The sequence below is a fragment of the Hibiscus syriacus genome, unplaced genomic scaffold (genome assembly GCF_006381635.1).
Source record: "Hibiscus syriacus cultivar Baekdansim isolate YM2019G1 unplaced genomic scaffold, ASM638163v2 tig00110840_pilon, whole genome shotgun sequence".
Taxonomy (NCBI): Eukaryota; Viridiplantae; Streptophyta; class Magnoliopsida; order Malvales; family Malvaceae; genus Hibiscus; species Hibiscus syriacus.
In genome coordinates, this window is record NW_024062887.1 from 21,401 (window position 1) to 79,287 (window position 57,887).

The 57,887-nt window shown below is 34.1% G+C and overlaps 1 protein-coding gene across 1 annotated transcript; it reads right to left on the bottom strand.

Moving 5' to 3' along the window:
• Positions 1-7,546: 7,546 nt before the first annotated feature.
• Positions 7,547-55,197, bottom strand: LOC120143236 (trihelix transcription factor GT-1-like). Its single transcript, XM_039157615.1, has 7 exons — positions 54,881-55,197; positions 53,410-53,448; positions 53,095-53,184; positions 52,824-52,988; positions 8,487-8,680; positions 7,664-7,777; positions 7,547-7,573 (listed from the first exon to the last, which is right to left on the bottom strand). Exons 1-7 carry the CDS (start codon positions 55,071-55,073, stop codon positions 7,547-7,549), a joined length of 822 nt encoding a protein of 273 aa, XP_039013546.1. The 5' UTR covers positions 55,074-55,197.
• Between the last annotated feature and the right edge of the window lie 2,690 nt (positions 55,198-57,887).

Consider the following 57,887-nt stretch of genomic DNA (forward strand, 5'->3'; position numbering starts at 1 on the left):
GATGTTAGACACCATATTATTATTGTTATGGTAAAGTATATAAATATTTAATAAATTATATTAAAATAATTTTTTATTATTGAACCTATTAAGTAGTTTCAATTATCAATGAGAATGTTGTTTTCCTTAGAGATCATAGGTTCGAGCAACTCTTTCTACAGGGTGTGTACGCGTTATTAATGGTTAACTTCCGACCTTAGATAATTGTTAATTTTCAACAAAATGAATAATCGGGCACCATCTGTGTACTTTACTCTTATTATAAATATATTGATCAAATTAGTATAAAATGATCACTAAAACTTATCAAACTATTACAAGTGATCTTTAAACTTACTGAAATTTATAACTATTTTGTAACACGCAATGACCATTTTATAATGGCTTGATAAATTTAATGATTATGTTATAACAAACATCAATAACCAAAATATTTTTTACCACAATTTAATGATCATTTGTGTACGTTATCGTTGTTTATGATTATTTTGTATATATATAAATATATCCAAATTCAAATTTAACAATCATTTTATAACTTTTGAAATTTCAAGGACATAAAAAAAATCTCATTAAACAATCTAAATGGTTAATGGAAATATTGTTCTTTCTAGAGGCCTTAGGTTCAAACAACTGGATATGTAAGGTGTGTCTATGTTATTAATGATTAAGAAAAATTCTAAATCGATGATATATTGTAATTATCCTATACTATTTATAAAAAATATTTTAAAAAATATTATTAAAATACAATATACAACAAATAATAAGTAACTATTGATTTTGTGAACCCTAAACCCTAAAATATTTTGATTGTTACTGAAAACCTTTATAAATTCATGGTATGTTGAGGGCAATGAAAGGGGTAGAGGATGGTGATATCTACCATGATGGTGGTTACATATTTATTTTTATAAGAAGAAATTGATTGGAGGGGGAATGGTTAGGGTTTAGGGTTTTAATAACAACCAAAATATTTTAGGGCTTAGGGCTTAGGGTTTGCAAAAATCAATATATAACAAATAATTGGGTTTAGGATTTTTATCAACAACCAAAATATTTTAAGGTTTAGGGTTTAGAGTTTAAGGTTCATAAAATATTTTAGGATTTAGGGCTTAGGGTTATAAATTTTAGTAAGTTTAACCTTAAACCTTAAACTCTAAACCCTAAACCATAGACCTAAACATTAAACCTTAAACTCTAAAATATTTTTGCAAACAATAAACAATAAACCCAAATTATTTGTTGTATATTGATTTTGCGAACATTAATCCCTAAAATATTTTGGTTATTGCTAAAAACCGTGAACACTAAACACTAAACCCTAACCATTCTCCTTCCAATCAATTTCTTCTTATAAAAACAAATATGTAACCTTCATCATGGTAGATATCACCATCCTCTACCCCTTTCATTGCCCTCAACATACCATGAATTTATAAAGGTTTTTAGTAACAACCAAAATATTTTAGGGTTTAGGGTTCACAAAATCAATAGTTACTTATTATTTGTTGTATATTGTATTTTAATAATATATTTTAAAATATTATTTTTTTATAAATAGTATAGGATAATTACAATATATCACCGATTTAGAATTTTTCTTAATCATTAATAACATACACACACCTTACATATCCAGTTGTTTGAACCTAAGACCTCTAGAAAGAACAATATTTCCGTTAACCATTTAGATTGTTTAATGAGATTTTTTTATGTCCTTGAAACTTCAAAAGTTATAAAATGATTGTTAAATTTGAATTTGGATATATATATATATATATATATATATATATACAAAACAATCATAAACAACGATAACGTACACAAATGATCATTAAATTGCAGTAAAAAAATATTTTGGTTATTGATGTTTGTTATAACATAATCATTAAATTTATCAAGCCATTATAAAATGGTCATTGCGTGTTACAAAATAGTTATAAATTTCAGTAAGTTTAAAGATCACTTGTAATAGTTTGATAAGTTTTAGTGATCATTTTATACTAATTTGATCAATATATTTATAATAAGAGTAAAGTACACAGATGGTGCCCGATTATTCATTTCGTTGAAAATTAACAATTATCTAAGGTCGGAAGTTAACCAGTAATAACGCGTACACACCCTGTAGAAAGAGTTGCTCGAACTCATGATCTCTAAAGAAAACAACATTCTCATTTGATCATTGAAACTACTTAATAGGTTCAATAATAAAAAATTATTTTAATATAATTTAATAAATATTTATATACTTTACCATAACAATAATAATATGGTGTCTAACAACCAATATATCCCATGTGGCCCAAGTGTTGAACAGCTAAATTTTTTAGATAATGCGTTGAAAAAAAATTCGTCAAATATTGCTGTTGAAAAATTATTTTTTGAAATGGGGTTATTGTTACAGTAATCTTGCAGGTCGCCATGTAATCAAAACGACCAAACAGGTTGCCATGTAATCAAAACGACCAAACAAAGGTCGCCATGCACGCCCCGCGATATATGAACATTTGCGATGTTTCTTGTTTTTATACGTTATCTTAGCCTTACAAATGGCTCTTGGGGACCACCATTGTCCTTTGCTATTTTAGCTTTTGTTTTTGGCCAACGGTTAGTTCTTTCAAGAACACAATACAATAATACTCCTATTGTTTTGTGAATAAAAAAGTATCATTATTATTATTATTTTATGAATTTTCTTTTGGATATTTCTTGAATCCTGACTGCATCAAAATTAGATTATTTTTATATAAATTTAGAAATAAAAATCAACATTATTTTAAAATTTTAATTTAATATATTATACATAAACTTTAATTGTATACAATTATATATATATATATTAAATTCTAATTTGATAAGAAATTATTAAAACTAATTCTATATGTCCGATTGATAGAACTATTGAAATTTTAAAATCTGAACTAACTTTAATAGTTTGTTAGTTAAATAATTTAAGTTATATTTGTTTGTTGAATTTATATTATTTAAAAAATTTAGTTAATTAATTTAAGTTATGTTATAATAAAAAATAGTTTATTAGTTATTTCAGTTATATTTTAAAAAATTTAGTTTGTTAGTTTATTAGTTTAGGGTTTATAATTTAGAGTTTAGGGTTTTATGTTTCCGATTTTATTAGCATCAAAAACAATTTGTTAGTTATATATAAAAATATTTAATTAGTTTGTTAGTTATATAGTTTAAGTTATATTTTTTGTTGAATTTATATTATATAAAAAATTTAGTTAATTAGTTAATTAGTTTAAGTTATATTATAATAAAAAATAGTTCATTAGTTAGTTTAAGTTATATAAAAGAATAGTGTATTAGTTGTTTAAGGGGAAAATTCACGTTTAAGTTATGATTTAGGGTTTATAGTTTGTTAGTTTAGGGTTTATAGTTTATGGTTTAGGGTTTAGGGTTTATAGTTTATGATTTAAGGTTTAGTGTTTAGTGTTTAGGATTTAAGGTTTTAGGTTTCCACTCGTGTTGCATATACTATAAACCCTAAACCCTAACCTTAAATCATAAACTATAAACCTTAGTCTATAAACCCTAAACCAAAAACCAAAAACTATAAACCCTAAACAATAAACCTTAAATACTAGACCTTAGACCCTAAACCCTAAACTATAATTTAGTTTGTTAGTTTAGGGTTTAGGGTTTATAATTTAGGATTTAAGGTTTATTGTTTAGGGTTTATGGTATAAGATTTATAGTTTATGATTTAAGGTTAGGGTTTAGGGTTTATAGTATATGTAACATTAGTGGAAACCTTAAATCCTAAACACTAAACATTAAACCATAAACACTAAACTATAAATCCTAAACCCTAAACTAACAAACTAACAAACTAATTCTTTTATATAACTTAAATTAACTAATAAACTGTTTTTTATTATAATATAACTTAAACTAATTAACTAATTAACTAAATTTTTTATATAATATAAATTCAACAAACAAATATAACTTAAACTATTTAACTAACAAACTAATTAAATATTTTTATATATAACTAACAAACTATTTTTGATGCTAATAAACTTGGAAACCCTAAACCTAAACTCTAAACTAATAAACTAATAAACTATAAACCCTAAACTAACAAGCTAACAAACTAATTCTTTTATATAACTTAAACTAACTAATAAACTATTTTTTATTATAATATAACTTAAACTAATAAACTAATTAACTAAATTTTTTATATAATATAAATTCAACAAACAAATATAACTTAAATTATTTAACTAACAAACTATTAAAGTTAGTTCAGATTTTAAAATTTCAATAGTTCTATCAATCGGACATATATAATTAGTTTTAATAATTTCTTATCAAATTAGAATTTAATATATATATATATATATAATTGTATAAAATTAAAGTTTATGTATAATATATTAAATTAAAATTTTAAAATAATGTTGATTTTTATGTCTAAAATTTTATAAAAATAATCTAATTTTGATGCAGTCAGGATTCGAGAAATATCCAAAAGAAAATTCATAAAAAATAATAATAATGGTACTTTTTTATTCACAAAACAATAAGAGTATTATTGTATTGTGTTCTTGAAAGAACCAACCGTTGGCCAAAAACAAAAGCTAAAATAGAAAAGGACAATGGTGGTCCCCAAGAGCCATTTGTAAGGCTAAGATAACGTATAAAAACAAGAAACAAAGGCGCAAATGTTCATATATTGCGGGGCGTGCATGGTGACCTTTGCTTGGTCGTTTTGATTACATGGCGACCTGCTTGGTCGTTTTGATTACATGGCGACCTGTAAGATTACTGTAGCAATAACCTCATTTTAAAAAATAATTTTTCAACAGTAATATTTGACGAAATTTTTTTTCAACGCATTATCTAAAAAATTTAGCCGTGTTGAACCATTAATAACAATAATAATATTTTTTTATTAATGGGTTTAATAAATATTATATACTTTAATATAATGCTCTTACAGCGCCACTTTAATATAATGCTCAAATAAAAACCTCATTTCCTCCCTGCACTAATCCCTTTGGACTAAGCAATATCTAATAGAATATGGCATGACTGCGTGGCGACCAACAATGGCGCACAGCTTGCATGGCGACCAAAAATGGCGCACCACTTGCATGGCGACCTAAATAGGTCGTTTGAACCACCTGGCGACTAACACAATGACTGTAACAATCGCCCCATTTCAACAATTAATTCTTCGAGAGCAATATCTAATATAATGCTCAAATGAAAACCTCATTTCCTCCCTGCACTAATCCCTTTGGACTAAGCAATATCTAATAGAATATGGCATGACTGCGTGGCGACCAACAATGGCGCACAGCTTGCATGGCGACCAACAATGGCGCACCGCTTGCATGGCGACCTAAATAGGTCGTTTGGACCACCTGGCGACTAACACAATGACTGTAGCAATCGCCCCATTTCAGCAATTAATTCTTCGAGAGCAATATCTTGTGAATTTTTTTTCCTAAAACATTATTACGTGAGTTTGGCCATTAAAAAATCACCCAATAATTTTAAATTTTCTAAAATTTTTAAATAATTTCTATTTGGGTAGAACAAAGAAGAAATTTTGTTATTAAACTTACACTTATGAAGAGGGAATGTTTCAACTAAAAACTTTTAAACATATGATGTAAACAATGGCGATGCACGTAGATTTTAGGGTGGACACGTACACACTTTAAAACTCGAAGTTTTTTTCATTAATATATGTATGCTCGTTCTAAATTTTATGTCTCCACCTTAAAATTTTATCGTATAAAAAGTTTTATATTATTAACTAAGCTTATGTAAAGTAGTTAATTGCTTTGATTGAACTTATAAATTTCCTCCAATCCATGTGGATACGATACTCAATCATCACTGTATTACTTGTCCGATTGTGTATACTTGCACATATTTTGTGACCATATTTAATAGTCACAAATCGAGGACAACGATGATAAAGGCCAATTGACGATGACCAGTAATGGGGTTATAAAGGAAGGATTTTAGGGTTTTGAGTTCTTTTTTATTTTTTGTAATTTTAGAAAAATGATTTTTTTTGAATTAGTATTATTCTTAATTTTTTTTTAAAATATTTTAAAAATATAAATGTGACATGTGTCACTTAACGGCCGAATTCAACAATCGTTACAATTCATGCACCAAAAGTGTAACGTTGAAAATGTTAGACATCAATTTTTAATGGAAAAAATCTTTAAGCATCTAAATTAACTTTGGGTATAGTTTGAGCTATTAATTTTATAGTAAGCTTAAAAGAATTAAATAATTGATAATAAGAAAAAAAAATAACAACTTTTCAAAATAAAATGGGAAAAGAATATTTTGAAAAATAATTATAATTTAAAATTCAAATTAAATAAAAATATCATGACCAATACATGATTTCCAGGCAAGCAAACAATAACTTAAGTCAGCAAAATGTAGGATGTCATTTTCATGTTGTTGATTTTAGGCTCGAGTAATTAAAATCGAAATTATTTAAAATTTAACGATTATTTGAAAAAATTAGTGATTAAAATAGGAATGAGAAGAAAGTTGAGTGATGAAAATTTGAATTTACCCTAATGGGCTGGGAAAGTCTGATTCATCGTCTCTCCCGCGAGCGAGCGATGTCGTGGTTTTCTGTGTTTTGAGAAAAAAAAAAGTGCGCAATATTAATTATAAACGAAATCTCGTGCGTTCATTCGCACTACCTAATGACGAGTTAGTTCTCGCAAACACCAAGACAAAACAAATTAGAAAACATTCAGGCCAGGGTACCTTAAAAAACAGAGCATCGAGTTGGAACAATGTCGAAAGGTTCTCCCCACAATTTCAGATATCTATCTTTCCAACATCCAGAAGCTGAAAATCGCGCTCTCATGCTACTCAATGATGCATTGCTTGCTCTTCGACCTCACCAGCTTTATTCATCAAAACAGAGCATCGCCATTCTAGCTCTCGCGATGACCAAAGCAACATGCATTTTTTCCTTTCATCGATCGAGAAAGCAGAGATTTTCAAGCTTATATAAGCCTCAAGAGTTGCTTGAAAAATCCAACCAAAGCTACATTCATCCTTCTTTCAGAAAACGAAAACACTCGAATTCGCAGAGTCCCGAAGAACATGTCGTCGGTGATGGGGCAAGTTTATCTTGACGGAAACAATGAAGCAGGATGGAGGTTTGATGATCATAGCGGTACACTTGCTGAAGCTCGTGGTCATACAATTGAGTTGACGGTCACAGACGGGTCTGACTGGTGGAAATTTAAATGCAAGTGTTTAGGAGGCAACACGTACTACATCAGTGGTTCAGGGTGGACTCGTTTCTTCAAGTGGGCGGGGAAGAAAGCCAGGGTCACACTTTATTCCAAAGAAGACGGCCAGGACTTTCACCGTGTCCATGTGAAGTAGCAGGGAGCTTGATCGAGTATGGATGCTATTTGTGGGATTGAAGTCTTATATTTCTTCTTTTATTTCATAGATAAATCACGTACGCTTCTGTGATTTGCAGCTTTGTTTTGTTAAGGCAGGCAGCATTCTACTGCATTGTCAAGGTCTTGTATTCCTTAAGATTATCAATGAAATGTTTATTAAGCAACTTCAATGTGAAATGGAACAAATATACAAATCTGAGTCACCTTAATTTAACTCAAACCGTAAAGACAGAGTTTACTCGAAACAGAATAACAGATGGCCTTATCTTTCCTGGTTTTAAGGCATTCGCTTCACCCATGGATGCATTGATGATCCAAAGTATGTATCCATAAGGCTACACGAACAACTTCCAATTCCAAGTTCTCGGGTATAACATTTTCTTGTTTACTTGCTTATTAAGCCAGGTGAAAACAAGGCATTACTGTCCGGGATTTCCTAGAAGTCTCTCGACCGCAGCATGGACATTTCCGGCAGTAGCTATACAGCCCCTTGCGTATCATTGAAACCCATTTCTTGGAGTTGTGATAATTGTTGCTCCGACTAGGAAAATAAATTTTTTTAGGGAACTATGATGTTAGAGATTAACAATAATAACCCTATACAATTTTATAAGACTTGTTTTCTATAAATCAAGATTGGGGTAAGTGGATTTTTTCACCTTAACATCAGTATCATGCATTTGAGAAATGTTTGAAGCAAATATACAAAATAGGTCTTGAAAACTGGAGTTCAAGTTCAAATTGCAGACCTGCACTTAATCTAAAGTGCATATTTACAAACACCAGACGTCCAGGCCGCATGAACAGAATTGGTACCGTAGGCATTGACTGGATCCCATGTCCTATGAAGAAACATTAGACAACAAGCTATTTACAGCCGCGTTACACGGTTCAGATCATTACAATGCAAACAACATAATCACAATCTTTGTAATGCAGCAGAGCGAATATTAGGTCATCAATATTGTCAAGATGTATATGTATTGTCAAAATGAAGCAACTTTGTATACCCTCTCGAGAGGAATACACCGGTAATGAGCTCACCCCCCAATATATAGGATTAGGTCGAAGGTCATCCATTTTATTTACGCTTCTGTATCCATCGATCTCCGTGACACCTGTGTTGCCCGTACGGGCTAGATATTCACTGTAGTCATCTTCTGTGTAGAAAATCATCTCCTCAGTGTGGACTGGTATATGATCTGACTCGTCATAGAGGCACACTTTTATAGCCAAACCTGAATGCAGGAGGTAAAAAATGCACAAAAAATAAGTACTTATTGTGTTATTCTCTTCTATCAGTGAAAAAAATGTCAGCAATCATGTGCCCCAGACATGTTTGATAGCAAAATGATGATGTCTTAGAGTTTGACACGTTAATTCTGACGCAAACCCGACTCAACTTAATTTGATCATAAAAAGTCAAACACCAAAACGCATGGAATGAAGCTAATATGTTAATTCCATAAATTACCAGAATTATATCGTCTGAAGGCACCCCATGCCGATGTTACCTTCATCAAGGTGGAGTGTATAATTCCCTAAAGGAATTACCACAATAATGATATCAGCTGGAGTTTTGTCAATATCAACTTCATTAACATGATTAAAGCAAACAAAACTTATTATAAAGCACTCATTATAACCATCGACAAAATTGGAAGCCTACTATGTCAAAGTTATTTCAAATCAAAGAAATTCCCATAGTGAAATAACTACAAGTAACCTTCTTTTCCCCCTTTCCCAATAGCAATTATAATGCCCTCATTTAAGTCACTTCAGGAAGTAACCTTAAACAAATTCAACCTAAAAACTAATAGCAACTTTATGACATGCTCCGACTCTTCATTCCCCTGAAGCAAAAAATTCTTTTAGATGCATGGACAATTAAAGTCTACGAGAGATGAGGACTGGTGAAACAGCAAACTACCTCTGAAGCAACTTCATCAACTATGATTTGAATTAAGATAGCTCTATTCAGTATTTAATTACAATGGCACACATGTTAAAGTATCTGATTGTTCATTTCTTATGCAGCTGATTCGTCGATGATAAAATCCACTGTTATTTTTTACAAAGGTTAGACCAGTTAACACAAAGAAAAACTATTTGGTTCCCTCTTAATTGGTTGAAGTACGTGAATACAACAAATATAAGGCCCTGGATATTTTACCTGCTTTGCAACAAGATGGATTTATCATTTAGATGACCCTCGACATCACAGCAGACCATCCGAACGGAAAACATGATCCTTTGAAGCAATAAATTCTTTTAGACGCATGGACAATTAAAGTCTCCGATAGATGAGGACTGGTGAAACAGCAAACTACCTCTGAAGCAAGTGATGGATCCATTGGAACTTTGCTGGGACTAGATGCAACAAATGCAACTGCATGCTTTTTGATCCGGTTATCAATTGCATTGAACTGTACCAATGATAAGCCATCTTAGTAACATACATTGCTGATAAAAGAAACAAATTATTGATGCTATAATAACTGTAAGGTACCCCGTCTTCAATCCTGTCATACAAGAACCTGGAACCTCGTTCCGGCCCTGATCTGTGGACCACCGATGAACAACCTTGCTGAGCTTGAATCCTTTTGATAATGCCATCCTCAAGATTCTCATGACTTCACTGCTGTTGGCAGTCTCTATAGCAGGAAGATTATCAGTGTTGAATTTGACCACAAATTTGTTACATAGCGTACCAAATCATGTCACTTGTTTTGATTTTCTCTCAGAAGAAAAAATGTTCCCATTCGTTTTATGTGCCGAGTCATATATGTCCAACTGAAGTTTCTGAGATTTCTCTGTTGGAGTTCCAAGAATAACATTGTTTGTATCTCCATCCTCAGCACCTAAAACCCTGGCCAAATCACATCCCATGATTTAAAAACTAACTTAATCAGAAACTGTGCAATGTATTCCAAAACACAGAACTAGAAGCCTGGCAATGCTTCAAGAGGAAATTCACCACAATTACCAAGAAAATAAGAACATCCACAAATGCCATACGGTTTCTACTGAGGGATTCAACAACAATTAGAGCCTAGAGATTCATTTCTTTCCATCGATCCCCCACCTGCACCAAACCTGAACTTAATTTAAGTTCTAGTACCCTCAACTGACCCCGAAATGAAAAAAACCCCTGAGCTGCCCTGTAACTTAAACTCTATTCTAAAAAAACTACCAACTAAATCAAATATAGATCATTATATATATATAACCTATGATAAATATCAGCAAACTTAACAAACCATAATTAAAATATAAAAAAAGTTCTAAAATTAAGAGAGGCATATTAGTAAATATCCCTGGTAGGTGGATTTTGTATAAAACAATTCCAACCTGAACCCAAAAATCTTAATGGAAAAGCCACATGACCTGGCCTAACTAGAATCCGATTTTCAGAAAACCACTTCTCTAGGGTCGGGGCGGAACACGATAGGTTTGGATTATTTTAACAACTCTTCCATATGATTTATACTGGGATTCAACAAGTGCACAAAAGTTTCGTATCCTCTTAGGCCCATTCAATCAAACACCCCCCCCCCCCAAAACACAAAAAAAACTATATACAAATGCAAAAGAATCAAATGATAACCTAACAATATAGCATGAAAAAAATGCTCACATGTCAACGTCTTTAAAAGAGTACATATGCTAATCAGCATCCTTTTTATCAAACACCGCCCTTGCTTGTTTTGTTCTGCAGGTGTCCTAAAAACCCATCCATTTCAACATCCCTTTCAATAAGTTCATCAAGATGTCTGCACCAAAAGTAGTTTTTTAGAGTATTAACACTTCCGTAAACATAATAAATATTCAAGATTTAAGCAAAAACAAAGAAAACGAAATCATATAACAAATTTCTCCGAATACAAATACTAACAAAACAAAAGAGGATTAGCTAAATCAGTAGAATTAACTATTGAGATAATAAACCGCCCAGCTTATAACGACATCGGAAGGCTGGAGACTGTAATCTCGACAAAAAGTACGGCCTAACCAAGTAAATAAATAATTCAGGTCTTTGTTTACCATTAATTATTAAGAAAAAATAGAACGATAAATTTGAAAATTTAAAAAAGAAAACTCACATTTTTTTAAGTATCTCTTCTTCGTCAAGTGTAAACCCACTCTTCAAGAACTCTGCTTTGATCTTCTCTTCCATGGGTGCCTCCGTCTTTCTTTCTGATTCTATCAGTTGATTCTGTCAATCTAATTTAGGGTTTTCTTTTTGCGGATGAGAGAAATGGCGGGAAAATCTTCGCTTTGGATAAGTAGATGGAAGAAAAACGGGGCTTCTGCGCTCTCGCGGGGATTTTGTTGTTCCAATTTATTGTTAGCCTAGCCCCCAACTTTTTTGTTTATTAGCGATTATACCCTTCTTAGGCTTAGATGAGCCCATACTTTTATCTTAAACTTATATAGACTCGAGTTTTGATAATTAAATTTTTACCTTTAGTCCATTATTTATTCTAGTTAAATATATAAAAGGTGAAATTTATTATTATTATCCGATTAGATTGAGTTGAATATTTATTATTTAAATTTGAATCCACACGTGAACTCATCTTAATCTTATCTTTTTTAAAATTTGATTTGATTTACAAATTTTTAAAACAAAAAAAATTAACTCTATAAGATCATGTCGAATCAAAATCTATTAAATTCGGATCAAATGCACATTGTTAGGTACAATTTTAGAGAGTCAAAAGATAAGAATTCATTTAAAGAGTAAGTTGAAAAATGTTAGGAGATTTCGATATTGATATAAATGAAAATAAAGTATAGGAATTAAATAAAGAAAAATGGAAATTTTAGGAATTAAACACTAATTTATCTCAAAATCAAAGTATCATCGTGCTAAAATGGTCCGCAAGCGAGTTGGTTTTAGATTTCCTCTTAGTAAAAAAATTTAAACAAGACTCTATTCAAATTGGAAAATTAATTTTGTTATTCGATTAGATGTTAAAAAATTGATTCAATTTAATTCGATTTGTAATTTCATAAACTCAACACGTCTTGAAAATTTTCAAATTCAAGTTAAATTGTAAAATGGAAGTCGAATAACTCAAAAATTTTAATAACTGATAATTTGATTTTCAAGTTTAAGTCGAGTCACTCAACTATGCATGGCATACACACACGTCACATATTAAAAAAATATGAAATAATAGTTATGTATACAATAGTTTATAGAAAAGTTGCCTAAAGTCAAATATTAGTACCATAATATACTAATGGGGTTAGTTCAAGTGGTAAACATCTTGATATCACTTAAACAAAGTCTCAGGTTCGAGTCCTTATGTATGCATAAAATCTTCGATGGGAGACTCACCCATCAAAGTCAGGTGTGTGATATGGGTCGGTCTGGATTAATCTAAAAAATCAAATAAAAATTATAGAATAAGACTTATCAATTTGGATAATTAAAATTTTTTTCTTGATTCAAGCTCGTTCAAACGACAGTCTGGCTGTTTAACAAGTTTATGAAGATTGAAGCCGGTCCGTGAAAACTCTAACATCCAACACCGAGCTGTTAGTTAATTCACGCATTGGCTATCACCAACATAAAAGCCATGCAATCATTTTTATTCCTTCATTTGAGATTAAGGTGGTCCGTCAATTATACATGTCACAAACCAATAGAATTGTAATATGAAAGCCAGCCATCGACCTATCTAAATACCCAAAATTCATCGCTTGAGTACAAATTATTAATAAGAGTATAAAGAAGAGTGAATGCAAAAATAAGTATATAAATTAAATCCTAAGTTAACTTTAAGTGTTTAAAAAAATCGTTAAAAATAAGTATCTAATGTTTTTTTTTCTAATACAGTTTTAGGTGCCTACACAGTAAATGCCACTTAAAAAATTTGTTAAATGACGCATGTCATACTTATAATTTTTAAAATTTTTATTTTAGGAAAAACATAAAAATATTATTAAAAACATTTAAAAAAATCAAAATCCCTAATTTCCTCACCCCTCCCCTTGCGTGTCTCTCCTTCCCAAGCCCACTGCTAGTATCGGAGAAATCAATGTTTTGACTTACTAGATATCAACTATATGAATATTTTGAGACAAATAGGGTGAGGGATTGAATATTTGAGATTTTAGGAATTTAAGTTTAGGAATTTATTGATTTAGGGGGATTAGGATGTCTACAAAAGGGATAGTCGACAATGGAGGTCCGACGAAGGGTGAGTGGTCGTTCGACGATGACAAAGGCGATCGACGACGACAAAGGCGATCGACGACGACTGGTAATGGGATTATAAATGAAGGATTTTTAGTTTTTTTTATAATTTAAAAAAATGAGTTTTTGTAATCGGTATTATTCTTATTTTTTATTTTTTTAAAAATATAAATATGACACGTTTCATTTAACGGTCAAACTTAACAGTCGTTATAATCCATGCACCTAAAAGTGTAACGTTAGAGACATTAGACATCTATTTTAATAAAAAAATATTTACACACCTAAAGTTAACTTAAGATATATTTTGAACACTTCCTTTTATACTAACCCTAAAAATATTAAAGAAATGAAATAAGAAAAATGTTATAAATAATTATAATTTAAAAATCAAATTAAATAAAATATAACATGACCAATACGTGAATTTCAGGCAAGCAAACAATAATTTAAGTCTGCAAAATATAGGCTATGACATTTTAATGTTACTGATTTCGGGCTTGAGTAATTAAAATAAGAATTATTAAAAAAATAATAAAAAAGATAGTGGCTAAAGTAGGAATGATAAGAACGTTGAGTGATTAAAATTAGAATTTATCCTAATGGGTTGGGGAAGTCTGATTCATCGTCTCTCCCGCAAGCTAGCGACGCAGGGCGAGCGATGTTGCGGTTTTCTCCGTTTAAAGAAAAAAGTGCGCAATATTAATTACAAACGAAATCTCGAGAGTGGGCGTTCATTCGCACTACCAAATGACGAGTCAGTTCTCGCAAACACCAAGACAAAACAAATTAGAAACGTTCAGGCCAGCGTACATTAAAAACAGAGCATCGAGTTGGAACAATGTCGAAAGGTTCTCCCCACAATTTCAGATATCTATCTTTCCAACATCCAGAATCTGAAAATCACCCTCTTATGCTACCCAATGATGCATTGCTTACTCTTTGACCTCACCAACTTTATCCATCAAAACAGAGCATCGCCATTTTTAGCTCTCCAGATGACCAAAACAATATGCATTTTATCCTCTCATCGCTCGAGAAAGCAGAGCTTTTACAGTATAAATAACCCCTCATGGGTTCCCTGAAAAATCTCGAATCTGCAGAGTCCTGAAGAACATGTCATCGGTGATGGGGAAAGTTTATCTTGATGGAAACAATGAAGCAGGATGGAGGTTTGATGATCTCAGCGGTACACTTGCTGAAGCTCCTGGTGGTACGATTGTCTTGAAGGTCACATACGAGTCTGAAGGAAGGAAGTTTAAATGCAAGAGATTAGGAGGCAACACGTACTTCATCAGTGGCTCCGAGTGGACTCGCTTCTTCAATTGGGCGGGGAAGAAAGCTAGGGTCACTCTTTATTCCAAAGAAGACGGTGAGAACTTTCACCGTATCCATGTGAAGAAGCAGGGAGCTTGAGAGTATGGATGCTATTTGCAGGACTGAAGTCTTATATTTCTTCTTTTATTTCATAGATAAATCATGTGTGTGTCTGTGATTTGAAGGCAGGCAGTATTCTGTTGCATTGTCATTTGTCAAGTTCTTGTATTCCTTGACGTTATCAATGAAATGCTTATTGGTTCTGTTCTATTACAAGCAGCTTCAATGTGAAATGAAACAAATATACAAATCTGAATCTCTTTAATTTAACTCAAACCGTAAAGACAAGAGTTTACTCGAAACATAATAACAGATCGCCTTATCTTTCCTGGTTTTAAGGCATTCGCTTCAGCCATGGATGTATTGATGATCCAAAGTACGTATGCACAAGGCTACATGAACAACTCCCAAGTTCTCGGTATAACATTTTCTTGTTTACTTGCTTATTAAGCGCGGCCAAAACAATGAATCAGGCACCTATGCCCCATAATCTCTGTGGTTTGCCGAGGCATCAAGCCAATATTCACTAATCTTTACATGGGAGAGTTTCTTAGTCAAATTTCAAGGCATTACTGTCCGGGATTTCCTAGAAGTCTCTGGACCGCAGCATAGACATTTCCGGCAGTAGCTATATAGCCCCTTGCGTATCATTGAAACCCATTTCTTGGAGTTGCGATAATTGTTGATCCGACTGGTAAAATAAAATAAAAAGAAAAATAGGGAACTATGATGTTAGAGATTTAATAACCCTTTACAAATTTATAAGACTTGTTTTCTAGAAATCAACATTGGGGTAAGTGGATTTCCCCCCCTTAACATCAGTATCATGCATTTGAGAAATGTTTGAAGCAAACGTACAAAATAGGTCTTGAAAACTGGAGTTCAAGTTCAAATTGCAGACCAGCAATTAATCTAAAGTGCATATTTACAAACACCAGACGTCTAGGCCACATGAACAGAACTGGTACCGTAGGCGGAGACTGGATCCCATGTCCCTATGAGGAAACAGTAGACAACGAGCTATTTACAGACACGTTACACGGTTCGGATTAGTACAATGCAAACAACATAATCAAAATCTTTAGAATGCAGCAGAGTGAATATTAGAGTATCCAACATGCATATGTATTGTCAAGATGAAGTAACTTTGTATAGCCTCTCGAGAGGAGTGCACTGGTAATCAGCTCACCCCCCGATATATAGCATTAGGTCGAAGGTCATCCATATTATCGATGTTTCTGTATCCATCGATCTCCCTGACACCTGTGTAGCCTCTACGGGCTAGATATTCACGGTAGTAATCTTCTGTGTAGAAAATCTTCTCCACAATGTGGACTGGTATATGATCTGCCTCGTCATAGAGGCACACTTTTATAGTCAAACCTAAATGCAGGAGGTAAAAAATGCACAAAAAATAAGTACTTACTGTAACATCTCAAACTATGGGTTAGTGACTAAATGGTAAAGTTTCAGAAATTTGGTGATTAAAGTAAAAGAATAGATTAGTTCAATGATTTATCTGGAAATAAATCCTAAAAGTTATTAGTAATTATCAAATGAAGTAGAGGGCAAAATGGTCATTTGACTAATAAATGAATTAAAAATAGATATGATAAGGATATATATATGTTAGAGGGGATAAGGATGAAGAGATATTCTCTTCATCATCATCTTCTTCTTCTTCTTCATGTACGAGAGAGAGAAGAGCCAAGCTTGCAAAGGTAAGATTCCTTGTTAGCTAATTATTTGTTAATTTTAAGAGTGGGTTTTGATCATTAGGTAATACTTAAGCTTATGGAAAGCTTAAGTTGTCCTAAAATCAAAAGATAAAGAAGTTATGAAAGTTTAAAGAAAATGAGTTTCTTAAGGAAATTCTGGAAAAGAGTTAGTAAGTGAATTTTGAGAAGGAATTTGACTTGTCATCAATCTAATTAAGGAATATGGAGTGTTAGAATTAGATTTAAAACATGTTAAAAATCTAGTATGATTCTTGAAGTTAATAAAGAGGAGAGGATATTAAGGTTAAAGACGAGATAATTGATTATAAAGGAGTTTAAACATGTATATGAAAGTTAGGAATATGAAAGGGGATGAAATATGAAGCATTTGAGTAAAGAGTTGATGATTTTCGGGTTCAAAAAGAGGTTCTGGGCAGAGTGCATCGATGCACATTCATAGTGCATCGATGCATCAAGGGTAAAACCCATAAATTGTTTGAAGGTGTATCGATGCATTGGTAGTGCATCGATGCACTCTTTTAAAATAAAAACATCGAATGCAATTCATGCATCGATGCATAAGTAGTGCATCGATGCATACCAATAATAATACAACATCAAATGCATTTTATGCACCGATGCATCAGTAGTGCATCGATGCATACTTTCATTGAAAGATGAAATTGTCATTTTTCTTAGTCTAAGGAGTGAACCATTAGAGTATATTAGTTATAATACTAATATAGATCTATGTATGATGATGTAGATATAGAACGTGATCCCGTTCCGAATCAATTGAAGGATTATAATCGAATCAAAGCAAAGCTAAGGTGAGTGCAATTTAATTTGTACTTATATTATTGAATAAACATTTGGCTTGCGATGAGCCAGTGATGGAGTTACTATGGTAAGAAGTAACTCCTAAAATGTTATTTGATTGGTGATCAATGTTATGATTTGTGTGATTATGAGATATATAAGTTATATGGAAAGTATATGTGAAATAAGATATGAGCTTATATGAATATGTGATATGAATAAAGCTATAAGAAATGATTTATGTGAATACATGCATTTGTGATGCGTGTTATATGATATTAGATATAAGTTTACACATACATATGGTATGTGACCGAAGAGAATGAACATGTGATTATAAGATCAATGATTACACGTACATTTGGTACGTGACTGAAAAGAAAAGATATATGTTCATAAGAGAAAGGATATGAATAAGTAAATTGAACTGTTATGAATGTTAATGCCCATGTTATGTGATAAGAGAGCTAGTGGTATAGTTGGTATGCCAAGGGTCGAGGGTTTACCTATGTTCTTCGGGACATATGGACTGTTTGCCTATGTTCTTCGGGACATATGGACTGTTTACCTAGGTTCTTCGGGATCTATGGACTGATCCTTTAGGACGAATACTGAACTAAGGTTCGGTGCCCCATGAGGGAATTGATACGAGCTGTGGTGACAACATTAGTGCACAACCTCAATGTACTCACATACCTTAAGTTCTCAAATGTATACATGGGCTAATGCAAGGGCTTTAAAGATAATAAATAACTTGTTATGATACTATATATATGCTTTGTTGTGAAATGACATGGATACTCGATGGTGAGTATAGAAAGGTTCAATATATGCTTACATGATAGAAAGAAATTAGTAATAATGATATGAGTACTGATAAGTATATTAATGATATATGTATAAGTATGCATTATGTTATATGAAATGATTTATGGTTTTATTATATGTTTTATATGCCTCACTTAGTCAACGACTTAGCGTGTAAGTGATTTACACGTAGGTATGGAGAGGAGTAAAGAGCGATGTGGAGTAAGACAGGTCAGTTCTCCTTACTCAATGTCAGATCAGAAAAGAGGTGATTAATATGTACTTTAATATATAAAGTTCTAGTTGGCATGTATTCAAAAGAATATATTGTATAAACTCTGAATAGTTTTGTAAACGTTTTGAATAAGTTGAATGTTATAAAAGTTTTTAAATTACTCAATATTTTATACGAATAAATGTTTGAAAAGTCAATGTGACACTTCGGACTCATATCCGGGTCGGATACGGGTTGGGGGTGTTACACTTACTGTGTTATTCTCTTCTATCAGTGAAAGAAATGTCAGTAATCATGTGCCCCATAAATGTTTGATCGCAAAATGATGATGTCTTAGAGTTTGACCCGTCAATTCTAATCCAAACCGACTCAACTTAATTTGACCATAGAATAGAAGCCCAGAATCCCTACATCATGTTGAAACTCTAAAGAAGCCTACAATCCTTACATCATATCAAAACTTTAAAGAAACCATAGAAGCCTATAGCGCTTATTGACATTCGACCTCCCTGCTCTTATAGGCTATAATATACTAAACTTTATAGAACCAGAGAAATCTACAACCTTTACTCCATATCTGGAGGTTTCCTATCAAACTAAAAATTCCTGGTCTATTGAGCGTGATTTATGCTTCAAGGACCTTGATCATGATACCATATTTCAAATCATGCGGTTTTTCTTTTGATATGGCACCTTGCTTCAAGAGAAAATATAATACATACATATATAGCCATCCAAAATACCACAATAAAGATATCAACGGGAGTTTTGTCAATATCAACTTCATAAACATGATTTGAATTAAGATAGCTCTATTCAGTAATTAATTACAATGGCACACATGTTAAAGTATTTGATTGTTCATTTCTTATGCAGCTGACTCGTCGATGATAAAATCCACTGTTTTTTTTACAACGGTTAGACCAGTTAACACAAAGAAAACCTATTTGGTTCCCTCTTAATTGGTTGAAGTACGTGAATATAACAAATATAAGGCCCTTGATATTTTACCTGCTTTGCAACAAGATGGATTTATCATTTAGATGACCCTCGACATCACAGCAGACCAACCAACGGAAAACTTGATCCTCTGAAGCAATAAATTCTTTTAGACGCATGGACAATTAAAGTCTCCGATAGATGAGGACTGGTGAAACAGCAAACTACCTCTGAAGCAAGTGATGGATCCATTGGAACTTTGCGAGGACTAGATGCAACAAATGCAACTGCATGCTTTTTGAACCGGTTATCAATTGCATTGAACTGTACCAATGATAAGCCATCTTAGTAACATATATTGCTGATAAAAGAAACAAATTATTGATGCTATAATAACTGTAAGGTACCCCGTCTTCAATCCTGTCATACATGAACCTGGAATCTCGTTCCGGCCCTGATCTATGGACCACCAATGAACAACCTTGCTGAGCTTGAATCCTTTTGATAATGCCATCCTCAAGATTCTCATTATCTTCACTGCTGTTGGCAGTCTCTATAGCAGGAAGATTATCAGTGTTAAATTTGACCATAAATTTGTTACATAGCGTACCAAATGATGTCACTTGTTTTGATTTTCTCTCAGAAGAAAAAATGTTCTCATTCGTTTTATGTGCCAAGTCATATATGTCCAACTGAAGTTTATGAGATTACTCTGTTGGAGTTCCAAGAATAACTTTGTTTGTATCTCCATCCCCAATACCTAAAACCCTGGCCAAATCACATCCCATGATTTAAAAACTAACTTAATTAGAAACTGTGCAATGTATTCCAAAACACAGAACTAGAAGCCTGGCAATGCTTCAAGAGGAAATTCACCACAATTACCAAGAAAATAAGAACATCCACAAATGCCATACGGTTTCTACTGAGGGATTCAACAACAATTAGAGCCTAGAGATTCATTTCTTTCCACCGATCCCCCACTTGCACCAAACCTGAACTTAATTTAAGTTCTACTACCCTCAACTGACCCCGAAAAAAAAAACCCAACCCTGAGCTGCCCCGTAACTTAAACTCTATTCTAAAAAAACTACCAACTAAATCAAATACAGTGTTAGGAAATAAACCGAGTACAAGTAATTTCACTATAACCAGATTAGTGAGAATGCGAAATAAAAGCGGAAAAATAATACCCGAAATTGATAACGGAGTTCAGCCAATTTTGCTTACGTCTCCGGACTGCTGCAGATCTTTTACTAAGAGAGAAAATTTACAGGTGTTTACAAAACACTCACTACTCACAAGAAAGCTCTCTAGTAATGGGAGAAAGAAATGATTTTTGGGATTTGGGATTATTTTGAAGCTAAATGAGCTAGGGTATTTATAGTTGAAACTTAGGGACTAATCTTTGAATATACCCTAAAGTGCAATTACTAAAGTGAATTTACTCATTCCTATTTTCAACAAACATCTACCAAACTTTACCAAACTTTAAAAAACATTTTCAAAGAAACATTTACCAAACTTTGAAAAACATTTTCAAAGTTGATTGCCAAACTTTGAAACTAACTTTTAACAATCTCCCACTTGAAGACTGATTTTAATCTATCTTCACACCTCGATCAATGCAACAGTATTTATGGTCTTGTTATTCTAGAATGTCAGATGAAGCTGAACACAACTTCGGTTTGTCCGTAGTCACCGTCTTTGTCAACATGTCTACCGGATTTTGAGCTCCACTAATCTTTTCAAGTTTCAAAATCCCATCTTCTAGAAGAGATCGGATAAAATAATATCTCAATTGTATGTGCTTCGTCCTGGAATGAAAAGACGGATTCTTTGCTAGATGGATAGCACTTTGACTGTCGCAATACAAGACATTGTTTTCTTGTTTCTTGCCTAACTATCCCAAGAAACTTTGGAGCCAAACCATCTCCTTACTAGCTTCCGTAACAGCGACATATTCTGCTTCAGTTGTGGAGAGAGCAACTATCTTCTATAGTTGAGAAACCCAATTCACTGCAGTTCCTCCTAGAGTATATACATACCCTGTAGTGCTCCTTCTGATGTCAATATTTCCGGCTAAGTCAGCATCTACATAGCCTGTCAGTATCGTATCTCCACCTTTAAAACAAAGTGCTTTGTTTGTAGTACCCCGCAGATATCTGAGGATCCATTTGACTACTTCCCAGTGTACCTTGCCCGGATTATTCATGTACCTGCTAACAGCTCCCATTGCTTGAGCAATATCTGGTCTGGTACAAACCATGACATATATTAGACTTCCAATTGCTGAGGCATACGACACCTTCACCATGTGTGCACATTCGTCCTCCGTCTTTGGTGACTATTCTTTGGAGAGTCTAAAATGAACACCTAAAGGTGTACTTACTGGTTTAGCATCTTGCATGTTGAACCTGGAGTGTAACACCCCCAACCCGTACCCGACCCGGATATGAGTCAGAGATACTACATTGAATTAAAACACAACTCTTAACAAATAATAGCAAAATATTTGAACTTATATTAAGAAAATACGATAATATACATATTGTAATATAAGTTTACCAAAATATTCAGAGCATACACAACTTAACCCTTTAATTACATGCCAACTGCCATTTACATAACAAAATGACCTACTGATTAAGTTGCTTCTGATCTGGTGGTTGCAGGAGTAATGTTGTCAAGCTGCTTAACCTGTCTCGTCTACTTTCTCGGATCCTACGTGTGAAACACTCACACGCTAAGTCATCGACTTAGTGAGGTAATGTAATAATAATAATAAGGCAATGTAATGAAAATGTCATAATGATATGAAATGAGATGCAAACATGTACTTAATCAATGTAGTCTACATCATCAATATCCATACCTGTAAGCATATTACTTTAACATTCATGAATTTGTATTAATAAGTTTATTGGCCCATGATATCATATTGAGAACCTAAGGTATCTGAGTAATGCGAGATTATGCACTATGTTGTCACCACAGCTCGTATAAATGCACCGAAGTGCCGCATAGAATTGCACCGTAGTGCCATATAATAATGTCCATAAGGACCGCATAGAATTCCTTAAGAATCATATACATATGCTAGGGATCACATATGTGTCTCACCAGACTTCACACATGTTCCAAAGAATATATATATATATCCCGAAGGACCGCGTAGAATTTGTCCCGAAGGACCGCGTATACCCTCTACCCTTGGCATGCCAACTATACCTATAGTTCTCATCTACATAACATGGGCTTTTACATTTCACGTAGTCTATATCGCATAGACATGTAAATTCTTACCTTTTCACATAGCTCATAACTTTTCCTGCATATTCATGTCATATAATGCATTTTATATGAATTCATGTCATGTCTCATAATACAGAATATGATCATGTACCAAGATATAAAATCTAGACTTATCACAAGTCTAGAATTGAGTATATTTCTATAATTATGCTATGCATATGCACTCACCTATATTTCTTTGCCTTCTCCTCGATCGATCCTACTTGTAGATTGTTCCCGAACTCGTGTAGGCTCGGTATCTACATAAACATAATTTTCAAGATGATTATCAGATGTCTATGTCTTGAAATTAATCTTTAATAGCCTACCAATTTAAGGAATTAATAGTTTAGTCTTTCTCTTTTTTTATATGGGGGAATCGGTTCCCCCCTGGGGGTATCGATTCCCCTCTAGCATTCTGGAAATTCATATACGTTGAGGGGGTATCGATTCCCCTTGAATGGGTACCGATTCCCCTAGCCCAGAAATCCTATTTTGAGCTCGAAAATCATCTCATTTCAGCTCAAACATTCATATTTCACTCCCTTTAATACTCTTAGCTTTCATACACTTACTTAAACTAATTATTATCCATTCAATACCTCTAAAACTAAAAAAAACTAATCATCCATATAGAATTTAAGAATCTTACTCAAATTCCAACTTGTTCTAATTTTAATTCTATCACCTCATACTTCTTAATTAACTTATTGACAAGTCAAAAATCTTATTCAAACTTCAAAAACTCATCCATATCAAAATTTCATCTAAAAACTCATTTTCCAAATCTATCTCTAAAACACTTATCTTGTTGTCTTAATGTCATATAAGCTTTCCTTTAGCTTATATAACATCCAAACTTCAATTTCCAAGCTAAAAATCAAAGAAACTACCAAGGTTCAGATTCTTACCTTAAACTTGGTATTCACGTTTGGAAGAAGAGAAGAGTGAAGAAGATAAGAAAGAAGGAAGAAGAGATGAGAGGAATCTGGAAACATTTGTTTCCTACTCAAGCCCCACGTGGTTATAATATATCCCCATAAAATTTTTAATTATTATTTTTCCTTGCAAATGACCATTTTGTCCTTAAATTCATTTCATATTTACTAACAATTATTTTTAAACTATATAATTATTCTACTTTAATCACCAAATTCTGAATTTTTACAATTTAGTCACTAACCCGTTACTTAGGATGTTACAAATCTCTCCCCCTTAAGAAAATTCGTCCTCGAATTTTCATTGCACGAACAAATGAGGGTATTGATGTCGCATATCTTCTTCACGCTCCCACGTTGCTTCTTCTACTTTGTGATTTCTCCACAACACTTTGACCAAAGGAATAGTCTTGTTCCTCAATTGCTTAACCTCATGAGCTAAAATTTGAATCGGTTCTTCCTCATAAGTCATATTCGGTTGTACCTCGATCTCTTTTGGATTTACAATATGGGAGGGATCCGATCGATATCTTCGAAGCATTGAGACATGGAATACATTGTGAATCTTTTCCATTTCTGGTGGTAAAGTCAATTGGTATGCTACAGGTCCCACCCTTTTTACAATCTCATATGGTCCAATAAACCGGGGACTTAACTTTCCTTTCCGACCAAACCTCAACACATTCTTCCATGGAGATACCTTTAAAAACACTTTATCCCCAACTTCATATTCAATCTCCTTTCTTTTAAGATCAGAATAGGACTTTTGCCGATCAGAGGCCACTTTGAGGTTATGCTGAATTTCTCGAACTTTCTGTTCTACATCTTGAATTAAATCCGGACCAAGAACACTTCGGTCTTTGAGTTCATACCAATTTAATGGAGTATGACATTTTCTTCCATATAATGCTTCATATGGGGCCATCTTTATACTAGACTGATAACTATTGTTGTAAGCGAACTCTGCCAGCGGTAAATACTTTTCTCATGATCCTTTAAATTCCATTACGCATGCTCTCAACATATCTTCCAATATCTGAATAGTTCTCTCTGATTGCCCATCAGTCTGAGGATGAAAAGCCGTACTAAAGTTTAAACGAGTCCCCAACGCTCTATGCAAAGATTTCCAGAATCTAGAAGTGAATCGAGGGTCTCGATCAGAGACTATGGAAACAGGTACTCCATGCAATCTAATAACTTCTCTAATATGCAGCTCTGCATACTTTTCCATAGAGAAATCCATTCTAACCGGAAGGAAATGCGCTGACTTAGTTAATCAATCAACAATTACCCAGATTGATTCTCTTTTGTTCGGGGTCAAGGGTAACCCCGAAACAAAATCCATCGTAACATTTTTCCCATTTCCATTGAGGAATGAAAAGCGGTTGCAATAATCCTGATGGAACTTGATGCTCGGCTTTGACTTGTTGACATATCAAACACTTAGACACAAATTCGGTGATGCTTCGTTTCATCCCTGACCACCAAAATCGATCCTTCAAATCCATATACATCTTGGTTCCAACCGGGTGCATCGTTAACGGACTGCAATGAGCCTTTGTTAATATTTCTTTCTTCAAGTCGTCATTGTCGGGTATTACAACTCTTCCTTTACAATATAGATTCCCATCTGACTTAATCTCAAAGTCTTTAATCTCTTTGTTCTTTACTTGTTCAATTCTTTTCAAACACACTTCATCTTTACTTTGCAATTCTCCTATTCGTTCCAACCATGCTGGTTTAAGGGTTAATTCTGCACAAAGACCACCGTCTCCCGTTAAAGATAATCTTGCATCCATAGCTCGTAAAGCTGCAAACGTCTTTCTACTCAAAGCATCTGCTACCACATTAGCCTTTCCGGGATGATAGTCAATTATCACATCATAATCCTTTAAGAACTCTACCCATCTACGTTGCCTCAAATTCAATTCTTTTTGAGTCATCAGATACTTCAGGCTCTTATGATCCGTATATAAGTAACAACGCTTCCCATAAAGATAATGACGCCAAATCCTGAGAGTGAATACTACAGCAGCCATTTCTAAATCATGAGTGGGGTAATTCATTTCATGTAGTTTCAACTGTCTCGATGCATACGCTACCACCTTTCCTTCTTGCATTAATACACACCCCAACCCGTTATGGGATGCGTCACTGTATACTACAAAATTCTTGCCAGATTCCAGTTGAACCAATATCGGAGTTTCCGTCAGAATTCTCTTTAAAGCTTCGAAACTTTCTTGACATTCAGAAGTCCAAACAAATGGTACGTTCTTTCTCATTAGCTTTGTTAGAGGCAGCACAATCATCGAAAAATTCTTAACGAATCTTCGATAGTAACCGACAAATCCAAGAAAACTCCGAACTTCAGACACATTCTTAGGAACTTCCCAATCCATTATAGCTTTAACATTCTGAGGGTCTACTCTAATCCCAACTGCCGAAATCACATGCCCCAAGAAAATTACTTCGTTTAGCCAAAATTCACATTTGGACAATTTCGCATAGAGATTTTTATCCCTGAGAATTTGCAAAACTAGCCTCAGATGTGTGTTGTGCTCTTCAATGGACTTCGAGTAAACCAGTATATCATCAATAAAGACAACAACAAACTGGTCCAGATAGGGCTGAAAAATCCTGTTCATGAGATCCATGAAAGCAGCATGTGCATTCGTTACTCCGAATGGCATTACGATGAATTCATAATGACCATATCTCGTTCTGAAAGCTATCTTCGAAATATCTTTCTCCTGAATCTTCAATTGATGATAACTCGAACGTAGATCGATCTTCAAAAATACCGAAGCTCCTTTTAGTTGATCAAACAAGTCATCAATGCGCGGAAGGGGATACTTGTTCTTGATGGTCACCTTATTAAGATGTCGATAATCAATACAGAGACGCATTGATCCATCCTTCTTCTTAACAAATAACACTGGAGCTCCCCAAGGTGACACACTTGGTCGAATAAATCCTTTTTCTAACAAATCTTGCAATTGATTCTTTAACTCTTGCAATTCTTTCGGAGCCATCCGATAAGGTGCCATTGCAATTGGAGCGGTTCCTGGCATTACTTCAATTTGAAATTCTACCTCTCTATCCGGAGGTAATCCTGGCAATTCAGCAGGAAAAACATCAGGAAACTCTCGAACTATTGGAATCTCCTCTAACCTTTTTTCTTGAGCTCTTGAATCAATCACATTTGCAAGAAAACCCTGACATCCTTGTAGCAATAATTTCTTGGCAGACATCACTGATATTACATTTGCTAAAGGATTACACATTTCACTGATCACATTAACTTCTATTCCTTCTGGACTCTTCAGGGTTACCTTTTTCAATCTACAGTCGACATTCCCATAATAATGAAACAACCAATCCATTCCCAGAATCACTTCAAACTCGTCAAAGGGTAATTCCATCAGATTAGCAGGGAATTCAATTCCCTGAACCTTTATGGGACACCCCTTACAGACTTTGTCCACCTGAGTACTATGCCCTAACGGATTAGTTACTATCATCACATTACTCGTAGCTTCTATAGGAATCCTCAACTCCTTTACTAACTTACTTGTAATATAAGAATAATTAGAACCCGGATCAATCAGCACCAATACTAATTTATCATACAACTGAAAAGTACATGTTATAATATCAGGGTCATCACGGTCTTCACTTGTCTTTAGATTGTATACCCGAGCAGTGGATCGAAATTCAGGTTGAGCAGAGAATTCAGACGGGTTCCTTCCTCTGCCTCTTCCTCGTCCTCTTTGTGAGGAAGAACCAACTCTTCCAGATGGTGCAGGCTCACCAACAATCAATGGACAATTCCGGATAAAATGTCCGGCATCTCCGCATCGAAAACAAGTCCCAGCAGCCATCCGAAAAGCCCCATAATGGTTTTTCCCACAGTGCTGACACTGTCTCCCTTGACTCGGAGTAGATCTCCCAGCACCAGATTCCACTGACTGCGTCTGTCTAGGTCTTGCCTGACTTGCTCCCCTAGCAGACGATGCAACTGATTCTGATCTAGCTTGTGATCGAAATCCCGAGTCTCTTCCCCTTTTTGATGGTACTGAGCTAGAAGAAGCACCCGTTCTCTTTGATATTTGAACTCTAAAATCCCCAAATCTCTCATTCTGAGCTCTTTCAAGAGCCTTGGCGTGATTGATCACCTCTTTGAATGAGGACAAATTCAACACTATCAACAATTCTTTAAGTCTAGGGCGCAAGCCCTCCACGAACCATTCGCAAGCATCTTTTTCAGTAGGCACAAGCTCAGCTGCAAACCTGCTCAGCTTATTAAACTCACATTCGTACTCATATACAGAGCGGCTCATCTGCTTTAAATTCATAAACTCCTGCTTCATTTGTCGGATAAACTGATCTCCAATATACTTGTTTTTAAATTCTTCTAAAAACAAAGACCAAGTCAACTGGTCGGTTGACATCCTCATGGTGACGTTCGTCCACCATATCCTCGCCTGACCCCTCAATAAAGATATAGCTCCATCTAATTTCTCCACTTCGAAACAGTGGAGACCATCTAACATGATTTTCAAATCATTCAACCAAAGATCTGCTGACACTGGACCTTCCTCAGCTTCTCCCTTAAATTCGGGAGCTCCTAAACCTCTCAACTCTTTTGCTACATTTATTCTTTGAGTTAGTGGAGCAGAAGGTTGAAGACACGTCAGAATAGCGTCTAACGTTCTGAAGAACGTATCTTGATCTTGCACAGGCACTCCTTTAGATGCCTGTTCTTCACCTTGCCTGGCCAGGGCAGGTGAATTACTGCTTTCAGCATGCCTATCTTCTCCCGCTTCACTTCGGGAGCTATTATGTCCGGACATCTAATAAGAATAAACACATTGTTCTATTAGCAAAACAGCATACTCATACTATACTAGATCAGAAGTTCTCACTATTTGTTGGCATGTATTCCATTTAAAGACTCTATAGACTCTGGTTCATGCCTAGAATCGGCTAAACCATAGCTTTGATACCATTAAATGTAACACCCCCAACCCGTACCCGACCCGGATATGAGTCAGAGATACTACATTGACTTTAAAACACAACTCTTAACAAATAATAGCAAAATATTTGAACTTATATTAAGAATATATGATAATATACATATTGTAATATAAGTTTACCAAAATATTCAGAGCATACACAACTTAACCCTTTAATTACATGCCAACTGCCATTTACATAACAAAATGACCTACTGATTAAGTTGCTTCTGATCTGGTGGTTGCAGGAGTAATGCTGTCAAGCTGCTTAACCTGTCTCGTCTACTTTCTCGGATCCTACGTGTGAAACACTCACACGCTAAGTCATCGACTTAGTGAGGCAATGTAATAATAATAACAAGGCAATGTAATGAAAATGTCATAATGATATGAAATGAGATGCAAACATGTACTTAATCAATGTAGTCTACATCATCAATATCCATACCTGTAAGCATATTACTTTAACATTCATGAATTTGTATTAATAAGTTTATTGGCCCATGATATCATATTGAGAACCTAAGGTATCTGAGTAATGTGAGGTTGTGCACTATGCTGTCACCACAGCTCGTATAAATGCACCGAAGTGCCGCGTAGAATTGCACCGTAGTGCCATATAATAATGTCCATAAGGACCACATAGAATTCCTTAAGAATCATATACATATGCTAGGGATCACATATGTGTCTCACCAGACTTCACATATGTTCCAAAGAATATATATATATCCCGAAGGACCGCGTAGAATTTTGTCCCGAAGGACCGCGTAGACCCTCTACCCTTGGCATGCCAACTATACATATAGTTCTTATCTACATAACATGGGCTTTTACATTTCACGTAGTCTATATCACGTAGACATGTAAATTCTTACCTTTTAACATAGCTCATAACTTTTCCTGCATATTCATGTCATATAATGCATTTTATATGAATTCATGTCATGTCTCATAATACAGAATATGATCATGTACCAAGATATAAAATCTAGACTTATCACAAGTCTAGAATTGAGTATATTTCTATAATTATGCTATGCATATGCACTCACCTATATTTCTTTGCCTTCTCCTCGATCGATCCTACTTGTAGATTGTTCCCGAACTCGTGTAGGCTCGGTATCTACATAAACATAATTTTCAAGATGATTATCAGATGTCTATGTCTTGAAATTAATCTTTAATAGCCTACCAATTTAAGGAATTAATAGTTTAGTCTTTCTCTTTTTTTTATATGGGGGAATCGGTTCCCCCCTGGGGGTATCGATTCCCCTCTAGCATTCTGGAAATTCATATACGTTGAGGGGGTATCGATTCCCCTTGAATGGGTACTGATTCCCCTAGCCCAGAAATCCTATTTTGAGCTCGAAAATCATCTCATTTCAGCTCAAACATTCATATTTCACTCCCTTTAATACTCTTAGCTTTCATACACTTACTTAAACTAATTATTATCCATTCAATACCTCTAAAACTAAAAAAACTAATCATCCATATAGAATTTAAGAATCTTACTCAAATTCCAACTTGTTCTAATTTTAATTCTTTCACCTCATACTTCTTAATTAACTTATTGACAAGTCAAAAATCTTATTCAAACTTCAAAAACTCATCCATATCAAAATTTCATCTAAAAACTCATTTTCCAAATCTATCTCTAAAACACTTATCTTGTTGTCTTAATGTCATATAAGCTTTCCTTTAGCTTATATAACATCCAAACTTCAATTTCCAAGCTAAAAATCAAAGAAACTACCAAGGTTCAGATTCTTACCTTAAACTTGGTATTCACGTTTGGAAGAAGAGAAGAGTGAAGAAGATAAGAAAGAAGGAAGAAGAGATGAGAGGAATCTGGAAACATTTGTTTCCTACTCAAGCCCCACGTGGTTATAATATATCCCCATAAAATTTTTAATTATTATTTTTCCTTGCAAATGACCATTTTGTCCTTAAATTCATTTCATATTTACTAACAATTATTTTTAAACTATATAATTATTCTACTTTAATCACCAAATTCTGAATTTTTACAATTTAGTCACTAACCCGTTACTTAGGATGTTACAAATCTCTCCCCCTTAAGAAAATTTATCCTCGAATTTTCATTGCACGAACAAATGAGGGTATTGATGTCGCATATCTTCTTCACGCTCCCACGTTGCTTCTTCTACTTTGTGATTTCTCCACAACACTTTGACCAAAGGAATAGTCTTGTTCCTCAATTGCTTAACCTCATGAGCTAAAATTTGAATCGGTTATTCCTCATAAGTCATATCCGGTTGTACCTCGATCTCTTTTGGATTTACGATATGGGAGGGATCCGATCGATATCTTCGAAGCATTGAGACATGGAATACATTGTGAATCTTTTCCATTTCTGGTGGTAAAGTCAATTGGTATGCTACGGGTCCCACCCTTTTTACAATCTCATATGGTCCAATAAACCGGGGACTTAACTTTCCTTTCCGACCAAACCTCAACACATTCTTCCATGGAGATACCTTTAAAAACACTTTATCCCCAACTTCATATTCAATCTCCTTTCTTTTAAGATCAGAATAGGACTTTTGCCGATCAGAGGCCACTTTGAGGTTATGCTGAATTTCTCGAACTTTCTGTTCTACATCTTGAATTAAATCCGGACCAAGAACACTTCGGTCTTTGAGTTCATACCAATTTAATGGAGTACAACATTTTCTTCCATATAATGCTTCATATGGGGCCATCTTTATACTAGACTGATAACTATTGTTGTAAGCGAACTCTGCCAGCGGTAAATACTTTTCCCATGATCCTTTAAATTCCATTACGCATGCTCTCAACATATCTTCCAATATCTGAATAGTTCTCTCTGATTGCCCATCAGTCTGAGGATGAAAAGCCGTACTAAAGTTTAAACGAGTCCCCAACGCTCTATGCAAAGATTTCCAGAATCTAGAAGTGAATCGAGGGTCTCGATCAGAGACTATGGAAACAGGTACTCCATGCAATCTAATAACTTCTCTAATATACAGCTCTGCATACTTTTCCATAGAGAAATCCGTTCTAACCGGAAGGAAATGCGCTGACTTAGTTAATCGATCAACAATTACCCAGATTGATTCTCTTTTGTTCGGGGTCAAGGGTAACCCCGAAACAAAATCCATCGTAACATTTTCCCATTTCCATTGAGGAATGAAAAGTGGTTGCAATAATCCTGATGGAACTTGATGCTCGGCTTTGACTTGTTGACATATCAAACACTTAGACACAAATTCGGTGATGCTTCGTTTCATTCCTAACCACCAAAATCGATCCTTCAAATCCATATACATCTTGGTTCCACCCGGGTGCATCGTTAACGGACTGCAATGAGCCTCTGTTAATATTTCTTTCTTCAAGTCGTCATTGTCGGGTATTACAATTCTTCCTTTACAATATAGATTCCCATCTGACTTAATCTCAAAGTCTTTAATCTCTTTGTTCTTTACTTGTTCAATTCTTTTCAAACACACTTCATCTTTACTTTGCAATTCTCCTATTTGTTCCAACCATGCTGGTTTAAGGGTTAATTCTACACAAAGACCACCGTCTCCCGTTAAAGATAATCTTGCATCCATAGCTCGTAAAGCTGCAAACGTCTTTCTACTCAAAGCATCTGCTACCACATTAGCCTTTCCGGGATGATAGTCAATTATCACATCATAATCCTTTAAGAACTCTACCCATCTACGTTGCCTCAAATTCAATTCTTTTTGAGTCATCAGATACTTCAGGCTCTTATGATCCGTATATAAGTAACAACGCTTCCCATAAAGATAATGACGCCAAATCCTGAGAGCGAATACTACAGCAGCCATTTCTAAATCATGAGTGGGGTAATTCCTTTCATGTGGTTTCAACTGTCTCGATGCATACGCTACCACCTTTCCTTCTTGCATTAATACACACCCCAACCCGTTATGGGATGCGTCACTGTATACTACAAAATTCTTGCCAGATTCCGGTTGAACCAATATCGGAGTTTCCATCAGAATTCTCTTTAAAGCTTCGAAACTTTCTTGACATTCAGAAGTCCAAACAAATGGTACGTTCTTTCTCATTAGCTTTGTTAGAGGCAGCACAATCATCGAAAAATTCTTAACGAATCTTCGATAGTAACCGGCAAATCCAAGAAAACTCCGAACTTCAGACACGTTCTTAGGAACTTCCCAATCCATTATAGCTTTAACCTTCTGAGGGTCTACTCTAATCCCAACTGCCGAAATCACATGCCCCAAGAAAATTACTTCGTTTAGCCAAAATTCACATTTGGACTTCAATTTCCAAGCTAAAAATCAAAGAAACTACCAACGTTCAGATTCTTACCTTAAACTTGGTCTTCACGTTTGGAAGAAGAGAAGAGTGAAGAAGATAAGAAAGAAGGAAAAAGAGATGAGAGGAATCTGGAAACATTTGTTTCCTACTCAAGCCCCACGTGGTTATAATATATCCCCATAAAATTTTTAATTATTATTTTTCCTTGCAAATGACCATTTTGTCCTTAAATTCATTTCATATTTACTAACAATTATTTTTAAACTATATAATTATTCTACTTTAATCACCAAATTCTGAATTTTTACAATTTAGTCACTAACCCGTTACTTAGGATGTTACATGGAGAGTACTTTGTTGATGTACTCAGCCTGTGATAACATCAAAGTCCCCGACTTTGTGTCTCTCTTGATCCTCATCCCAAGAATCTGTTTTGCAGCGCCCAGATCCTTCATAGCAAACTGCTTCGACAATTTTTACTTCAAGTGTATAATCTCCTGCATGTTTGAGCCTGCAACGAGCATGTCATCAACGTACAACAATAAAATAATGAAGCTATTGTCGAACCTCTTGATGTAGCAACAATGATCTGCTTGGCATCTGGTAAAACTACTGCTACCCATGAAGCTATCGAACTTCTTGTACCACTGTCTAAGAGCTTGTTTTAAACCATACAAGCTCTTCTTCAACCTGCATACCAGGTTTTTCTTGCATGCCTCTATGAAGCCTTCTGGCTGCCTCATATAGATTTCTTCTTCCAAATCACCATGAAGGAAAGATGTCTTTACATCTAACTGCTCAAGATGTAAATTCTATGCAGCTACAATTTTCAATACCAGTCTGATTGTAGACAACTTCACGACTGGAGAGAAAATTTCATTGTAGTCAATACCTTCTTTTTGTTGAAAACCTTTGACAACCAATCTCGCTTTGTAGCGTTTGCTCCCATCGTGCTCTTCCTTGATCCTGTAAATCCACTTGTTGTGGAGCGCTTTCTTGTCTGGTGGTAATTCAGCTAATTCTCACGTCTGATTTGACATAAGCGAGTCCATCTCATCTTTCATGGAAGACTCCCACTTGACTGAATCCTCCACTTGCATTGCTTCATCATAGAACTCTGGTTCACCATTGTCAGTCAGCAATAAGTAGTGCAAAGAAGGAGAATACAATTGGGTTGGTTTAGGAATTCTGGAAGAGCGTCTCAGTTCTGGTGTGTCTGGTTCTTCTTGAACTGCTTCAGGATTGATCTGAACATCATTTCTAGAAATCTCCTAGAACTCAGCAAATTCCTTTGTTTCAGCTTCGGTATTGGAGCTACTTGATTCTACAGTTGAACTGTCTCTGTACATCACATTCTCATTAAAAATGACATCTTTGCTTCTGATGATCTTTCGATTTTCGTAGTCCCAAAACCGATAACCGAACTCATCACCGCCATAACCAACAAAGGAACATTTGTTGGACTTAGCATCAAGTTTACTTCTTTCAGCAGAGTCTATGTATACATAAAAAATACAACCAAACACTCTTAAGTTTGAAAGGTTTATTTCTTTCTTGCTCCAAATTTCCTCTGGTATTCTGCCATCTAAAGGAACTGAGGGCCACAATTGATCAGGTAAAATGCATTGTTGATAGCTTCAACCCATAGAAATTTAGGCAATCCGACATGTATCATCATGCTTCTGGCACGTTCATTCAGAGTTCTGTTCATACGCTCTGCTACGCCATTCTGTTGCGGTGTCATGGGAACTGTTGTCTCCATCTTGATCCTATTGTTTGCGTAAAATTCTCTGAATCTACGATTTCTGTACTCTCCTCCATTATCATACCTCAACCGCTTGACTTTCAGACCAGTCTCATTTTCCACCATGGCCTTCCATTTTCTGAAGGTATCAAAGACTTCTAATTTTTTCTTTAGAAAATAAACTCACACATTCCTTGTAGAATCATCGATGAAGGTGACATAATATAATGAGCCTGCAAGAGATGGAACTGGAGATGGTCCCCATACATCAGTATGAACCAACTCTAACTTTTCAGCCTTGGGTGTCTTACCAATCTTTGCAAAACTGAATTTCTTTTGTTTTCCAAAGATTCAATCCTCGCATAGTCCGACATCTACATTCTTTAGATCCGACAGCTTCCCTTTTGACAAAAGTGTCTTCATCCCTTTCTCGCTCATATGGCCAAGCCTTTGGTGCCATAGGTTTGATTTTCCATTAGTATCTGCTACTGCAATGATATTCTCTAAGTTTGAGATTACATAGAGAGTACCAGTCTTCTTACCACGAGCAATGACGAGTGCTCCTTTTGTAATCTTACATTCACAGCCTGAAAAGGTTGTACTATAACCTTCTCCATCAAGTTGTCCTACGGAAATCAAATTTCTTTTTAGGCCATGAATATGTCTCACACCTTTCAGCGTCCAGGTGGTCTGGTTTGGCAGCTTTAGTCGGATGTCTCCTCTTCCGACGATCTTCAAGGTTTCATCATCAGCTAGATTAACCTTCCCAAAATCACCACTGACATAGTTCTCCATGATTTCTCGGCATGGGGTAGAGTGGAAAGATGCCCCTGAATCCAAGATCCATGATTCAATCAGACTATTGACGCTTAGAATCATGGCATCACCTGTCTCCTCTGTCGTGTTGGTAGATTCCTGTACGCCGGTATTTTTTTTTGGTGCTCGGTAATCTCTTTTAAAGTGACCCTTCTTGCCGCAATTATAACATGTAAAATATTTCTTTCCCGTTCTGGATTTGGATCTGCCACGATTTGAATTTCTTTCTGAAGTTCTCCCTCTGGACTTCGTGTGCAAGGCTGAGGAGGTTGATGCTTCACCCGATTCTCTCCGTCGAATTTCTTCACTCAATACCAGATCCCGAACATCGTCGAATTTTAATTTGTTGTTTCCCGACGAGCTGCTGACTGATGTAACAGTAGCATTCCAATTGTCTGGTAGAGATGATAAGAGAATTAAAGCTCGAACTTCATCATCGAATTCAATTTCCATTGAACTCAACTAGGTTGTGATTGTGTTGAGTTCATTTAGGTGTTGTGCCATCGATGCCCCTTCCGTCATCCGTAAATTGAATAATCGCCTCATCAAATGAACTTTGTTTGAGGTTGATGGCTTCTCATACATACTGGAGAGAGCCGCCATAAGACCCGCCGTGGTCTTTTCCTTTGTTATGTTAAAAGTAACATTGTGGGATAACGTCAGTCGGATAACTCCGAGGGCTTGTCTGTCAAGAAGAGCACAGTCTTCATTCTTCATTCTTCATGCCCTCTGGTTGCTTTCCTGAGAGAGGTTGATATAGATTTTTCTGGTACAGAAAATCTTCAATCTGCATCTTCTAAAAGCCAAAGTCCGCACCATCTAACTTTTCAATTTTTACCTTCCCTTCTTCTGCAGCCATCGCTCCCACTCAAATCTGACTTCTTCGGATCGTTTCTAACAATTTGTGCGAACTACCGTATATTATAACACCTCCGTCGACAAATTTGTATCGCCGACAAAATTTTTACTATTCACAAAATTTACTATTCACATGAATAGTAACCTCGCAAAAATTGAAAAAAAATCACAACCAAAAGCTCTGATTACCAGTTGTTAGGAAATAAACCGAGTACAAGTAATTTTCCTATAATCAAATTAGTGAGAATGTGAAATAAAAGCGGAAAAATAATACCCGAAATTGATAACGGAGTTCAGCCAATTTTGCTTACGTCTCCGGACTGTTGCAGATCTTTTACTAAGAGAGAAAATTTACAGGTGTTTACAAAACACTCACTACTCACAAGAAAGCTCTCTAGTAATGGGAGAAATAAATGATTTTTGGGATTTGGGATAATTTTGAAGCTAAATGAGATAGGGTATTTATAGTTGAAACTTAGGGACTAATCTTTGAAAATATCCTAAAGTGTAATGACTAAAGTGAATTTACCCATTCCTATTTTCAACAAGCATCTACCAAACTTTGAAAAACATTTTTCAAAGAAACATTTACCAAAGTTTGAAAAACATTTTCAAACTTGGTTGTCAAACTTTGAAACTAACTTTTAACATACAAATCATTATATATATATAACCTATGATAAAGTTTAGCAAACTTAACAAGCCATAATTAAAATATAAAATAACAGTTCTAAAATTAAGAGAAAGGTATATTAGTAAATATCCTTGATAGGTGGATTTTGTCTAAAATAATTACAACCTCAACCCAAAAATTTCAATGGAAAAGCCACGTGACCTGGCCTAACTAGAATTCGATTTCCAGAAAACTACTTCTCTAGGGTGAGGGCAGAACATGATAGGTTTGGATTATTTTAACAACTCTTCCATATGATTTATACCGGGATTCAACAAGCGTACACAAATTTTGTATCCTCTTAGGCCCATTCAATCAAACAAGCAAATGATTTGTCCAACCCCCCCCCCCAAAAAAAGAAGAAAAAACTATATACAAATACAAAAGAATCAAGTGATAACCTAACAATATAGCATGGAAAAATGCTCACATGTCAACTTCTTTAAAAGAGTACACAAAAGAATCAGCATCCTTTTTAACACCCGTCCCTGCTTGTTCGTTCTGCAGGTGTCCTAAAAACCCATCCATTTCAGCATCCCTTACAACAGGATCATCAAGTTGTCTGCACCGAAAGTAGTTTTTTAGTCAGAGTATCAACACTTCTATAAAGCTAAGCAAAAACAATGAAAACGAAATCATATAACAAATTTCTCCTTATACAAATACTAACAAAACAAAAGAGGATTAGCTAAATTAGTAGAATACCGATTGAGATAATAAACCTCCCAGCTTGAAACGACTTTGGAAGGATGAAGACTGTAATCTCGACAAAAAGTATGGCCTAACCAAATAAACAAATAACTCAGGTCTTTGTTTACCATTAATTATTGAGAAAAAAGAGAGCGATAAATTTGAAATTTTAAAAATGAAAACTCACATTTTTTAAGTACATCTTCTTCTTCGTCAAGAGTAAACCCACTCTTCAAGAACTCTTCTTTAATCTCCTCTTCCATGGTTGCCTTCGTCTTTCTTTTTGATTCTATCAGTTGATTCTGTCATTCGAATCTAGGGTTTCGTTTTTGCGGATGCGGGAAATGGTGGGAAAATCTTCTCTTTGGATAAGTAAATGGAAAATTTGGGATTTTGTTGTTCCAATTTATTGTCAGCTTAGCCCCCAACATTTTTATTTATTCACGATTATACCTCTCCTAGTCTTAGATGGACCCTTACTTTTATCTTAAACTTATATAGACTCGGGTTTGGATAATTAAATTTTTACTTTTAGTCCATTATTAATTCAAGTTAAATATACAAAAGGTAAAATTTATTATTATTATCAGATCGGATTGAGTCGAATATTTCTTATTTTAGATTTGAACTTGAACTTGAACTCATCTTGATCTTATCTTTTTATGATTTTGATTTGAACTTAAATTTTTAAAACAAAAAATTTAACTCTATAAGATCAAGTCAAATCAAAATCTATTAAATCCAGATCGAATGCACATTACTAGGTACAATTTTAGAGAGTCGAGAGATTAGAATACATTGAAAGAGTATGTTGAAAAATGTTAGGAGATTTCGAGATTGATATATACGAAAATAAAGTTTAGGAATTAAATAAAGAAAAATTGGAAAGTTTAGGAACTAAACACTCATTTATCTCAAAATCGAAGTACCATCGTGCTAAAATGGTCGGCTACGAGTTGGTTTTAGATTTCCTCTTAGTAAAAAAAAGTTAAAAAAGACTCAATTCAATTTAAAAAAATTAATTTTTTATTTGATTGGATATTAAAAATTTTGATTCAATTTGTAATTGTATAAACTCAACCGACTCGAAGAATTTCAAATTCGAGTTGAATCATAAAATAGAACTAGAATAATTTAAAATTTTAGTAATTAATTGGTTGATTTTAAAGTTTAAGTCGAGTCACTCAACTATGCATGATATATATATTCACGAATCAATGTTTTGAGGTAAGTAGGATTAAGGGATTGAATATTTGAGATTTTAAAAATTTATGGATTTAGGGGGATTAAGACGACGAAAAAAATGTATGATGACAATGGAGATCCGACCACGGGTGAGTGGTCATTTGACGATGACAAAGGTCAACCGGCGAAGACTAGTAATAGGGTTATAAATGAAGGATTTTATGGTTTTGATGGTTTTGTAATTTTAGAAAAAATGAGTACTTTTAATTCGTATTATTTTTAAGTTTTTAAAAAATATAAATGTGACATGTGTCACTTAACGGTCTTTATAGTCTAGGTACATAAAAGTATAATTTTGGAAACGTTAGACATTTATTTTGAATTAAAAAATCCTTAAGCACCTAAAATTAACATTGAGTATAGTTTAAGCACTTAATTTTACAGTAAACTTAAAAAATACTAAAGAATTGATAATAAGAAAAAAATTACATATAATTATAATTTAAAAATCAAATTAAATAAAAATAACAAGACCCATACGTGATTTTCAGGCAAACAAACAATAATTTAAGTCTGTTCTTTTATTTCATAGATAAATCATGCATGTTTCTGTGATTTGCAGCTTTGTTTTGTTAAGGCAGACATCATTCTGCTGCGTTGTCAAGGCCTTGTATTCCTTGAGATTATCAATGAAATGTTTATTAGTTCTGTTCTATTACAAGCAGCTTCAATGTGAAATGGAACAAATATACAAATCTGAATCTCCTTAATTTAGCTCAAACCGTAAAGACATAATTTACTCGAACAGAATAACATATTGTCTTATCTTCACTTTGGATAAGTAAATGGAAGAAAAGGGGGCTTATGCACTTTCACGGGATTTTTGTTGTTCCAATTTATTGATAACTTGGCCCCCAACTTCTTTATTTATTCAGATGATCTTTGCCACTGAATCATACCATTTATACCGAGTTATTTTCTAAAGTGTTTTTCGAGACATTTTGTCCTCTTAACTATAAATCGTTATCTCATTTATCTTAAATCATTATTTACGATAAAAAATTCACAGACTAATCAGAACACGCCATGTCACCACTTCATTTTAATTTTCTTTTTGAAACTGAATAAATAAAATAGATTAAATAAATAATATTTTAATTATTAAATTAACAATAAACTTTTCTTTTGCCTCTCCCTCGCCCGCTACCCTCACCGTTTGCTTTCCTCCATTACCAGTCAACTCCGCGCCTCCCACCGGAATCACCAGACTGTACTTGCCACCAAATAAGAAAGCATAAGCGACTTGAACAAAGAAGAAGTGAGCACAATGTGTAGAATAATGCCCAATTTTTCATTTATCAGTAGTTGCATTACCCCATCTAGCAGATGAGGCCCACATTAGAATCCCACTGAAGAACCCAAAAAAAAGAAGCATAGCTAGAAAAAACAACTCTTTTCGGTCATCTAACTAGATTTTTGCTTCGTTTTAATGGTTCAAGTCCCCAGCTTGATGTTGAAATGCACCGAAAAGTGCATTAATTTTTGTCAAAAAAAGGGGGGTTAAGCTCCGAATATACAATGTCAAAATTAGGTGCAACAATGGTTGAAAATTAAATGGGCAAATTACAAACTTTAGTCACTAAACTTTAGGATATTTATAAGATTAGTCCTTAAGCTTCAACAATAAATACCCTAGCTCATTTAGCTTCAAAACCATCCCAAATCATTCTAGCTTTCTCCCAATACTAGAGAATTTAGAGAGTTTCTTGAGAGTTGTTTTCTCCTTTTTATTAAGAGAGAATTATCATTATTTTCTCCTTGTTAGATCGAGAGAAATTGTAATTCTTATTTTCTCATAGTGAAATTCTTCTACCGTTACCCGTGGTTTTTACCCTATATTATTTAAGGGTTTTCCACGTAAAATTTATGTCTTATTTATCTTTATTTTTATTTTCTTAAATTATCAGTTGCGATTTTGCTATATCCGATAGCTGTATTCCGCAATAATTGGCATCAGAGCCAGATTAGAGTGTGTAATATATACTTATTGTCTTGTGGTTGCCACCAAAAGGTGGATCCTCCAACATAAGAAAGTAAGAAGATATTACACATTCTTTGAAGGTTCCAGACAACTATTCATGATAGTGAAATAGTGGGAGTTATCCGTAATATAATATATGGCGACGAAATTTTATATTGAAAAGTTCAATGGGAGAAATTTCTCATTGTGGAAATTGAAGATGAAGGCCATCCTGAGGAAAGACGGTTGTCTAGCAGCTATCAGTGAAAGGCCGATAGATTTCACAGATGACAACAAATGGATCGAAATTGTAACATCTCAAACTACGGGTTAGTGACTAAATTGTAAAATTTCATAAATTGGGGATAAAAGTAAAATAGTTAAATAATTTAATGATTTATGTGGAGATATTTCCTGAAAATTGTTAGTAAATATTAAAGGAGTCAAAGGGCAAATGAGTCATTTAACAAGGAAAATAATTAAATAATAATTAGTGGGTATTATAATACCATCCAGCTCAGTTGGTAGAGCACAAGGTTCTTAACCTTGAGGTCGTGGGATCGAGTCTCATGGAGGGTATTTCATAATTTGGAGGTCTCCTACGGAAGCTGCTTTCAACCTAGTGTTGGGGGTAACCTACTATCTTACCTCCCCCTTACCCCATTACATATGGGAACAAGGGACAACCATTTTTTATAATACTCATGTGATGCATGTTTGAAGAGATAAGTTCCTAAACTTATCTTCTTCATCTTCTTCTTTTCTCCAACGTGAGGCTCTAAGGCAAATGTGAGTTCCTTTGTTAGTTAATTATTTGTTGATTTTATGGTTGGGTTTTGATCATTAGATGATAACTAAGCTTAAGGAAAACTTAAGTTGTCTTAAAATCAAAAGATGAAGAAGTTATGAAAAATTAAAGAAAATGGGTTTTAAGTGAATTCTTGGAAAAGAGTTGATAAGTAGAATTTGAAACTAAATTTGACTTGTCATCAACTTAATTAAGAGATATGAAGTGATAGAATTGGATTTAGAGTATCTTGAAAATTTGGTATGATTATTGATTTCCATATGAAAGATGGAATTTTGAGATTAAAGATGAGATAAATGGATATAAATGAGTTTAAGCATGTGTATGTGAGTTAAGGATATGAAAGGGGTTAAAACATGGCACAATTAAATTAGAATGAAGTAATTTACGTGCATAAATGGGAATTTTGGACTAGTGTGCATCGATACACATTCAACATGTACCGATGCATCAAGGGTACATTTCCAGAAATTATTCAGTGTGTATCGATGCACACAGGTAGGCATCGATGCATGGAAATTTCGAAGCTATTTTGTGTACCGATACACCCCTAAAGGAAAAATGGATTTTGGTTCATTAAATTAGCCTAAATTATTAATACCAAGTTATAAGGTTTAGGCTTTTGATAATTGTCTCAGAAATTATGTTTATGTAGATTTTGAGCCTAAACAAGTTCCAGAACAATCAAAGAATTATGATTAAATCAAAGCAAGGCTAAGGTGAGTGCAATTTAAATTGTACTTATGCTATTGTAGGTGTGACATGATTTGTATGTGTATATGATAGTGTGATTGTGAATAGGTAGAAAGGAAACAAGAGATGATATAAGAATCTATTATAAGATATATGATATGAAAATATGATAGTGAGCTACGTGAAAGAACTATGAAATATATGAGTTTATAGGTGCTATGTGATTTATATATATGTTTATGTGAAACCATGCAAAGTGATACAAGCTATGTGAACATAAGTGACATGAATTATATGAAAGTAAACTACGTGATTATATGCACATATGATATGTGACAAAAAAGGAGAAATATGGGATTAAAAGAGAGATGATATGAATAAGTGATATGAATATGTGAATATAAGTAAACAAGACATGATATATGTGCTTACATGAGAACATGAGAAATAAAATAACTATGTGATAAGAATAATAATAAGAATAATGAAATGATATGAATATGTGAATATATGAGAATAAAATATGAGAATACATGCCTATGTGATGAGTTATGTGAAAGTAAATACATCAAAATAATATATATTTAATGTTATATAAGTGATTATGTAAAATTGTGAGAGAATTTATATGGCAGTGATATATTGACTATATGAAAGTATGTATATGAGTACATGTATAAGTTTAGATGTCATTCTACGTGCTATGTGATGTATATATATATGAACATATGTGAGCAAGAAATGACATACGTACATGAACAAATGAGAAATGATATAAGCCATATGAAATGATTTACGTGATTACATGTAATATGAAATATATGCTTACACATGCATGTGGTATGTGACAGAAGAGAAATAACAAGTGATATGAAATGCTATAAATGATAATGCCCATGTTATGTAATATGAGAGCTAGTGGTATAGTTGGCATGCCAAGAGTCGAAGAATTACCTATGTCTTTCGGGACATATGGACAATATACCTATGTTTTACGGAACATATGGACATAATTACCTATGTCTTTCGGGACATATGGACAATATATCTATCTTCTAAGGAATATATGGACAGTTTACCTAGGTTCTTCGGGACCTATGGACAGTTTTCGAGGTTCTTTATGACCTCTGGATAGGTCCTTCGGGACATTTATACGAGCTGTGATGACAGCATAGTGGTGCACCACCTCAATATACTCACATACCTTAAGTTCTCAAAAGTATACATGGGCTAATACATGATCTTTAAAGACAATAAATAACTTGATATGATACTATGTGTGCTCTGTTGTAAAATGATATGGATGCCCGATGGTGAGTATAGAAATGTTCAGTATATGCTTACATGATATAAATGAATTAGTGATAACAATATGAGTACTGATAAGTATTGTAAATAGTATATGCTTTTATATGATATGATAGTATTAATTGTTTATGTATTAATATGAGTAGAGTAATATCATATGTTTTCATGCCTCATTAAGTCAACGACTTAACATGTAATTGTTTTACACGTAGGTTCTGAGAAGAGGAAGATTGATAAAAGTTATGCAAGACAGGTCAGTTCTCCTTTCCAAAGATCATATCAGAAAAGAAATGTATAGTGTGTATTTTGTAATAAGGATAGTGGTTGGCATGTAAGTAATGGTTTAAATCAGATATATTCTAATCGGTTTGTAAAATCATATGATAGAGTTTTGCAATGTTTTAAATGTGTATATGTAAATGGGATTTTTAATACAAATGAAAACTCGAATTTTTATGAATTTATACGTATTTTGCTGAAGTTACTGTAGCAGTGCATCGATACACAATTAATATTCAAAAAATTTCACTGTTCATGGTACTGTTCACGGTATTGTTCATATGGTATTGTTCACTGTTCATACCATATTTTACTGTTCATAAAAAAGTATATTTTCTTAAATTGGTTATAACAAATATGATTCAACAATATATTATCGTATTTTCTTAAAAAGAGTTCAAATGTTCTATTATTTTGCAAGAATAAAGGTTTTGAAATGTCAATGTGACATCTTGGACTCGTATCCGGGTCGGATACGGGTTGGGTGTTACAAAAATGGACGGGAATGCTATGAAAAATTTTCATCTAGCACTAGCAGATGAAGTATTGTCAAACACTGAGGAGAAGAAGACGGCTAGAATGATATGGGATCAAAATACAATCCAAGAAATGCAAATTCTTAGGGTATACTGACGGAGTAAAGGGGTATCGCTTGTGGGATCCCACTACCCGTAAAGTGATCATCAACAGGGATGTTATCTTTGTAGAAGATAAACTACAAAGAAAAGAAGACGATGATAGTGCTGAAAAGTCAGAGACTTCACAGATACATGTGGAAAAGGAGTTTGAACAAGGAGATTCTTCTGAAGCAGAACCAACACATGATGAACAAGAACCAGAGAGTTTTGAAGCTCCAACAACTCGTCAATCAGATCGTGTGAGAAGACGTCCCAATCGGCACTCAGATTATTTTATAGAAGGAAATATTGCATATTGTCTTTTAACAGAGGACGGTGAGCCATCAACATACAAGGAGGCAATAAATAACTCAAATGCTTCACTGTGGATGATGACAATGCAAGAAGAAATTGAAGCCCTTCATAAAAAGAATACATGAGACATTGTGTCACTACCACAAGGAAGGAAGCTAATTGGTAACAAATGGGTCTTCAAAATCAAGCGAAATGGTGATAATCAAGTGGAGAGGTATCGTGCAAGACTGGTGGTCAAAGGATATACTCAAAAAGAATGTATTGATTTCAATGAAATCTTTCTCCTGTGGTTCGAATAACAACAGTTCAAGCAGTCTTAGCAATGTGTGCTACATTGAACTTACATCTAGAGCAGCTAGATGTTAAAACAACTTTTCTTCATGGAAATCTTAAAGAAAAGATTTATATGCTCCAGCCTGAAGGTTTTGAAGAAAAAGAAAAGAAGAACTTGGTTAACAAATCTCTATACGATCTAAAGCAGACGCCGAGGTATTGGTATAAGAGATTTGATTCCTTCATTATGTGCCTTGGATATAACAGACTTAATGCATACCCTTGTGCTTATTTCAAGAGGTCTGGTGAAAATGATTTTGTTATATTATTGTTTTATGTGGATGACATGTTGGTTGCAGGACCCAACAAAGATCATATTGAAGAATTGAAGGCACAACTGGCTAGAGAATTTGAAATGAAGGACTTGGGATCAGCAAACAAGATTATAGGGATGCAAATTCATCGAGACAGAAGTAATAGGAAGATTTGGCTTTCACAAAAGAATTACTTGAAGAAGATCTTGTCATGATTCAACATACAAGATTGTAAGCCAATTTCTACCCCTCTTCCTATTAACTTCAAATTATCCTCCAGCATGAGTCCTAACAGGGAAGAATAGAGGATGGATATGTCTCAAGTGATGTATGCATCGACAGTGAGAAGTTTAATGTTCGCTATGATATGCACAAGACCAGACATTGCACAAGCAGTAGGAGTGGTTAGTCGGTATATGGTGAATCCAGGCAAAGAGCATTGGAATACAGTAAAGAGGATCCTGAGATACATCAAAGGGACCTCAAATATTGCATTATGTTACGGATGATCAAACTTATTTATCAATGGGTATGTCGATTCTGACTATGCAGGGGATTTAGATAAAAGCAAATATACTACAGGATATGTGTTTATAGTTGCTGGTGAAGCTGTAAGCTGGGTTTCAAAATTACAATCAGTTGTGGCTACATCCACAACAAAAGCAGAATATATAGCAACTACACAAGCCAGTAAAGAAGCAATTTGGTTGAAGATGATAATGGAGGAGCTTGGGCACAATCAAGAGTATATCTCTCTGTTTTGTGACAGTCAAAGCGTCTTGCATCTAGCAAGGAATCCAGCATTTCATTCAAGGACAAAACACATACGAGTTCAGTACCGCTTCATTCGTGAAAAGGTGGAAGAATGAACGGTAGATATGCAGAAGATCCATACCAAAGACAACATAGCAGATTTCATGACGAAGGTAATAATGCTAATAAATTTACCTGGTGTCGATCCTCCTGTGGCTTGTCAGAGACATAAGCAACATGAAGGGACAAGGTAGAAAGAATGGTGTGAAGATATGATTATTCCAAATCAAATCTTCAAGTGGGAGATTGTTGAAATGTACCAAGAGTGCATTAATTTTTGTAAAAAAAAAAGGGTTGGGCACCGAATATACAATGTCAAAATTAGGTGCAACAATGGTTGAAAATTAAATGAGAAAATTACAAACTTTAGTCTCTAAACTTTAGGGTATTTATAAGATTAGTCCTTAAGCTTCAACTATAAATACCCTAGCTCATTTAGCTTCAAAGCCATCACAAATCATTCTAGCTTTCTCTCAATACTAGAGAATTTAGAGAGTTTCTTGAGAGTTTTTTCTCCTTTTTATCAAGAGAGAATTATCATTGTTTTCTCCTTGTTAGATCGAGAGAAATTGTAATTCCTATTTTCTCATAGTGAAATTCTTCTATCGTTGCCCGTGGTTTTTATCCTATATTATTTAGGGGTTTTCCACGTAAAATTTGTGTATTCTTTATCTTCATTTTTATTTTCTCAAATTATCAGTTATGATTTTGCTCTATCCGATAGCCGTATTCCGCAACAATTCTAAAGAGTTTTTCGAGACATTTTGTCCTCTTAACTATAAATTGTTATCTCATTTATCTCAAATCATTATTTACGTTAAAAGAATTCACAGACAAATTAGAACACGCCACGTCACTACATCATTTTAATTTTCTTTTTTAAACTGAATAAATAAAATAGATTAAATAAATAATATTTTAATTATTAAAATAATATCAAACCTTTCTCTCGCCTCTCCCTCTCCCTCACTCGCTACCCTCAACGTTTGCTCTCCTCAATTACCAGTCAACTTCGCGCCTCCCACCAGAATCACCAGACTGTACTTGCCGCCAAATAAGAAAGCATAAGTGACTTGAACAAAGAAGAAGTGAGCACAATGTGTATAATAAATGCCCAATTTTTTCATTTATCAGCAACTGCATTACCCCATCTAGCAGCTGAGACCCATATTAGAATCCCACTGAAGAACCTAAAAAAAGAAGCATAGCTAGAAAAAACAACTCTTTTCGGTTATCTAACTAGATTTTTGCTTCGTTTTAATGGTTCAAGTCCCCAGCTTGATTCGACTACAACAACAACATAAGCAAATGCCTACTTAACTTATAAATAGAACACAATAAACATGAAAGTAACAAGGAAAGCTAAACAGACTACAGAGGGAAAGGAAATAAGGGGAAGAGTAATTAACTTGGAAGCCTAAAATTTAGGTTATCTTGAGAAATACCGAAAAGATTAAACCGAGAATTACAAGGATCCTAGAGAGGATAAGCTCCGTCACAAGGCAAGTCGAGAGCAAAGGGAAGAAGGAAGTGAAAGTTGGTTTGATAGCAGATACGAGCTTTACGGGCCGACCATAAAAGCCGTGGAAAACGCTGTAAGTGATGGAACTGGTGGCGAAGAGAGAGATGATGAAGACGAAGAGGATGTAAAGGAGAGTGAAGATGTATTTAATGGGAAAGATCGGGGTTTTTTGTAAAGGTTGTAGGAATCACCAGGAACATCGTGTTCGCCATCGTGGACCTTATCTTTCACCTTTATAGTTAATTCCGGTTGGAGGGTCGAAGTTGGCTGGTAATGGAGGGTAGCAGGTGAAGGAGAGGGAGAGGTGAGAGAAAGGTTTGATATTATTTAATTTATTTTTATTTATTCAGTTTAAAAAAAGAAAATTAAAATAAAATAGTGACATGGCGTGTTCTGATTGGTTTATGATTATTTTTTTAAACGGAATTAACTATTTATAGTTAAGGGGTAAAATGTTTCAAAAAAATACTTAGGAAGCAACTCAGTACAAATGGTATAGTTAAGGAGATAAATGTGTATTTAAGCATTGAGTCAAATATTTTTTATTATAAATTTAATTCCAAATTTGAACTCGCCTTAATCATATCCTTTTAAAATTTCGATTTGATTTGAACTCAAATTTTTAAAACAAAAAATTTAACTTTGTAAAATTAAGCCGAATAAAAATCTATCAAATAAAGATCAAATGCACGTTGTTAAGTACAATTTTAGAGAGTCAAGAGATAAGAATCCATTTAAAGAGCAAGTTAGAAAATGTTAGGAGATTTCGAGATTGATATATACGAAAATAAAGTTTAGGAATTAAATAAAGAAAAATTAGAAAGTTTAGGAACTAAACACTCATTTATCTCAAAATCAAAGTATCATCATGCTAAAAAGGTCAGCAAGTGAGTTGGTTTTTGATTTCCTGTTAGTAAAAAAAGTTACTCGATTCAATTTTGAAAATTATATTTTTTATTAGATGTTAAAAAATGATTCAATTTGTAATTGTTTAAACCCAACTCGACTCGAAAATTTTAAATTTGGGTTAAATTGTAAAATATAACTCGAATAACTTAAAATTTTTAGTGAATAATGGAATGATTTTTCATGTTTAAGTTGAGTCACTAGACATATATATACGTGTGTGTTAAAAAAATATGAAAAAATAGTTACGTGTATTGTATATGGTTCGTAGAAAATTGCTTAAATTAAAATCAAACAACACCATAATATTATAAATATTTATAATTAAATTTAAACAAAAACTTGAACAAATCGAATAGACATGACTTAATCCAAAAAATCAAATAAGATTTAAATTAAAAAATAAAAATAATCAATTTAAATAATTTAATTTTTTTCTTGAATCGACTAGATCAAACACTTATTCCTAAAAGAGGTTGTATAACACAATATATATATATTTTTTATTTTAAAAAAATAAAAAAAATTATCTAAAAAACATTTTTTAGAAAAAAATCAAAATTCCCTTGTACGTCGCTCTCCTTCCCAAGCCCATTGTCAATATCCGTTAAATAAATGTTTTGATCTACTGTATATAAACTCCCACCCCGTATATGATATTCTACCTTTAGAAATCAATGTCTTGAGACATATAGGGTTAGAGATTGAATATTTGAGATTTTAGGAATTTAAATTTAGGAATTTATGGATTTAGAGGAATTAGGACGACAAATAAAAGGGATGCTCGACAACGGAGGTCCGACGACGAGTGAGTGGCCGTTTAATGATGACAAAGGCCAACCGACGACGATTGGTAATAGGATTATAAATGAAGATTTTTAGGGTTTTGATTTTTTTTGTAATTTCATAAAAATGAGTTTTTTTAATTAGTATTATTCTTAATTTTTTTTAAAATCATTCCTTTTAAAAAAAATATAAATGTGACATGTGCCACTTAATGGTATAATTTAACGACTGTTATAATCCAAACACCTAACAGTGTAACATTGAAAACGTTAGACATATTTTTAATGAAAAATTATTTAAGCATCTAAAGTTAACTTCGATTATAGTTTTAACACTTACTTTTATATTATCCCTAAAAATATTAAAGATTTGATAATAAGAAAAAAGTTACAAATAATTATAATTTAAAAATCAAATTAAATAAAAATTTAACACGACCAAGACGTGATTTCCAGGCAAGCAAACAATAATTTAAGTCAGCAAAATATAGGCTATGACAGTTTAATGTTATTGATTTTAGGCCTGAGTAATTGAAATAGGAATTATTCAAAAAAACTTAAAGAAAAAAGATAGTGGCTAAAGTAAGAATGAGAATTAAGATGAGCGATTAAAATTAGAATTTACCCTAATGAGCTGGGATAGTCTGATTCATCGTCTCTCCCGCAAGCGAGCGAGGCGAGAGAGCGATGTCGCGGTTTTCTCTGTTTAGAGGAAAAAGTGCGCAATATTAATTATAAATGAAATCTCGAGAGTGGGCATTCATTCACCTACCAAATGACGAGTTAGTTCTCGCAAACACCAAGACAAAACAAATTAGAAAACATTCAGGCCGGGGTACCTTAAAAAACAGAGCATCGAGTTGGAACAATGTCGAAAGGTTTTCTCCCCACAATTTCAGATATCTATCTTTCCAACATCCAGAAGCTGAAAATCGCGCTCTCAGGCTACCCAATGATGCATTGCTTGCTCTTCCACCTCACCAACTTTATTCATCAAAACAGAGCATCGCCATTTTAGCTCTCGCGATGACCAAAACAATATGCATTTTATCCTCTCATCGCTCGAGAAAGCATAGATTTTACAGTTTAAATAACCCCTCATGGGTTCCATGAAAAATGCAACCAAAGCTACATTCTACCTTCTTTCAGAAAACAAAAAAAAAAAACTCGAATCTGCAGAGTCCTGAAGAACATGTCATCGGTGATGGGGCAAGTTTATCTTGATGGAAACAATGAAGCAGGATGGAGGTTTGATGATCTCAGCGGTACACTTGCTGAAGCTCCTGGTGGTACGATTGTCTTGAAGGTCACATACGAGTCTGAAGGATGGAAGTTTAAATGCAAGAGATTAGGAGGCAACAAGTACCACATCAGTGGCTCTGAGTGGACTCGTTTCTTCAATTGGGCGGGGAAGAAAGCTAGGGTCACTCTTTATTCCAAAGAAGACGGCCAGGACTTTCACCGTGTCCATGTGAAGTAGCAGGGAGCTTGATCGAGTATGGATGCTATTTGTGGGATTGAAGTCTTATATTTCTTCTTTTATTTCATAGATAAATCATGCATGTTTCTGTGATTTGCAGCTTTGTTTTGTTAAGGCAGGCAGCATTCTGCTGCATTGTCAAGGTCTTGTATTCCTTTTGAGGTTATCAATTAAATGTTTATTGGTTCTGTTCTATTACAAGCAGCTTCAATGTAAAATGGAAAAAATATAAAGACAGATTTTAACTTAAACTATAAAGACATATTTTACTCGAAACAGACTAATAGATCTCCTTATCTTTCCTGGTGTTGAGGCATTTGCTTCAGCCATGGATGTATTGATGTTCCAAAGTATGTATGCGTAAGGCTACATGAACAACTTCCAATTCCAAGTTCTCGGGTATAACATTTTCTTGTTTACTTGCTTATTAAGCACTGCCAAAACAAAGAATCAAGCACGCATGCCCCATAATCTCTGTGGTTTGTCGAGGCATCAAGCCAACATCCACTAATCTTTACATGGGAGAGTTTCTTAGTCAAATTTCAAGGCATTACTGCCCGGGATTTCCCAAAAGTCTCTCGACTGCAGCATGGTCATTACCGGCGGTAGCTCCATAGCCTCTTGCGTATCATTGAAACCCATTTCTTGGAGTTGTTATAATTGTTGATCCGACTTGTAGAATAAAATTAAAAATTAGGGAACCATGATGTTAGAGATTAACAATAATAACCTATACAATTTTATGAGAGTTGTTTTCTAGAAATCAAGATTGGGGTAAGTGGATCCCCCCCCCCCCCTTAAAATCATATCATGCATTTGAGAAATGTTTGAAGCAGATATACAAAATAGGTCTTGAAAACTGGAGTTCAAGGTCAAATTGCAGAACTGCACTTAATCTAAAGTGCATATTTACAAACACCAGACGTCTAGGCAGCATGAACAGAACTGGTACCGTAGGCGGAGACTGGATCCCGTGTCCTATGAAGAAACATTAGACAACAAGCTATTTACAGCCGCGTTGCACGGTTCGGATTAGTACATTGCAAACAAAATAATCACCATTTTTATAATGCAGCAGAGCGAATATTAGAATATCCAACATGCATATGTAGTGTCAAGATGAAGCAACTTTGTATAGCCTCTCGAGAGGAATGGACTGGTAATCAGATCACCCCACGATATATAGCATTAGGTCGATGGTCATCCATATTATTTACGTTTTTGTATCCATCGATCTCCATGACACCTGTGTAGCCTCTACGGGCTAGATATTCACGGTAGTCATCTTCTGTGTAGAAAATCATCTCTTCAGTGTGGTCTGGTATATGATCTGACTCGTCATAGAGGCACTTTTATAGCCAAACCTGAATGCAGGAGGTAAAAAATGCACAAAAAATAAGTACTTATTGTGTTATTCTCTTCTATCAGTGAAAAAAATGTCAGCAATCATGTCCCCGAGATACATTTGATAGCAAAATGATGATGTCTTCACCAATCAGAATACCCAAACCCGACTCAACTTAATTTGATCATAAAATGTCAAACACCAAAACACATGACATGAAAATAACTTGTTAATTCCCTAAATGACCAGAATTATATCGTCTAAAGGCACCCATGCCGATGTTACCTTCATCAAGGTGGAGTGTATAATTCCCTAGAGGAATTTCCCTGTCGAGACTGCGAACCATATTGTCTTCATCCTCCAACCAAAATGAATGTTTCGTTCTCAATCTAAATGCAGATTTAATCGCCCCTCTGCATCCATGGTTCCGTATGACCGACAGTCTCCCACCTACCAAAAAGAACGTGAAAGAAAATGAGAAGTCGATATATGGAGTGGATATTCATTGAATTTAAAATTTTCATCTCCGCTCTCCAACTCCAAGGTGGAACTACACTGTTTGCAACTGCATCAGCTGTTGTGATAGCAAGAGGATGTCCATCATGATCTAAACGTCTTTCAAGATTGAGTGTTGGCCTACCATTTGCTGCACACCAGAATACACAAGCAGAAGGAGATGCATAACATTTCAAATACATGATATTGAGAATAGATTGAAGACATGCTTCAGTAAGAAGTTATTTGCTCACTCCTCAGGGTACATAATTTTTACTTGTTAATTCAGTGTGGAAGTGCATCAATATGCCAGATTAACTTGACGAAAAAACAAGAATAAACGTGAAGAAAGCAAACTCAAATTACAACAACATACCTTCAACAGGACCAAATGATATGCCAGTATCATCAAAGCCTGCAAGAACCAAACCATATTGGCAAAGATAATGAAAATCATTATAATAGGATGCAAGACTTGATATATGTTGCAGTATGAATGTGAAATCAAAATCTCCAAAAGCAGGAGGTTAATACTTATATACTGCTTTTGTAAAGTGCTGTGCAACGGCAAGTTTATGTGAAGGGTGAAACCAGATGAAACCAAGAAAGCATAGAACGAAGTGAATGGACAAGGGATCCAGCAACAAAAGACAACAGAATGGAAATCGATAGACCAATAGTGATAATTATCTCTACCAAAATAAGAATTTAATTCTTAAACATATTTACTACTACTTCCCTGCTTTTATTACAGGTTGTTTCCTAAACTTTAAAGAAACCAGAAAAGCCCACTCCCTTCACGCCATATCTAAACCTAAAAAAACCAAAGAAGCCTCCTGCGCTTGTCTATGTAGAACTTCCTTGCTCTTATAGGCTATACTCTAAACTTTAAAGAAACCATAGAATAGAATCCCAGAATCCTACATCATGTTGAAACTATAAAGAAACCAAAGAAGCCTACAATCCTTACATCACATCAAAACTTTAAAGAAACCAAAGAAGCCTATAGCGCTTATTGACATTCGACTTCCCTGCTCTTACAGGCTATAATATACTAAACTTTATAGAACCAGAGAAATCTGCAGCCTTCACTCCATATCTGGAAGTTTCCTATCAAACTAAAAATTCCTGATCTGTTGAGCATGATTCATGCTTCAAGGACCTTGATCACGATACCATATTTCAAATCATGCAGTTTTTCTTTTGATATGGCACCTTGCTTCAAGAGCAGACATAATACATATATATATATATATAGCCATCTAAAACACCGCAATAAAGATATCAGCGGGAGTTTTGTCAATATCAACTTCATAAACATGATTAAAGCAAACAAAACTTCTTATAAAGCACTCATTATAACCATCGACAAAATTGGAAGCCTACTCAGTCAAAGTTATTTCAAATCAAAGAAATTCCCATAGTGAAATAACTAAAAGTAACCTTCTTTTCCCCCTTTCCCAATAGCAATTATAATGCCCTCATTTAAGTCACTTCGGGAAGAAACTTTAAACAAATTCAACCTAAAAACTAATAGCAACTTTATGACATGCTCCGACTCATCATTTCTCTTGAAGCGTCTGTTTCCAACATATTTTCAGGTATGGAAACGGGGATCTCACCTTCCAAGGTCCTAACAATAGCAATTCATAATTCCCTCTTAAGTCACTTTAGGGAGTAACTTTCAACAAATTCAACCACTAAAGCTTTCATCTGTCTTGAAATAACCACCAGAATAGAGCTTTTTACAAAGAATACCCACCATTCATCCCATGAACAACTGAACAAAAAAATTCCCACTTTCTAAAAATGCCAAAGAGGAAAAGCCTAAAAATATAAACACACACCCTTATCAGCGAAATGCATAAATGAATCAGCTTTAGGAGTAGGGGTTGGGCTCTTGTAGGCATTCTTGGTCCTCTCCCTTAAAATCTCTTCAATTTCCTTGTAATAAGACATCTTGGCCGACCCACTCCCTCTATCTTGATGCTTAGCTTTCTTGAACTCTTTCAACAAGATCCTCCACTTTTCGGTACACATGGTGGGGGATCTATCGAATCGAACCCTTTCTCCCTCATCTTAGCCGAAATCTGCTCCCACAAATGCTTGTTGGATTTGGAAGTATTGAAGAGGCCGTCCATTTCTCTTCGAAAGCCAAAAAGGCTGCGGGTTTCGTCTTGGACCCACGTCTCGGCTCGTTTTTTGGGGGCTTTGACTTCAGGATCTTCGTCGCTGCTTTCGCCAAAGATCATTTGCTGTTGCTGTTGATGTTGTTGGTGGTGGGGTGGGGGTGAGGCTGCTGGTGAGGTGGCAAATCGCCATTGGTTGTGACCTCGATGATCATGTCACGGGCGGCGACGGGACCATCCTCTTTGTATACGCCTATTGGGCGGGGCTTCTCCGATAAGTACATGGCCTGGCGATTTTGAATCTGAAGAAGAAAGAAGAAAGCGTTTAGCAGCTGCAGACGGTCGAGAAGTTGGAGTGAGCCTATACAAATGTTTGGAGTGAGCCTATACAAATGTATTTCTCAAAGTGTGAACTTGTCTTTCCTTTGGGCGTTGCGTTTTGCTGCTTCTCTTTTCTATTTTCATGATCAGCCTTGTTGAGCCAAGCTCCCAATCCATTACTTAAAATAATATTAAAATTAAACAATATTATATATTCCATAAATAATTATTATATTATTGGATATGAATTAAAATTAAAAAATGGCCAAACTCACTAAATAATGTATTGGAAAAAAAATTCACAAGATATTATTTTCGAAAAATTAATTGTTGAAATGGGGCGATTGCTACAATAATTGTATTGGTCGCCAGGTGGTCCAAACGACCTATTTAGGTCGTCATGCAAGCGATGCGCTATTGTTTAGGTCGCCATGCAAGCTATGCGCCATTGTTGGTCGCCATGCAGGCCATGCCATATTCTATCATATATTGCTTAGTCCAAAGCGAGCAGTGTAGGGAGGAATTGAGGTTTTCATTTGAGCATTATATTAAAGTGGGGCTGTAAAAGCATTATATTAAAGTATATAATATTTATTAAATCCATTAATAATAAAATATTTTTATTTTTATTAATGGTTCAACACTTGGGCCACATGTGATATATTGGATGTTAGACACCATATTATTATTGTTATGGTAAAGTATATAAATATTTAATAAATTATATTAAAATAATTTTTTATTATTGAACCTATTAAGTAGTTTCAATTATCAATGAGAATGTTGTTTTCCTTAGAGATCATAGGTTCGAGCAACTCTTTCTACAGGGTGTGTACGCGTTATTAATGGTTAACTTCCGACCTTAGATAATTGTTAATTTTCAACAAAATGAATAATCGGGCACCATCTGTGTACTTTACTCTTATTATAAATATATTGATCAAATTAGTATAAAATGATCACTAAAACTTATCAAACTATTACAAGTGATCTTTAAACTTACTGAAATTTATAACTATTTTGTAACACGCAATGACCATTTTATAATGGCTTGATAAATTTAATGATTATGTTATAACAAACATCAATAACCAAAATATTTTTTACCACAATTTAATGATCATTTGTGTACGTTATCGTTGTTTATGATTATTTTGTATATATATAAATATATCCAAATTCAAATTTAACAATCATTTTATAACTTTTGAAATTTCAAGGACATAAAAAAAATCTCATTAAACAATCTAAATGGTTAATGGAAATATTGTTCTTTCTAGAGGCCTTAGGTTCAAACAACTGGATATGTAAGGTGTGTCTATGTTATTAATGATTAAGAAAAATTCTAAATCGATGATATATTGTAATTATCCTATACTATTTATAAAAAAATATTTTAAAAAATATTATTAAAATACAATATACAACAAATAATAAGTAACTATTGATTTTGTGAACCCTAAACCCTAAAATATTTTGATTGTTACTGAAAACCTTTATAAATTCATGGTATGTTGAGGGCAATGAAAGGGGTAGAGGATGGTGATATCTACCATGATGGTGGTTACATATTTATTTTTATAAGAAGAAATTGATTGGAGGGGGAATGGTTAGGGTTTAGGGTTTTTAATAACAACCAAAATATTTTAGGGCTTAGGGCTTAGGGTTTGCAAAAATCAATATATAACAAATAATTGGGTTTAGGATTTTTATCAACAACCAAAATATTTTAAGGTTTAGGGTTTAGAGTTTAAGGTTCATAAAATATTTTAGGATTTAGGGCTTAGGGTTATAAATTTTAGTAAGTTTAACCTTAAACCTTAAACTCTAAACCCTAAACCATAGACCTAAACATTAAACCTTAAACTCTAAAATATTTTTGCAAACCATAAACAATAAACCCAAATTATTTGTTGTATATTGATTTTGCGAACATTAATCCCTAAAATATTTTGGTTATTGCTAAAAACCGTGAACACTAAACACTAAACCCTAACCATTCTCCTTCCAATCAATTTCTTCTTATAAAAACAAATATGTAACCTTCATCATGGTAGATATCACCATCCTCTACCCCTTTCATTGCCCTCAACATATCATGAATTTATAAAGGTTTTTAGTAACAACCAAAATATTTTAGGGTTTAGGGTTCACAAAATCAATAGTTACTTATTATTTGTTGTATATTGTATTTTAATAATATATTTTAAAATATTATTTTTTTATAAATAGTATAGGATAATTACAATATATCACCGATTTAGAATTTTTCTTAATCATTAATAACATACACACACCTTACATATCCAGTTGTTTGAACCTAAGACCTCTAGAAAGAACAATATTTCCGTTAACCATTTAGATTGTTTAATGAGATTTTTTTATGTCCTTGAAACTTCAAAAG

Bases quoted from the DNA above. Each gene is read 5' to 3' on its own strand.
- LOC120143236 (XM_039157615.1), bottom strand. From the start codon at position 55,073: ATGTGTACCGAAAAGTGGAGGATCTTGTTGAAAGAGTTCAAGAAAGCT. The intron at 7,778-8,486 runs GTGAGCTCATTA...TTGTTCGTGTAG, and splicing joins CTAATCCTATATATTGGGGG to CCTTATGGATACATACTTTG. The intron at 7,574-7,663 runs GTTTGAGTTAAA...GATAATCTTAAG, and splicing joins GAGTAAACTCTGTCTTTACG to GAATACAAGACCTTGACAAT.